This window comes from Melanerpes formicivorus, unplaced genomic scaffold, assembly GCF_026170545.1.
Source record: "Melanerpes formicivorus ecotype bairdi unplaced genomic scaffold, bMelFor1.0.p_v2 SCAF_21, whole genome shotgun sequence".
NCBI classification, from domain to species: Eukaryota; Metazoa; Chordata; class Aves; order Piciformes; family Picidae; genus Melanerpes; species Melanerpes formicivorus.
Window position 1 is genome coordinate 5,255,875 of NW_027142373.1, and position 72,089 is coordinate 5,327,963.

The window sequence follows — 72,089 nt, forward strand, 5'->3', positions numbered from 1 at the left end:
TCAACAGTGACCAGCGGACTGAAGTGCCACAGGTGATCTATGGAACAAAGTCTTAGACCCTCCATTCTGCATCCAGGCTCTTGCTCCCATCCTTGCTCCAAAAGATCCCAGCCCAGGGATCAAAGCTCTTTCTTTGGGAGGGGTTTCAGTGAAAGAGAAGGATGTTGCGTAGCTGTGCTTGACTTGCTTCTAGTGTTGGGAGTCAGGCGTTTGTGAGGTGATAGCCTGCATCTGAGCATTTCTCTTGGCTGAAATAAAATAAGGAACAAAAGGCACAAAAATTGTCTTTCTCTTGTATTTTTCTTTAGCACATGTGCCTCGCAGATTAGCCCGAGGCAGAAGCGAGCAGTCACACAGACCCCACATGAGATTTCCACCAGCTCCCAGTAAACTCTTGCAAAAGCGTTTTTCGACGATGCTGGGGGGATACCGGTGGCAGGTGCTGGGTGCCCGCGGGCACAACCGGAGTAAATCTGGCCGGGCGGCTGCACCGCGGCTTCCCCCGGGATCCCTCTCACCGGGCACCCCGCTCCACTCCAGCTCCAGCTGGACATCCCCGCGCTCCGCCCGGCCTCGCAGCAGCTCCGCTGCGCTCGCCCCGGCCCCGCCGCTGGCCCGGCTCGGCTCGGCCCGGCCCGGCCTCCCGGCTGCCATTGGCGCGGAGTAGCGCGGAGGGCGGAGCCGGTGGGGCCGCTATTAAACATCACATGGCAGCGGCAAAAAGGGGCAGCGGCTCATTCAGAGGCTCAGTTGCAAGCGGTGCGGCGGCGGGCGGGCACCCCGGATTGGCTTTGCTGCGTCCCCCCCGCTGCTGGATCTTTTACCCCCTTTAGCTCCATAAGCACCTCCTCTGAGCCAGCGGCAGGTAAGGAGCCAACTTCTTTCTACATCTAGCTACCCAGTTCACTCTCCAACCCCTCAGCCCCTCCTAGTGTGACACTGGTTTGCAGGGGTAGGGGCGATGCGGTGGGAGCTGAATTGCCGGGGGGAATTTTTCCTTGTCGGCGAAGGAGCTGCATGAGTAGGTATAGCCCTTTGGAGGGGGAACTCCTGCATTTCTCTTGCACCATCCACGAGCTATTCTCAGTGCCTAAAATAATTAGATAGGTATGCTGGGAACACTCGAGCATCTGCTTTGCAGCATCTGTTTATGTTCATAACTTTCCATGCACCAGCTGCTTCCCCCCCTTGCTCCTGAGATATTTTATTCTGGGGAAGGGCTGGAAGTTCGCATGACAACTCCAGCACTGCTCCATCCCTCTCTGTTCTTCTTGCTTGTTGTTTCCTGTACAAGAGAGAGGTCAAAAGTAGCAAGTCTTGGAGATCAGATGCATGGTTTGAAAAGGAGCGTCCGAAATGTTTTAGGGGTGTGTGAAACCAACCTATACTTCATTCAGTGGCATTCTGAAAAAAAGGGGTTGTCTTAATCATCCTACTAAAAAGAAAAAGCATTAAAATAGGAAGGAAAAAACCCCAACTGGATGGTTTTGCAGCTGTGGAGGCTGTTAAAAGACTATTGTTTCAACTTGGTTCATGATTAGCTTTAAATATTTCTTCCAAACCAAGCCATTCTATGATTCTCTGACAGTTACAGTAAAAAATACTGATCAGAAATGGCAGATTTGTAGACGGATCTGCCTGTTCAATGTCTGCTTTGCCGTGTCCCAGAGCCAGGCACCAGGGAGCTGCAGGTGCCCGGGCTGAGCCAGGATCCGCGTCTCAGTCCTCTCCGTGCCCGCTGCCAGTGCTCCAGCCCGCAACGGCCGCACTTGTTCCTGTGGCTCAGCCTTACCTTTACACTTGTTTGCTTTTCCATCCTCGGAGCCGGTGCATCAAGTACACCCCCTGGTGCTGGCTCTTCACTTGTAGTTATTGTGTCATCAGCTAGAAATACCCTGAACCCCTCTCCTTTGCAGGACAGCAGATGTAAATGCCACTTGTCCTTCCCTTTGTCCTTTTTAAAATAATAATAATAATAAAAAAATTCCCTATATCATCTGCCTGCTGCTTTTTTTTTTTTTTTTTTTTTTTTTTTTTTTTAATTTATTTTTCCTTTCTCATTTGTTGGTTGCCTTTCCCCCCCTCCCACCTCCTGATCATAGAGGACAGATCCTTCTGAAGGCAGCTCAACACTTTGTGCAACTTAAGTCCTACGCAACCTGCTGGAGGAGCCCTGGGGAATGACTCTTAAGCCATGTAGGGGGTCAGGAAGATAGTTATGGGGGTGGCTGTACCCAGCAGCGAGGGAGCAGGGACTGTGGGAAGAGGCTTCGCTGGAGCGAGTCGCTCCTTTGTTCTGTTTACCGAGGGCAGAGGGAAGGCGCTTGGCGAAGGTGGTGCTGGGGCTCGCTTAGCAACATGTGCCCGGCTTGCTCTGCAGAGCTGCCTGGCGTCAGCTTGGGAATAAGTGCTCCAGGCGCTCATTAGTGCTCCTCTCTACACCCTCCCGGCTCTTTTTGCACTTCAGAGTCTTTCCTCAGTACGAAACCTTTGCACAAATTCCCCTCGAGCTGTTCGTTGTAGAGTTCAGACATGCAACAAGAACGTCTTCCCCGGGGGCAAGTCTTAAGGGGGGAGGGGGGAATGCTTGCTACGGGAAAAGTGAAGGATTGGGCTTCTCATCGTGGCATTTCCACAAGTGTTGGTTCAGAAATGCTGAAAATACAGCACAGCTCCGTTTTGCTCTGCTCCTTTGAGCATCCCCTCACAGCAGAGCGAGCCCAGGGCAGCCCTTCCCAGTAATGCTGCGTCGGAACCAGTGCTGGTAATTCCAGGCTGCACTGATCTGATCTTGTGGTGTCCCTTCCAGGAGGAAAAGGAGCCCAGATTTATAATAGCAACACACCTAGTGATGACTGAATTTACAGCCACATGCATGTCTATGTCTGGCAGCGATGTGTTGGGCCCAATTAGGCAAAGGTTTGGGTTGGGTGGTGGGTACTGGGTTGGCTTCTTTTGTCTAGTGTGGCTTGCAGAACTGATCTCACACTATCTTGGCATCTTTGGTGCTACTAACAACAATAATGAGGTGGCTTGGGTGACAGCAACTTGTTTTGCCTTTGAGCAGCAGGTGGATTAGCAAAATAAGAAGCACTGTCAGATTTTTATGCTGGTTTGATTGCTTTTGGTATTTGGGGGGGGGTCCTCTACTGAAACTAGTTGTGAAGTTTTGGACAGAGCACTGACAATGTGTGTTACTAGGCAGCTGGTGCATCTACAAGGTGTTTGACAGGGCCAGTGGGAGCAAGATCAGACCTCTGCTGCCTTGCAGTGGCTGGTCCCTGCGCACGGTGCTGGTTGTGCTCCCATCCTGGCATCCTCCCCACTCCAAGCACTTGTAAAGAAGAGAGGCAAGTTGTGCTGTAAAGGAAAGAAGACAGCTCTGCTGCAGTGGAGCATGGCACAGCTTTGTTGTATGCAGCTAAAGCAGGCTGTAAAGGTAGCACAGGGTGTCCCCAGGCACACCCCAGAGTTTAGGGATCATTAGAGCCCAATTGGTGCAGGTACACTCCCAAGAGCAGCCTGCAGCAAGGAAGGAGAACCGTTGTGTCTGTAGTATGTAGAAGGTTCTCAGCTCTTCAGAGCAGGAATAGGACAAGGTATATACCTAGTTCAGGTCCCAAAATTCTAAGTGCAACCAGCTTGCTGCAGGAACCTGGTGCTCAGATTTCACTGATTCATGGAATTCAAACAAATGTCCTCTGGTCAAGATTTTTGCGGAGGGAGTTGCATATTCAGACACTTGCAGCTTTACAGTTTATCTTTTTCTGCACCACAAGTTTTCTCCTAAAATCCATGAGACATTGCAGGAGGAAAAAAAAAAAAGAGAGAGAAAAAAAAAGCTTCAAAATCAGCTGTCTCCTGGGCTGTGTTTCCATCAGCTTGGAACAAAACAGACTCAGTGTAGAAGTCAAACACAACTGGGATTGTAGGATGTGGTTTATAAGAGCGATCGATTTGCAGACCAGAGCAATGGCTTTTCAAGAAGTTGTGTGGAACCTATTATGAGTAATTTCCCTTTCCCTCTGTGTTCAGGTTTCTAATAGAATTTTTTTTTTTCTTAAATTAAGTGAACATTAAAAGAATTCCTTTGTATTTTTGAGAATAATAGCCTGACATGATTGAGAAACCTCATGAACAAGAAGGTGTGTGTGGGGGGAAAGTGAATCCTTACATGGTGTAGGGAAGACAGAAGTACGAAGGCAGCTATACCTAAGCCTACATTGCTGAGAGCCATACTCCAAACCTGGCATTACCAAACCTATTAGGAGCTGCCAAAACGTCTTGTACGGCGCTGAAGTCACAGATGACTAATCTCGGCAAGTAGGCGTTGGGACGCATTCTTGCACAACAAACAGAAGTGAGGGAAAAAAAGAGAAGGTAAAAGTAAACCCAGAAGGATTCAAGAGGGAAAAAGCAGCCTGCAGGCAACTGTGAGCATGCTGGTGTTTTCTGTTTGTCACCTGCTCTTTTCCTAACAAGTGTTTGCTGACCTCAGGCCCTTGTAATGTGGTTGAAGGATGTGGGAGGGCTGAGAAACTGTTTGCAATTCTTCAAGTTTTTGGGACATCTCTACAGGACTTTAAGAGCTGTTTTGGGGAAAGGATACGAATCTGAGGACGAGCCACTGAGGTCACTTTGTGGGCAGAAGTTGTGTTTCTTGGTGGCTGCAGTTTTGTTGGGTTTTGAACAAACTCGGATGAGTTTTGACAATATTGATTTATGAAGAAGCATCACAATTTATCCACCACTACTGTAAATAGTCCTGAAGTCTCCTCTCCTATGACAAAAGGGCAGTAGACATTCCTCATTCCTTGATTTTAGTCTTATTTCCTCCATGGGGTGCATGTGTGGATGAAGCAGTTGCATTAACACATCTCTTCTCCTCTGCAGCATTTCAATTACATTTCCTGATATAAAGTGCATGACTTAATGGATGACGCACTTGTTAAAAGCTAGACCTGGGTCTAAGCCAGACCTCCCTGAAACAAGTTTCGTGGCTTCTACCCTCAGGAAGAAGGTTTTGTAGCCTCTCTCTTGAATCTTAATTGCTGATGTTTAAGACCCGCAGGGACAGTCAGAACCGTTATCCATCGGAGGTAGAACTGGCTGCCTCAGGCTCCAGAGGGAAAGGTGCTGCAGCTTGCTTCCTACCAAAGGTGTTACAAAGACACTTGTCTGGTCCCACACCATTGCAGCCTTTTGCTAGTGGTGTTAGCAGGAGCAGATGAGGGTTGTTACAAGATTTAGTTGGGTTCTTACACTTTAAACATAATGTGAGTGTAAAAACGGCACAGATCCCAGAGAGTTCATGGAGTTAGAGATGAGAAGCCCTTACTCGTTCTATTGCAGAGGATAAGCAACTCCTATTTTTAGCTTAATTAAGGAGAAAAGTTCTCTGATGTAATTCGTGGAAATCAGTAACATTTTGCATTCTCCAGGTTTATTGCTTTTCTCAGCACACATCACCTTCCCTTTTGCATTTGTGGTAGGTAAAAGAGTCCAGGAGACACCTTGTGTGTCACTAGAAGCTGCCTCGTTGTTTATCTTTGACCAGACGAGTGTGAGCATCGATTGTTTGTTTCAAAATAAGTACAAAGATGCTTCCTTTGCATGTCCAGCTTTGAAGTCAATATTGCTTAGAGGCTTGTGCGACATGATCACTCCAGTGCTCTTCTCAGTGAGAGCAGTACTTTCTTTGCAGTCCTAATGTCAATATACAACTGAGCACGTTGTGCAATCCAAAATACGCTGTTAAGAATATGGAAAGTTCCTGCAGGTCCACAGGAGTAATTTTATTGGATTCTTTCAGGTTTGATTCCTCATCCTTTTCCTCCAAGCTCTAATATGACATTTCTCTTTCTTTTGCAGACCATGCCCTCTCTATGACGGTTACTTGTTAAGCTAACGCTGCATGCCAGAAGACCGTCCTTGGTTGAGCCAAGGACTTTTGGGGACTTCAGCCTCTCCCCTGTTTTTCTGTGTGTGTGTGTTCCTCTAGAACTTTCAAAACTGTTTCTCCAAAGGGTTTTGCAGAAACTTAGACTGTTTTCTAAAGCAGAAGCACCTCAGTCCACAGCAGTAGTGATGGGCAGCGTGCGAACCAACCGCTACAGCATCGTGTCTTCGGAAGAGGACGGCATGAAGCTGTCGACCATGGCCGTTGCCAACGGCTTTGGGAATGGAAAGAGCAAGGTACACACCAGACAGCAGTGCAGGAGCCGCTTTGTCAAGAAAGATGGCCACTGCAACGTCCAGTTTATTAACGTGGGGGAGAAGGGACAGCGATACCTGGCAGACATCTTCACCACTTGCGTGGACATCCGCTGGAGGTGGATGCTAGTTATCTTCTGCCTGACATTCATCCTCTCCTGGCTTTTCTTTGGCTGTGTGTTTTGGTTGATTGCGCTGTTGCATGGGGATCTGGAGAATCAGGAGAACAGCAAACCTTGTGTCTCTCAAGTGAGCAGCTTCACCGCAGCCTTTCTGTTCTCCATCGAGACCCAGACCACTATTGGCTATGGCTTCAGGTGTGTCACAGACGAGTGCCCCATTGCAGTTTTCATGGTGGTTTTCCAGTCTATAGTAGGCTGCATCATTGATGCCTTCATCATTGGTGCTGTCATGGCAAAGATGGCGAAGCCAAAAAAGAGAAATGAAACTCTAGTCTTCAGCCACAATGCCGTGGTGGCCATGAGAGATGGAAAACTGTGCCTGATGTGGCGTGTTGGAAACCTGAGGAAAAGCCACTTGGTGGAGGCGCACGTGCGAGCACAGCTCCTCAAATCCAGGATCACGTCGGAAGGGGAGTACATTCCCTTGGATCAAATAGACATCAATGTAGGGTTTGACAGTGGGATAGACCGCATATTCCTGGTCTCCCCAATTACAATAGTCCATGAAATAGATGAAGACAGTCCTTTGTATGACTTGAGCAAACAAGACATGGACAATGCAGACTTTGAAATTGTAGTAATATTAGAGGGCATGGTGGAAGCTACCGCCATGACCACCCAGTGCCGTAGCTCATATCTGGCAAACGAAATCCTCTGGGGCCACCGCTACGAGCCTGTGCTCTTCGAAGAGAAAAACTACTACAAAGTGGACTACTCGAGGTTCCACAAAACATACGAAGTGCCCAACACACCCATCTGTAGTGCCAGAGACTTAGCAGAAAAGAAATATATTCTCTCTAATGCAAACTCCTTTTGCTACGAGAATGAAGTGGCCCTCACCAGCAAAGAGGAGGACGAGATTGACACAGGGGTGCCTGAGAGCATGAGCACAGACACCCACCCAGACATGGACCACCACAACCAAGCAGGCGTGCCTCTAGAGCCACGGCCGCTACGGCGAGAGTCGGAAATATGACTGACAAAACTCTTCCTCTCTCTTTTGGTTGAAAGGAAAACCAAAATGCATCGACTGGTCAAAGGCACGTTGACCTGAGAAGTTGGCCCAGAACAGTTTTCAGACAACGGTACTGTCGAAGAGTGGCGTGAAGGCAAGCAGACCTGAGAAACCCAGGCTGGTTTTAGGGCTGTCCTCAGAGGTGGGACGACAGAAAATGAACTCTAAACACAAAGCACTAAACATGTCTAAGTATGAACAGAAGGCACATATGTTGTAGAATAAATTATGTATATATTTTTTTACAAAACTTGAACTTGCAGGCAAGCTTTGGTTGGGTTATTATTATTTTATTTCTTTATTTTTTGTTTTTCATCTTTTTTTTTTCCAGAATGCTTCTCTCTAGGGAACAAGAATGTTTTTAATGGCATAACAAAGGCAAGGATTTGCCTTATTTTATTATTATTATTTTTTTTTTTAAGAAGCTGCTGCTAACTACATGAACACAAATGGTTATTTTTGTTGCAGTGTAGTTTTTATTTTCTTTTGTGTAATTAAAAAAAAAATAAGAAAAGAAAAAAACAACAACAACAACAAAGGGATAAAAAGTCAGTGTTGAACCTTTTGGGTTGAAAAGTTTGTGATCACTTCAGAGAGGCCAACGTTGCCAGAAAGTCTAAACTCCTTTTGAGGCCAGTAGTTTGATAGCTAGAATCAATTTCTCTCTTTCCAATTACATAAAGGGGCATTATGTAACATGAGGCCAATCAGTAGCCGCCAGCAAAATTATGTTTTTTTTGGGGGGGGAGAATTTAATTCTCTGTCTAAAAGAAAAATAAATAAATATATCTATAGACACACATAAGGGAAAACAAACAAACAAACAAACAACCTAAGTTTAAACTACCTAAGTGGATACCAAAGAAAATGCACAGTTTTGCACAGTGGAGTTTATTTAAATAGAAAAAGTTAAAAAAGAAAAAAAAAAGAGGAAAAAAAAAGGAGGAAAAAGAAAAAAAGAAAGGAACAGGCTGCTTTAAACAAACAAAAAAAAATCAAACCTCAGACAGTTCTTTTGGTTTATTTTTTTTCTTTTTTTTTAATTTTTATTTTTCCTTTTCTTGACCTTTATTTTGCACCTTATTCTAAAAGCTTAAGACTGGGATCTAAAGTGAGCTAGGACTCTTCCCCTTGCCCCTCGCTGCTATTCTATGGGGAAGTAAATTCCCTTCCTTCTTGTAAGGAGAGAAATGCAGTTGGGGGAAAGCAAACCAGCAAATATCTGTCCTCTCTGGTCGCTGGAGGAGCTGGCAGCAGAAGGTCAAGTCTTAGCTCACACATTCCCAACCCAACGCTGGACCTCATCTGAAAACTGAGCCATCCTCTGTGTGCTGCAGGCGCCTGACCCCAGCCCCTCGGCTGCTTACCAGTGAAGCTATGCCAGGGACACGCTGAAGCTGCTGGAGCTGGTGTGCAGGCACAGATGAGCTGAGCGATAGATAAATCCCTGGGAAGAGGAGGTTTGGGAAGAGGAAGGTAGAGAGTGACGGAGAAGAAAAACCAACTTCAACAGCACAGCGCTTGGGAATGGCACAGGGATTGTGGCGCTTTGTACAAAGTGCTGCTCTTCAGCAGAGCAAAAGTGTCAGGAAAAGTGTATTTTTCACCTGATTTTGAGAGGGGAAGCAAATTTTCCATCTGATTTTAGATGAGGGGAGGATGAGCCTGCAGTGAGATCCATCCCTTGCCTCTAGTCCCCTTCAAATACCAGCTGAGTGGTCAGTGGATGAGATATGTCACTGAGCCCTGAGCAGATTTTGACCTTTGGGGAAGCTCTGGCTCTGGAGGTATTTTGGCTCCTTCACCCAGAAGGCTTTAAATTCTCTGTGCCTCTAAAGCTCAAAGAGACAGTGAACGTGTGCTTCACGCCTGCTTCTCAAGGAGCAGGTGGAGAGGGGTGGTGGTGGGGACGATTACCCTAGTCAACTCTCACAGTATTGGATCACTGTATGCCATTAAAAAACAGCTTGTTCTAGGTCTAATGTCTTCTGCAAATGGATATCTGTGAAGGCCTCTGGCCCCTTCCAGCCCTGCCTGAAAGAAATGCCTGCAATGAAATGGTTTCTGATAAGATAGTATCTACAGTGGGTGGGTTCAAAGCTGTGGAAATTCGACATTGTAAACATAGATTCGGCTCCTAGAGAGGGCAGATGATTAAGTGCAAGTACTAAGGCTGTTACTGGGGTGGGGGGATGTAAAAGAAAGGAAAGGCTGAACATGTAAAGGTGATTTGATTGCAGTTTCTGGGTCAACAGTGGTGAAGGCAACTGAGTGCTGCTAGTGCTGCTATTGTGATATTCTTGTGAAAGAAAAAAAAACAACAAAAACAAAAACCAAACACTAAACCAAAGAGTATTCAGTGAAACAGAGGGTGCATGAAACACGATGGAGAAGGGATGGAAAAGGGAGGCTGACCAGGAGAAAGGGGACCCTGTCAGCATCCCCCAGATGCCCAGTGCTCCCGCTAAATTATACTTGACCTATTTGAAAGTGGGATGAGAGATTGGGGAAGGGTTGAGAAATGCAGAATTCAGCTTGGTTCTTTAAAGCAAGAGAAATTCAGAGGGAAAATAAATAAATAAATAAAATCCCCTCCCCCTTAACATTTCTGGTGCAGAGGTTTGGGGGTTTTCTTTGTTTTGTTTCGTTTCGTTTTGGAGTCAGTTTTTTTCAGAACTATTTTTAAAATGTACATTTTATAAAGTTTATCAAGTATTTTCATATTTAAAGCCAAATGTAAATAGAAGTCTGTAAAGGAAGGCAAGGAGGAAAACGACGACGAAGAAAAGGCCACAAAAAGTATAACTTCTGCTCGGCAGTCTCAGTAGCTAGAACCTAGATGCTACCGGTTAGCACGATTTTTTGTTTTTAGCAAATACTTGCAAGCCTTATAGGATTCCTAATGCTATCAACTTCTCTTTATTTATTTGTAAGCATGGGCTTTTAATTTGAAAACCTGTTCTATTTACTGGCATTTTTTAAAGTTGCCAGCTTTCTGAGTGCTACTCTCATCGAGGGTGTGCATTGAGCTAATCCCTTATGCTCTCTGCCACAAGCTTTTTTTTTTTACTCTCTCTCTTTTTTCTTTTTCTTTCTCTTTTATTTTTTTTTTCCCTTTTATTTTCTTTCTCTGATAACCCTTTGTCTTTGCCGATTGACTCTTACATTGCAGAATTGCACTCAGCCTCTGGCTCTGGGGAAGCTGCTAGAATGACACCTGCAATGTAGCCTCCACGGTACCCTTCCCCTCTTTGTCCATCGTTTTCTGTTTCTCAGCACGCCGTGGTTAACGCCAGCGTAGGACAGGCTATTGTAGCACACTTCTACAGCAGCAGATCGGGTTAGTCGGTTTTTGAAGATGGACCACACAGTGACTGACAGCAATTCTGCAGTTCCTGGTGGTCCTGGGCCAAAGTGATGTTTGATCAGGGGCCCTATAAACTGCCAGAGCTCTACCCACAGACTCCAGCAGGCATTGGTTCAGCCTCTTCATCCAGGAAAAAGTGGCTCGCACAGAAGGGTTATACTGTATTTTGCTTAGGGTCTGGGGGGGAATATGTTATTTCTGCCCTTCCCTGAAAATACTTGAATGAGACACATTGTCTAAAACATAATATTGTGTACAGTGACAAAAGAGCATTTCTGAGGCAGGTGGGGATGGATCTTCTCTTTCCTCTGTCTCTTCTGTGCGAGTTGTCCTCGGTTAAGTAGCGAGGGTAGGAATCATTGCTGACTACCTGTGTTTAATGATGCTCTCTCCCAGCCATGACAAAACTTCTGTGGTGTTAGTTTAGCACTCACCCTTCTTGGAAAAGACAAAGGGTCCAGATACTTTATTTGTTCTCTTAGGTCTTTTTCTTTCATAATGGAGTACAAGGTAAAACTGAGAAGTACTGTAATGTCTTTAAATTATGGCTGCTCATGACCATTGCAGAGTAGAAGGGTGCTGCATAGTTGCCATCCCACAGCCAACCAGAAACTGATTTTTGTAATGACTTTTGGCCTGCAGCTATTGTAAGGTGAACAATCTAGGCATCTGACAGTTGTCCATTACTATTTTCCTGTTTGCAGCCTTTTTGTATCAAAGTCTTCCTAATGTACTGCACAAATTGTGGATTGTACAGATTTTTATATATTATGTCTTATTTTATTATTTCTAAATAAATAATAAAAAAACTGACAACAACCAAACAATGACAAACCCTGAGAATGAACTGGTGAGTGCAGCATGTCTGTAAATCAGCTGAGGAGATGGGGCTGGAGGTTATTGTATGGCTGTGTTTATGGCTGTCTGGTGAGCACAGTCCTTGTCTGAAACACTTTAGGATGAGACAGATCATTCTCTGCCTGGACAAAAGGCAGGAGGAAAGGTTACACCATCATTATTTCCCAGATGAGAACACAAACGCTAAAGCAGCTTGGACCACAGGAGGGTCTTCCCCAGAGAGAGACTGAGGGACTTTCTTAAGGTCATACCTGGCACTGCAGAGCTCCAGATCATTAGCTGTGAGCTGAAAGAAGGGGAAAAAATGCTCGAAGTCTGCACAAACTACAAAGCAAGGGACGGGGTGGAGGGGGAAACACAGGACATAAGCAAGCACATGGAAAGATTTGGAAAGGGATTAAATAATTGAGCAGGAAACTCATCTTCAAATCCCTATGTTTCCTGTTTGCCTGGACCCATCCCCTTACTGAAATGATGCTCCTCAGCTCAGTGCCAGACTGAGCTTCATACAGACCTCATTTGTCTCCTGAGCCTTATGGCACAAGTGTAGAGCTGGGGTTTGTGCAATGGGTTGGGGAAGAGTAACAGGGACATGTCTCAAGCAACCAAAGAGACTCAGTGCCCTTATTTGTCCGGGTTGGGAAGATCCTTTCCCCCTGTTTGTGTGTGGCCTCCAGGGCACATACTGAGGCTGCACAACTGTGACTCAGCTGGAAACTGCTGATCTAACTGGAATCAAACAGGCTGCAGCAGCTGAGGATGGCCATGAAGCTTTTCAGTGCAGGTCTGACCCCTCCCCTGGTTTTTCAAACCTCTTATCAGTCTATAATGTTATTAACTGATGCCTCGGACAGAGCCCTGACCCTATCTCGGAAGATTCCATTTATAAACTCAAATTTACTTTTCAAATCTAATGGTCTCTCGGAAAGCTTGTGATAATAATTATAGGACTGGATTTAGAGATACAGATTGGCTGCCACTGCCTGAATCTGCTTATTTTCTGTCCGAGCTGCTCACTGGCATGACCCTGGCTTTGATGTTTGCTGCATGGACAGCAAGTCAGGGGCCACTCTCTGCATATTCTACCTCGTTTGCTCCTTTTGCCTAAGTCATTAGCACCCTCTCCTGTCAGTGTCCTTCCCTTCTCTTGTTGGGAAATGGTGTATATTGGTGTCTAGAGAGCTAAACTCTTCTCCTTCCCCTGCCCACATTGGTGTTGGCAAGTCAACAAGAGCCCAACACAGACAGGAGTGCAGCAGGTGCATCAGAGAAGGCTGCATGAACCAACTGCTTCCTATTTTCCTCAAACCAGCAGTGCATGCTGACTCTCTCGACATGCCAAGTTCAGCCTGGCTGCAGTTTTCCCTGGTGTGCAAAAATGTATAATAATGTTTAAAGAAATGGTCATTCTTTCAAAATGTTTAAACTAAACTTCAAAGGAGCCTGTTTCATGATTCTGGGTTCTTGGCAGGTGGAAATCAGCATGCAAGGAAGGTTTGGGATGAGATGTCCTCTGGGATTCAAAACCTGATTTGTCTGGCTTAGCTCATCTGCCCTGGTGTGACGGAGCTCTTCAGCAGGACCTTGGAGGTCTTTTCCCAGCTGAAACAATTCCATGAAAATACCTTGCTGTGCATAAACCAGACTTGGTATGCAAATTAACTCCTTAATTGTTTTGCATTACATGGCAGGAGTGGTGCCTCATGGTTGGGCTGCCTGAGCCACCTTCTGCTGCCTCAGGAGCATACTGCTCCCTTCTGCAGACACTCACAGCTCTGCTGTACAGAACAAACCAAACCAGAGCACTCTGAGGTCACCACCTGAGAAATGTCTGGATTATTAGGCTTTGAGAAAGATCTGACTGCTGCTGCTGCTGCCCAAGACTAATAAACTCCAAGATACTGCCTCCACTGAAATCATTATCAGAGTTTCATTTAATTGATGTATAATAGGCTGTTAAGGGGAAAAGATGGATTTCTATAGTTAATAGCACAGGATCTTCATGAAGAGGGATGAATCTCACCCTGGGGCAGAGAGATTACCCAGAGAAATAATATGGCTTTAAGCTCTGTTTTTGAAGTCTTTTAGCATCCTTGACTGGTGCAATGGTTGTCAGCTCCCAGGAAGGATGAATGTCTACCTTTAGCCAAAGAATTTCCACCCTTACTCTTTCATCTGGCTGAGTCCTTCTTCATGCGCACAGAGAATGCCAGACAGAACAGCAGATCATTCTTTCCTTTCTCCCATGTTGATACTTGTGCTGACTTCACTTTTGCTGGAAAGGTAGAGGCAAATCACAAGTTGGTATTTTCTCTGTTTACACCTTAGGCAAGAGAGCTTTGGCTGTCTGAGCTGATGCAGGATACCTCTGTGATCTCCAAATGGAAACAGAGGGAATTCCATTCTTCCTTCTGTAAGAGAGCTTGGCAAGAGATGTCTGCCCTCTAAGAAGAAGCCCGGCAGCTCATTGAAGAAAGAAAATAAAAGCTTTAAAGGAAAAGAAAGTGAATAAAGGTATGGAGCAGCTCAAATGCACGTGGTGCATTTCAAAGCACATGGAGGGCAAAAAATGCTCCATCTGCTCTTTATCGCAGGTCAGTAGCTCCACCTGAAGGGCATCTGACTGCATGGTTTGGGGTGATTGTAAGAGCAACATCTGCAAAAAGGAAAGATTTCATTCAGCTGAGGGAGGCACGATGTCACCTGCATCTTGCCTTGCGAAGGCTGTGCTGATGGAGATAGGTAGTCTTGTAGGCCATGATGTCCTTGGCCTCCCTTCTCCCTCTTTATCTGGTCAGCCTGCAAACCTGTTCCCATATGGGACATTGCTTCTGAGTGTTGCATCCTTACCAGCAAGGTGAGAAGGATATGGCCCTTGGATGTGGTGCTCTCCTCCACATCCACATGATCCAACACAGCACTGTACACCCTGTGTGAGGTCAATCCTGCTTCCAAAGAAGCTATGGGAATTAAAAGCAATTAGGAGAACCCTGACTTATCCTAATTAGAGCCAGTGCTGGAGCTGTACTGGAGTAGTTATCTTGAGTTTTCCAAAGCTGTCTCCCAGCAGGCTCAGAAGTTTATTTCTGCCCTTCTCATCCTTTCCCCCTTCTTTTCTCTCTCTCTGCCAGGCTTTGATCTCAAGAACCCTTGTGTAGTTGGTATTTACCTTTATAGCTGCAATATTTTAGGATAGTTGGAGCATCTTGGTATTTTCAACATTTATAACTCCTGTGAAGAAGTCCTTCTGCAGATCTGTAGGCTCAGTGTTGAACGAGGAGGGGCTGCCTGAATTGCTGTGCCCATCCCTTGGTGTATTATCTGACAGTTTTTTCTATTGAATTAACTCAAAGTATGCATTGACTAAACATCTTTAGAACCATTGGACAAACAGACAATGTAATAGTCATAAATTAATGCAAATCAGCTTCAAGGATGTCAGACTACCTCCCGCAGGAATCCCTGGACCTCAGAGTGTTGTGACAGTTCTTGCTTAAGCAAATCTGAATCTTTCCGTGCGAATAATGAGAGTGCTTTCATCCTGAGCAGTATTGCCAGAGAGACTAATGTGCCATTCTCCTTCTTAAAACTGTAGACTCATCAGATATAAATTAAACCACTGGGAGAACTGGAAAAGAAAACGTGAGGAGCATTTGCATGTATTGCCCCTCGTTTTCATCTGCTGCAGGAATCACATCGTGGAGCTTTTTTAAATGACAATTCTGCTATTAGAATGAGTGATTAAACAGTCCCCAGTCTTTCACACCCTGAGTTTTCAGACTTCAGGAGATTTTGTTACACATAGAAATGATTTGCATGCATTTGAGGTGTAATTAATTATGTACTGCTTGAAAGCCTCAGGACACACACTTCAAATCTTACAGGTTTCCTTCGGATGGTGGTTGTTGGTGATAGCTCTTCAGAAGAAAGATTCCCAACATGTTCCAACTGATAGGACAAGAGAAAATGGCATCAAGTTAGAGCAGGGAAGGTTTAGGTTAGACCTGAGGAAAAGATTCTATACTGAAAGGGTTCTCAAAGGTGTGAACAGACTGCCCAGGGAAGTGGTTGAATCACCATCAGTGGATGTATTTTAAAGCCATCTAAATATGGTGCTCAAGGATATGGTGTAGTAGTGCTCCTGGTCTTGATGATCTTGAAGGTCTGTTCCAACTGTAGTGACTCTGTGATTCTGTGATATGTTTGCAGGTAACTTGATTGGATCTGAAGGTTCATGACGTTTTGCTGGCACTCAGCTCATCATCCACAGGAGCACATAGACCCTGGGAACTTCTGCAACCATGGCAGTTGGGGTCTGCTTTACTGCTGACCTTCATCCTGCTCTGCCCTGGCACACATTTTGTTCTTCTGCCAGGTTGCAGATGTGCTGTTTATTATTTCCACCAGCACTGCAAGACTCTACTGTATGCCTGGTATTCACCAGGGCAGAACTGTGCTGCATTATCTGTGCTGAAAAATCCAGGCATTACCACTCCAATATATTTCTGCCCCTCACACATCTTCCTAACAAAACAGGTTCAGCCTGTTCCAACATGGTAGATTTTGTTTCAGATAAGAGATGACCACATTCCCTCCTTGAAGTTTGTCTCCTCCACATATTAAAGACAGAAAGAAAAAAAAAATTAAGTTAGCAAATAGCCATAATATATGCCCTGGGGAGCAGAAAAAAGCTGCATTTCTTTTTCTTGGCTGGCTCAAGCCATGCTGGAGTTGTGTGACTTTTCATCTCTGCAGTTGGAGGGAAAGGCAAACTCACAGTGTAAGAGTAGTATGATAAATTGTGGAAAAAGAACTTGTTGGCTTTCTTAAGAAACTCTCCTCTGCAGCTCCTCCTCTTGCTGTACTCCTTCCAGCGCCCCAGAATTCATTGCATCCGTGCATGTTATGGCACCTTTGGGATGCGTTACTCATAAGAATGGAGCTACTGGTGCTTTGCAGGCATATTTTAGCTTTGGCTCTCACATGAGTGCTCTGACACATCCCTGCTGTCTGCACGTCTGGGTAGCGTTTCCTTGAGGGTGCCTCCTGAGATTCCAGACAGCTCAAAACAAAACAAAACAAAACAAAACAAAACAAAAAAAAAAAAAAAAAAAGAAGGAGGAAGAAAAAGAAAAGAAAAGGAAAAAAATGAAGCATCTAATTTATATTTGCTGAGGCATGCGGGAGGTCCTTTTGTTATTCTTTGGTGGCGGTGAGGGCTTTCGGGCACAGGGTTGATATGGGATGAAGGCATGAGTGATGGCTCAAACGGGAACTTTGGGTTCGTGCTGTAATGTCCAGCTCCAGCTCTGCCCTTTCTCTTCTGAACAACTGCAGGGTGGCCAGAGAGAGTGGGGAGATTGCATTTGCTCAGCTGGACTTATTTATGTGCCCCGAGGTTGTTATTTTCTGTGCTGGAAAAATTCATGTCTACCTTCCCAGCCTGGGGCATCTTCTCAGCTGCATTGCCCTGGTCCCTTGGCACCCTGCTCACTGCCTGATGCTCCTTGTGGTGCTCCATCCCCTGTGACCTCCAAGCAGGGAGGAACTGAAAAAATACAGCCCCCAGGAGTTTGCTCTGGCATTAGGAAGATCAGGCTCACTGCCTCTGCCCAGCCACTGCTGTCACCAGGTACCAAACTGCCTGTGTCATTCTGCCCTTTCTGCAGCAGAAGTGGCACAGTCTTGATCTAATCCTGAGTTTTCTCCTTTGAATTAATGTTGCTATCAGAATTCATCTCTAATTCCTTGTAATTAACTTCTCCTTACAGGACACTTTCCAGATGACAGCAATGCTGTACATTACCCTTGTAAAAGATGATGTTTCCTTCTGGAGGCAGGACCATTAGGTTCTTTTGCTCTCAAACAATAATCTGGGTTAATTTCAGTGATTACAAGTTTATATGCAAAAAAACTCCAAACAAACAAAACCAAAGTGAGATCAAACCCAACCTAGATGCTTTTACCTATAAACATAGAAAAAATTCCCAGTTTAAACCTACAGTTTTAGTAGCAGCCCCTTGGAAAACTTGTGCTTTTTAGGCCTGATTTAATTTAACCAGCAATGGCTGTTTAAATATCAAAGCTTACTATGAAGCAGCATACTGGCCAAGATCAGTAAGACTTTAAATAGCAAGGTGTCTGAGATTGAAATGCTCAGGCATTGTGTGTATCTTTGGGTCCTTTTATGCTCTGAGTCATTTACTAATATTTTGCACATAACCACGATAGTCTGATGCAAAACCCAAGACAGGCATGGTCTGAAGAAACACTGTTCTGACCTGACTACATTAAATGTTCTCAGGCTGAGGAAGCTACAGCACAGAGAGCAATCTTTTAATTTTTCTCTGCCTTGAAATAAATGACCCAATAGATGTCTGGTGCACAAGCAGGGCAACAAAAATACATTAGAGTAGCAAAATATTGTGGTTAGTAAAGGTTTTGTTAAATGAAATGCCATTTTTGTTCCTCTCCTTAGGGAACAATAAGAAAGCTGCTCTTTGTGCATATCTCTTTCTGAAACAAGCTCCCTGACTGGTCACAACCTGTAATAAAAATGCCATATGCCAGAGAATATATTTAATATTGGGAAGGCAAAATAGAATGATATGATCTGTTTGGGGTTTGAAGGTAAATGTTTAGACTTTTTTTTCCCCCCTCTTTAAAATAATCTGTGATAGCTGCTGGTTAGCTGACTGGGAAATGAAATCACAGAGGATTTATGCCATTAATGACAGGCTGTGATGTCAAAGACATTTGGCCTGTAGCCATAACCTTTTGTGCAGCTCTGGTTGAGTCGTATAAATAAACAGGACTGCGTGGCTGCTGCCTGGACTGGAGTCCCCATCGCTTGGGAGCACTGGAAACTGGGCTAAGGAGAGCACTTGCAAGAGGGAGCAAAAACTTGAGGGGAAAGGTGTCCTGCAAGAAGTGCTTGCTTCCCTTAATGTCTCTGGTTTTATGCAGTAGGGCTTAGTGTTTGGCACTTGGTTCCTAAACCCTCAGTGACTTCAGCAGACACTGGTGGTTACATGTGAGGTAGCACTAATCCAGCCCCAGGTTTTGGACATAGACCTGGGAGAACTTTGCAGCACACAGTGTTGGAGACTGTTGCTGAAATCTGATTCTTGGTTATCAAAAGCTCTGCAGAAACCCGGTGTGCTGATGCTGGTTGGGACAGAGTTAATTCTCTTCATGGTAGCAGCTGTGGAGCTATGTTTTGGATTTGTGCTGAGAACAGTGTTGATACCACAGGGATGTTTTAGTTACCACTGAGCAGTGCTTACACAGAGTTCTTGACTGTTCCTCACACCACCCCATCAGTGAGCAGGCTAGGGGTGCTCAAGAATTTAGTAGCAGGAGACACAGCCAGGACAGCTGACCCCAGCTGACCAGAGGGGTACCCTGCACCGTGTGAAGTCATTCTCAGCATATAATGCTGGGGGAAAAAGAATGAAGTGATGGAATTTGTCTTCCTAAGTCACCTCTATGTGTGCTGGAGCCCTGCTTTCCAGGAGATGGTTGAGCACCTGCCTGCTGATGAGATGTGGGGAATGAATGCCTTGTTTTGCTTTGCTTGCACACACAGCTTTTACATTCCATGTTAAACTGTCTTCATCCCAATCTACAAATTTTCTCACTTCAATCCTTCTGATTCTTCCCCCCCTATCCCATCAAGGCAAGGGAGCAAGGGGCTGTATGGGGCTGAGCTGCTGGTTGAGATGAAACCAGGTGGCTGGGAGGCTGTTAGCAGCCTAAAGGTTGTTCTTACTTGTACCAGAGCTGAGCTGCTTGCCACCGTTTTGCCTTCTCCCTTTTTCTTGCACTGAGTTAAGCAAAACAAAACCATCAAGAATGCAGGAAATGTTTTATTGCATCAATGATCAGATCCAGCCTGCGATTCAGCAGAGCCACAGATGCCCAGGGGCACCCAGGAGTCAAACCCTGCTTTTAGCTGCAGGCTGAAAACCTCCTCAGGGAATCGTGTTCTACTGCAGATGGCATAAGTGCTGGCTATGGATCTCACTGAGGGCTGATTCAGCATCATCCTAAGTTTAAGAGGGGACCAGGTTGGAGGAGTGTTGCAGATCCCACCTGCCACGGCTCTGGGTTGCAGCAGCAGCAGCAGAGCACTGCACAGGCTCCCCTTCAAGTGCCTCTAACACAGTCCAGATGTCAGAGCTGCTCTGCAGTTTGATGGTTGTATTTCACTATTAACATATTTGTTTTATGACAGAGCAGGATCATTACAATTGTCACATTATTCTCTTTCTTCCCCCTCTCTCTCTCTCTCCCCCCCTTTCTATTAGTAGAGACACTTATTACACTTTTAATAGGGAGAAACAAGTTCCCTGTGTCCTTTTCCAGTCCTAAAAATACAAGGCTATATTTTCCAGAGGAGCTTGTGATTGGAGATTTAAATGTTCAACCAGAATACATCAAAATACCCTGGATGTCAAGGAGAAAAAGGGAGTCCTGGTACCCAGAGGAAGGTAAAATGCTTAAGCTGAATTATAGCAGTGTAATTATTGCCATTGTCAGATCTTGCCATCTACAACATTATTTTCAGGCACCCATCCAATTCACAAAAATATCTCCCAAATAATTTCCAAGGAACTTTACTTGAAGACTGTTTGTTTTGGAAAAATATAAATCATTGTTCCATTTAAACATATTTTGGCTCAGAGAGCAATAATATTTTATTTGTGTTGAAAGAAGGCAGGGGCTTATTAAATATGAATGTATGGTTTACAGCATAGGTTAAAGTTCCTCTCTCTCTCTACTATAACTTTCCCCAGGAGACTTCATTCCTGAGGGATTCTGTGTTTCTGCTTAAGGGACTCGGAAAGAAGTATATTCGTGTGGTATAAATATGCCAATAAATGGGATGCTTTCACTTCAAAATTCCACTGCATTTTCAGCATTGGTTACAATTAATAGCATGAGCTCATTAATGATAGTATGTAAATACGCCACCCAGCACAGTACTTTGTTGAGCGCAGGTAGTGTGCTTGTGTCCAGGGGAAAAGGACCTGACTCATTCCTGGGTCAGGCTCTTGCTTTCCAGCACCCTGAGAGTGAAACAGACACTGGTGGCTAGACCATGATATTAAAGAAGAAGCTTCACCTGTCCATGGCTAGAGAAAGAGAGAGATGGAAAATGCCAAGAAGTAGATACCAGGAGAGAAAGATTTAGTAGAGGGGAAGAGCTGATCCTAAGTCAGGGTTGGTGGTGCACAGAAAGGAGCTCAGAAGAAAGGCAAGTGGGAATTGTGTCTGTCAGTCAAAGCCTCTGGAAAGCAGCTGTAAATTATGAAAATGCAATGGGATTTCAGCTCCATCATGCAGGGACTTCGACAACTCTGACACCAAAGTCTGTGAATCCACAGAGATGAGTGAAATGCTTAAGGAGACTTTCTCAAAGGCTCAGCACAGACGCTGGTGTTTATTGAATATTACCAAGACTTTTGATATCACAAAGACAGATTCCATGCTGTCTCCATGGCCAACAGCCACCTCTAGGCTGTGTGGCTTTATAGTTGATGGTTGTGGTCCTCAGGACAAGTCACACTCAGTTTGGGCTGGGGTGACTCTGAGCATCCCTCCTTGCCAGCAGTGAGACAGAATCCCATGGACTGGCACTGAGGAAGCATCAGAGGAGCCAAGGCTGCTTGCTGCAGTGGTTGCAGTGGTCCAGGAGAAATGCAGATGTCAGACTTGGGGGTTTGTTTAATTTTTTGGGGGTGTTTTGAGCCTTATCTAATAAGAGACTGAGACATCCTGAGACAGGAGAAAATACTCATTTGTGAATTGAAGGGAACATCCTGTTATTTCCACTGGTTTATGCCACAGATTTGAAAGGAGAAAACAACCCTATCCTCGAAGATCAGATAATCCTGGTGGAACAATCCTGTAATATCTGCTGAGAAGTGCCTGCAAAGACTAAATTGTGAACTTTCAAATGGGAACATTTCCGACATGTGCAGTGTCTTGCCTCTAATTTAAATTCCCTTAATTCTACGCTTGAAGCTTTTGGTCCTTTAGACTTAAAAGGCAGAACTCCTTATTCTTTGTGCTTGGTAAAGGAGACAAGACCTTTATCGTCTCAAAATGGGCTTATGTTTTGAATTTTACTCTTTTTTTTTTCTTTTTTCTTAAGAAAAATGTGATTGCATACAAACTGCAAACCCCTCCAAACAATTCTCAGCAGTTGCCTGAAGAGTCCCTTGGCTGAATTGTAAATCACTCTAAAGTGCACCGAGAAAAAGAAAAGAATAATAATAAATTGGGGCATAAAGGAGTTTTGGAGCTGTCTAGTCTGCAGTTCTGTAAGGTAATTAAATCAAGGAGACTTTCTGATCTATAGAAGGGTCACTGTAACAGGGCAGTGCTCTGAACCATGGTCTCATTAAGACACAATTGCCTTCTTCGCTTCCCAGATTGTTTATAACAGAGGGTTTATTCCTAAGCAGTCAATAACTGGAGTACATAAATCACAGGACAGGAAGAGTTATTCCCAGTTTATGGGCCAGATCCTCAGCTGGTATAAATCACTGTTGCCCCAGTGATGTCACCTCAGCCACACTTTATTTCCACAATCCAAAGATCTGTCTCATACTGTTCTCATTTTGTTGGCTTTATTCACTCATTTTGGAGGCACAGATTTTCATATAGAAAATGCAGGTAGAGATAACTGAGGTATGTGGAAAGTAATTTTGTAACATTTTCAAGGGAAAAATCTGAAATGTTCTCTTTGTCCACCCCCTTCATTTTATTAAAAAATTGTTACCATGTGAATTTTTTTCAGCTTATAACCATGTGAACTTTTTTCAGCTTATAATCACGTCCCTAAATACCACCAAGACCACTCAGAACTCTCCTGCAACATGGTCAAGTTGGTCTTTGTATGATTTAATAGAGCAGCTTCTAGACTTCTATTAAATTCAGAAAGGATGTCCTCAGGCTCAGCACTGACAGAGACAGTGATGAGAGCAGACCCCATGTCTTTAATTCTGCAGAGGAACGTGCCCAGCACCTTGGACATGTCCTAGTGTAACTTTCCATGTGTGTCCAGCAGCAAGGTACCAACAGTGCTGTTTGGGAACCTTACTGCTAACCTGTGCTTAGTGTTGGGCTAAAACAGATGAAGGTAAATCTAAAAACAAAAAAAAAACCATAAAAATCTGGCTCTTCCTCACAGTCAGGGAGCCAGGAGCTCTTCTTTACAGTCCAGCAGCACCAGCTTCACACATCCCCTTGCTCTAACCACTGAGGCAATCCAGTTTTCCTCTTCTCAATCTCACCTCAACATCCTGCCTAGACACCCTAGCACAGAGAGTTAGATAGCAAGCAATGCTCCTGCAGCCTAGAAAGTTCCTTGAACAAAACACTATTGCTAATGACTAGTTAGTCATTACAAAAGATACTTTCTGGTTTTGTTCCAGTGGTTGTTGTGATCAAATCTGGCAGTATGAAGTCATTTTTTTATGTCCTGGTAGTATTTCATCACCCTGATGTTAGGACTGATGTCACCATCGTCAATGTGATGTTTATGAAGCTGGGGATCAATGTAACATACTGGATACAGGATCCATTTACAGAGTTGTAGGTCTGACTGCAGTTGACCTTCTTTGGCTGAGAGGGAGCCAGAGGGGTTTTTCCATGTCACTCAGTTAAAGGAGTTTCCACTGCCTTGCCTTCTCCTCTTGCTACACCATAGCACAGCGACAACGTTCTTCTGGAATTAAAAATAAATAGCAAGGGAAAAAAAGATCTCTCTGAGGAAGTAGTAAAAATTCATGAAAGGAATCTCCAGAGAACAAAACATCAAACCATCAAAGAGTCTGATTGTGAGAAAACAGCCCAGGAATAATGTGAAAAATTGATGAGCAGAGTTGCAGATACTTGAAAACAATATACAAGCAGAATCTGCTTTATTAGGTGTGATTGCAATGTTGCTTCTCCAGGTTAAAAATGTTAACTTAATATCCATCCAGGATTTTGGCACTCAGATAATGGCTTGTCCAGGCAGTTCAGTTCTCTGCTGTTCTCTTTTAGACAGATGAAAATGATGTCCACTATTTTTTTTCCATGAAAAATTACCAGCATTTTATTCCAAACTGATTCACAAATCAAAGCTGTCACTGCAGTGAGGGTGAAATATTCATCAGATAGCCACACTGTCCTCCTCCTGCTGCTCCCGGGGGGGGGGATGAACACATGTATTTAAGAACAAATAATAATATGTTGCATTTAAATAACTTTCTCTGGCAGAATAGGCACATGCCTAAGATGAAAACCCCAAGGGAGGTACAATCTGCATCAACAGGGTGCTGGACAACAAAGAAAACATTTCATTGCAGCAGCCCTTTGAGCATCACTTCCTTTTCCTGTGCCCTGCTTCTCTTCCAGCCCTCTGTCTATCTTCTTTATGCAGCCCTTGAACTGGACAAGACAGATTTTATTCCCCTCTGTCTTTAAAATGACACCTTTAACTTCAACTCTGGTGATGCTCCTGAGGGCTGCCATATAATAAAACTTCCAGAACCTGTGCCACTGGTTTGTTTCTTTAAGTAGACTGAAGCCTATAGATTAATAATAATAATAATAATAATAATAATAATAATAATAATAATAATAATAATAAAAAAAACAGGTTGGAAGAGACCTTCAAGATCATTGTGTTCAATCCATCGACCAATCCAACTCACCTAAACAACTAAACCATGGCACCAAGCACCCCATCAAGTCTCCTCCTGAACACCTCCAATGATGGTGACTCCACCACCTCCCGGGTCAGCCCATTACAATGGGCAATCACTCTCTCTGTATAGAACTTCTTCCTAACATCCAACATAAACCTCCCCTGGCACAGCCTGAGAAGAGACTTCCTAGTGAGGTAGATATATACATATACACACACACACACATATAGGCTGTCCTCAACACTTACCATCTCCTAAGATCATCACTTATCCACCCTTTCCCCATCAACTTTTTCCTGTTTTCAACACCTTTCTCACAGAATCACAGAATGCCAGGTTGGAAGGGTTCCCAAGCATCATATGGTCTAACCTTTTCAGGTAATAGTGAAGCTGAAATGAGCCCAGCACCCTGTCAAGCTGAGCCTTCACACTGTCCAATGCCCACTACTTCCCTTGGCAGATGATTCTGATGTCTAAACTATTCTTATTGTGAAAACTTTTCTTCTGGAATCCAATTAGAATCTTCAACTCTCCCAAGTAATTTGACTCAGACTTTTGCAGGTGGCATCATTTCCTCCTGAGCTCATGGTGGCACATTCTCTTAACTTCCTCTTAGCCTGGAGATCTTTCTTATGCTCCTAATCTTCCTGAAACCATCATTTCTTATCCAAAGCTGCTTAGAGCAGTTGGAGAGTAATGTTCATTTCCAGGCAATATGTGTGCAGCCTTGGATGAGGGCTGCTTTGCAAACAGAACTGCCTATAATCCAGAATAAAATTAAACCTTAATCGCTGTGTTCTGAAGGAAAGATTTGTCACTGCCGAGCAAACATGGATCTTAATGAAGATGTTCATTCTCATGGAACACAAATCCATCCCTGTCCACTGGCTTAAGGGGTGCATGGCTGTACACAGCCATCAGAAGCAGTATGTTTCAGTTAGTAAAGGCTTATATGTAAGTGCTGGGGAGCCTTGAAGGGGACACACATCATTGTCACTGTCTGAATGGCTTTAGCATCAGCACACCCTAAGGATCTGACATTGTTTGTGTCTGGAGTTGCAGCTTCTGCTGCTGGCATTCAAGCACTGGGCAGGCAAAGAGCAGCTTCAGCCCTGCCCTAAGAAAGGATGCAAGCAGCACATGAATTAACGGCTCTTTTTCTTGTGTGACACTGGACCGTGACAGAGGTTAGAAATCAACCCAGGTCTCCTGAGCCACCGCCCTGTGTGCTAACCACAAGAGCTTTTTTTCATCCTCTCCCTTTCTCAACTGCTAGTAATTGCACTTTGAAATGCTCTGGAAGCCAAAACAAACAAGGGAGATCTTCCAGTGAAGCTTTCAGTTTGTTATTAATCCTTCAAAGATGGTTCTGTCCACAAGGCAATAGAGAGGGTTACTGAAGGCAATAGAGAGGGTTACTGAAGGCACTAGAGAGGGTTACTGAAGGCAATAGAGAGGGTTACTGAAGGCAATAGAGAGGGTTATTGAAGGCAATAGAGAGGGCTATTGAAGGCAATAGAGAGGGCTACTGAAGGCAATAGAGAGGGTTGCTGCATTGCTAACCCACTTTGCTCTGTGCCTTTGCAGCATCATTTCTCTCCGATGAGTGAATTTGCGTACTGCCTGACATCTCCGTTTTTGGACTGGATGTTGTCTCTCTCACATGATGGGAAAAACAAATTCCAGACTGCATCAGAACACAGCCTGCACAATGAATGTGATCTGGATTTGTTTCAAAGGACAGAGATTTTGGTCACTCGGGACCTACCTCAGAATCAAGTGGAAGTAATTTCATGCATGTTGGGTTTTTTTTCCTCACCATACTGGGATGTAATAACTCATGAGCAGATCATCCCTGGATGACAGTAAATATCCACAGATAATGGATATCTGTTTTCTGCTACAGATTTCCTATTGCTTATCTCTAATTTTAAATAGAACCTGTGGGAAAGGGAAAAAAAGAGAAAGGCATTTACAGGATTTTTCTATACTATGTTATTTTTACATGGATATGGAAATTCCAGCACCTACTCATCCTGCCCTGAGACACTGAAATGTGCTTATCACAGGTGAATCTACTGAAGAAAGCCATCCTTACTGACACTTTTCCTTGGAGCCTATTCATGCATGACCTCATGGAGCTTCACGAGAGCTGGCTGAAGGCTGGGCGCTATGTCCTTCTAATTAGCAACATTATCTCACCTAGCATCATTCTTTATGATCTGCAGACTTTATCTGGGAGATCTCATTCCAGAGACACTAATGGGAATATTTCAGTTCTGTTATTGACTTGTCTTCTCAAGCTTTGTAATTAATTCCCACTGCCTCAGGCAGGCTGTAGTAGTGGCGACAGATGAACTGTGCACCATCAAATACAAGCTAAAGCTCAAGCCACCATGTTCAGCTGGGTGTCCTATCTCACTGAGGTTGATGACTGCTTCTGCTGTCTCTGATACAGCCATGGAAGTATAAAAGCAACACATGGTGATATGTCTATCAGTGAGTGTTAATGACTAAGGAAACTCCATTCCATAGTAGTGTGGCATGTCAGGAGAGACCCATTCACCTTTTCTTGTCCTGTCTTCAAGCCTTGTACGTTTCCAGGAATAAAGCATCTCCAAATCTGAACACTATGGCATGAAAGACTATTTCCAGACATTGAGGGCAATCACTGAAGAATTCTTTTAATGAGGCTTCAATTTTGTAAGGAAGAGATTGTTGACAAGTGTTTGGGTCACCAGTGCAGGTAAAAGTGATGGAATTTCTGGTTGGCTTTGAAGCCAGTGAGTTCATTCAGACAACTGGGATTTACACCTAAAAGTCCTTTTGAAAAGGACTAGTGGAATTGGTAAGGTCTTCAACTAAATATATGGGCGACAGGGTTTGATGCTCATGTGTTCAATGAGTGCCAGGGTAGTCCCCTGCCTCAACTGAGTACTGGAAATGCAGACCACATTAAGTGGTAGAAAGTTGATAGAAGTCTGGGTTAGAGCCAAATAAACCTCCTAAGACAAACTCTAAAGATAGTCTGAGGCCCAGATATCTGCATGGTCATTTAAACCAAACCTACTGAACATGTTCTGCACCAGAAATTACAACCTAGTGAAGCATGGAGCTGACTCAGAAGCCAGTGTGTGTAAACATCACTGTTCTGCCTCCTGGATGCACATCCAACAGAATACACGCTATCCGGTCGAGCTTTCTTGGGTAGTAGGTAGAGCTGGAGCTCAGCCAAAGCTTGAAGACACATAGATCAAGATTTCAGACTCCCTCTCTGAAGTTCAACTAAGCTGGCAAATGGTGTTTTAGGGCTCGCTGACTCCTAGTTCTACCAGCTTCTCTGAACAGACTTTGTATAGCTGCTATGAAGTGGAGGCTGACGGGCTCAAATTTATTTTTAAGAACAAAACTAACCAGATGATTTTTTAATGTGACTATAGGCCAGTCAAACCACATGAAGAAAAAGCTAGAGCACAGATTAAACATTTCTTGGCCAACACCACACTGCTATTAGGGGACATTTCCAGCAACCTCTGTCACAAGTTGCGAGTTATTTATCAGAAACAAACGGAGTTTGAAATTTCATGACATTTAATTTTTTAAGACAGTAATTGCCTATTTCCTTACCAAAATTAGAAACAGAGAATGTTTTCCAGAAGCCTCTCTCCAGCAACCTCTATTGTGATTCAGTTTCTTTTCTTTGCAGCTAAAGCACTGATCCCCTCCATAACAGGAGCCCGGTATGGGCCCATACCCAATACTCAGTGGCAGGAGGGGAGCCCTGGGTCTCTTCTCCTGTGAGGAGAGAGAGGTGAACATGCCTTCAGGAGAGTGACTAGGGCTGCTGCAAGGTATAAGTTTCACTTTATCAATCTCTCAAGGAGAAAAAAACTTTACTTGCCCTTAAAGTTCTTAAAAATTAAAGGATGGAAATGAGCTCTCTGTAAAGTTTCTTCCAGTTCACCGCTGAGAATCTGAAGCACAGAAGGTGAAGAACAGCTGTTTCAGATACAGATGTGTGCATTTGTGTGTATACAGTCATAAACTGGACAAACCTTCAACAAAGTATCATGCAAAACCATGAGGACTGCTAGCAGATTTGGGAACGTCTCTCAGTCCACAATATTAGGAGAGAGCAAGAGAGTAAGAACCTGGATAGTTTGCAGGAGGTAGTTTTAGGAAAAAAGAGATATATTACGGAATTCAATCACCTCACTAACATGACTTCCCATCTCTTTACTTTTCTTGGTGGTACAGCCTACAAAGCCACCATCAAAAGATGTGCAGGTAGATGCTGCATGGTAATGTCCCCATGCATGGAACTCCATCTACCTGTTTGGGGGTTCATTAACAGATCTTGACTGTGACTGTGCATTTCTTAGACAGCTGTCAGGTCACCAGTCACTGCTGGCTGCCTCTGTTTGTGGTACAGGTGTGTCTTATAGGTAAAGTTTTAACTAGCACAATTATCTGATGAATTAGTGGTATTAAGCCAGTTTCAGTTCAATTATACCTACCTTCCATCCCTTTTTATCCACGTGCCCCAGCTGTAAATATTTGTAAAATGCCTCAAGCATTCTTAGAAATGATTGTACCCAAGCTAATGAGAAATTCCAGGGTCCCACATAAAATCGTCCTTGGAATGCAAACTGCAGCCACTGGGTAAAGCAAATGAATTATCATTATTCTCACAAGTACTTCACGGAGCTTTCTGTGCTCTAGGGATCTTGCTGTACCTTCCCAGGTTTCACAAGGACACGAAATTATGTTGTCCCAAGCATGTGTTGTATAACCTTCAAATCCCCGCAGCACAAATGTGTGTAAACACTAGAAGACAATTAATTGGCATAATGGCAGGACCTGCAGGTCTGACCGATAGGAGTGGACAAAGGAATACATCGTGTGTCCCTCCCTGAATGTGATCAGACTCGCTCTCCACAGCAGTTCTTGGAGGACTTGATATCAGAGGAAAGTGTGTGTGCTACTGAATACACCCTGCTCTCCACACAGCAGAGCTAATTCAGTAGTGTTTCTGATGGGTGGAGGCTCAAAGAAGGAGATGAGGTGAAAATTAAAGCATTGGGTGTGGCCATGCAGTTACGCCCTTTTATCCTTCTGCTGGGCCAGTATCCCACCCCTGAACCCTAGATTTTCCTTTAATATTACTCTCTTTCTCTCACACCTCTATACTGTTCTGTTTTCTCTTGATCATTTTAAAGTCTGGATCTTCCCCTTTATGTCTTTTGTGGTCCCTCTAAATTGGAAAATTGTGATGATGGCTGCATGGGCAATCAAGCAAATTATCAGAGGGCTCTCACAGCTTCGATGAGGACATTGTGCATGTGTTCATATAGGGTGGACATAGTTCTGGTGTCTCACATCACTTACAATCATAGAATCACAGAATTGTTTCAGTTAGAAAAGACCTCTATGATCATTGAGTCTGACCATCAATTTCTCGAGGTGGATCCCTTTTGATACATGCTAGTGGATGTTAGACATTGCTGCATGTTAGGACTGAAAAGCTGTTTTGAGCAGAGCATGAGGAAAGACCTGAAGAAAGACCTTGCTGTCTTCTCCAGGAGCTGAGTTTCTGACTCTCCCTGCTCCCCTCTCCCTCCCACGAAGCCTCACACTGGACACAGATATTTTGCTGGTCCTTAATCCACAGGCCAGCCCACGTACCATGAACAGGGTCACATAGCAGGAGAAAGAGACTCAGGTCACAGAGCAGGCTCCTGTTACATGACCCAGACTTAGGCATGCAAAAACTGATCAACCCTATCTGCAGGCACGCTCTGTGGACATGTCCTGTTGGCGTCACTGAAGGTAGGGAGGTCTCATGTGGTGGGAATGTTGCGTGTGGAGAGGCCTGCTACCAATAAACCTGCTTTAAAATCTGAATCCAGTTTCACAGCAGGCAAATCCCGTTCAACCCCTGAAATCCTTGCAAAGGCTTTTTAGACGTAGGAAAACATCCCGTGGCTGCAAGGGTTACGTTACACCTTGTGACTGGGAGAACTGGCAGCAGTCAGTTAGTCATGCAGGCTACAGCCTAACTACAGTTCCACAGCCCCAGAATGTTTTGGATTTGCTCCACAGACAGTGGGTAATTACTACCCTATAGATCCAAGGCTTTTCAAGGATTTAGAGGGCTGGCATGCAGTACACCCCTTGGAAAAACAGCAGATTGGGCATGATATAACAGGTATGGTGCTGTGTATTAATTTCCACGGAAACCCTTGTGGGTAAAAGCAATGCAAGACCAAAGGGAGCATCAGCCAGCAGCTGGGGCATGATAAGTGAGCGCTTGCTGATCAGCATTCAGGCTTGGGCTAGAGGTTTCTTTGTAGGGTCAGCTAGGATGAGATCATTAGTTCTCTTTGGGGAATGCCTCATCATATCCACAGGAGTTCTGTGGAAAAAAAAAAAAAAGAAAAAGATCCCTCCTTGAGTAAAAGTGCTAAAAGATTTTTACCAATTGCCTGCTGACAAGTCAGTGGAACATCTGAGTATTTGTCTCTTGGTGCAACTCTATCAAGACCAGAAAAACCACAGTGGAGTTGGACTTCATTTGCCCTGTTGCCTTTTGAACAATTCAGTGTTTTCCAAATTCCTCTCTCTCTCATTTTTCATTTTTGCTATGACTTTCCAGCAGGCAGCAGAGACAAGGTGCATGCTGAGTGATCATCCTGTTTCAGTTTTCCACATCTGACACTCACCAAGAAAAAAAAAAAAAAAGAGGAGAGGAAAGAACAGTTTGCAGCAAGTGATAACAGCTCTGCCTGTTGCTACCACGGGACATTGGTGACGTGAAGATGTTGGTGTTAACACATGGGCTGTGTAATGGCACCATTAGCTTGGTGGCAATGGACCACCAAAGGGATAGGACGTACTGAAAGACAGCAAACTGAAGGCTCTGCAAAGCTCTGTGCAGCTGTCTGGATCAGTTCTGGGGATGCTGGGGTGTCAGGGCACACCTGGGCTGGGTTTCGAGTCAACCTCAATCCATTTGTGGGCTGGATGGAGATCTATAAAACCTGCAGCGATGCTGTGTGGGGGTTCTCTGTGAAACTCAGTGAAACTGTGGAACTCCTGCTGAGCTTTGTCCTGATTTTTCTGAAACTTGGATAAATGTAAACCAAAACCTCAACCCAAATATTGCCTAATTATGGGGAAGGTGCCAAAACAGAGAGTATTTTTAAATACCTCCCCCTGTTTCGCGGTATATGGGATCGGCATTGGGATACTAAGCAATAAACAAAGGAATAGAGAGACAGTGGTCTGTGAACTCTCTATGTGACCTTTTCCACAAGGTGAAGTTATTGTATAAGACTTTCCTGTCTAAATGGGAAGGGAGCGAGCAGGGCAACACAATAAATGATCTCTCAGCAAATGTTGACAACTCAATTACATAAGTGTGGCCTGATTTTGAGGTCCTAGCTAAACTGAAACAGCTGCTGAGCCACAGCTGGGTGTAAGGCATCAGAGGACCAGTCCACTTCGAATTAGAAGGGTAGTCAGCAGTGCAGGACTGCCCAGAGAAAGGCAGACTCTAGTGAGGTTTAGAAAACCTCAGATCTAACATCAGGGGATAAGTAAGCTGTAGGTAGAGAGAGATAGAATGTTTCACTGCCTTTAGAATCTGTTTTCTCTTAAAAATATTTTTTCTAAAGAAACAGCACTTGGCTCAGAAAGGCTCTTTCTTTACTGTGTACCCATGTCATTGCTCCCAGGAAGCAGAGAACCACAGGCAGTGAAAATAGCTGAGGACTGCTGAGGTCATGTGGATAATTAGCTTCACTCCAAGCCCGAAAACGGGGACAAAAAAGTGCAATCTCTCTCCAAACCTCGGGATGCAATGCTGGGATGTTGTGTGCTTGGGAAACCTGGGAAATGCTGGAGCAGGTGCCCACACCAGCCCCTGAAAAGCATGAGCAGCTGGACCATCTGCACTGTCCAGTTCTTGGGTGGAGAGGGAGGGAAGGCAATTAACTCTTCCCCATGAGAGGAAGAGCAAGAAAAGTGGTGTTTGTCAATAGGAAACATGAAAAAACAACCCAACTCTCAAAACCACTGGCCCTGATTCCACCCAGCAGATAAGATAATGGATCATTAACTCTTCTCCATTTCACCCTTCCTGCCCTGCCCTGTGATTTGCAAATGGAACTGGAGCCTCTGCATCCCTTTGCTCTGCTAAGCTGCCCATCCTCTTCCACATTTATCTGCTGGGATCACATCACAGCATACCTATCAGTTCCTGTTCTTAAATCAACAAAGATGATAATGTTGACAAGTGACAGCAGTTTTCTCTATCTTGGGCTGCTGATGCTGTGATGGTGATCTGCCCTACTTGGGGAGCAGAGACTGCCCTCTGGAAGTTTTTGAGGGCTTGGTGGTGGGTCAAAGGAGCTGGTTGCCAGAACTTCTCCCACTTTCTCCTCAGGGTGTATAGCCCAAGTCCTTTCCTACTTGATTTCATGTGGACAAAGATGAAGGTATGACTTTCCAAGAGCTGCTGAGTGAAATACAAAGCAGCACCTTCTCTGCAGGTAGAGGAGAGCTGTTCTCCTGAGTGCTCACACTGCTCAGTGAGTTCTTGTGTCCCTTAACTGCAAGTGAATATTGTCACTGCATTACATCTGCTCTGCATTCTTCACAGGTCTGTAAAACTCTGCCATGGCTTGAAGCTTTGCATTCTAAAGGAGTAAGCCAGTCTTTCACTGATTCAAGAAAGTTTAAGGTGAGAGGGGAAGTGTCATTTTGGCCTCTGTCTAGCCTCCTTCCTCCAGTTCACAGCCTGCTGGAGCCCAGACTTTTAGTCTGGTGTATCTTCTAGAAAGGCTTCCAGCCTTGCTGTGAAGTGATAAAAAGGTCCACTGACTCCTGCAGTGACTTCTTTCCAAGGATGATGTCACTCTGCTGTTAAACGTGTTAACAGTTTCTTGTTATAATTTTATAATCAGTAGCTTCCAGCTGCTGATTCTCTCTGCAGCCAATAAAATGGAGCAGAGCATTCCAGGGCCACCCTCTCCTGCTCTTCCTGCCCCTGTATCCTCCAATATCTGTACATTACTCTTCACTTTGTGTGGTTATTTTTAATGTTCTGGACAAATGTTTTACGTTGGAACAAAAGGACCATGCATCAGTGCATCTACTTATGAATTCTCCTTCAGATTTGAAGGATATCAAAATGAGATGGGAACAAGTCCAGTAATGGAATAATAGAATCATAGAATGGTTTGAGTTGGAAGGCACCTCCAAAGGTCATCCAGTCCAACCTCCCTGCAGTCAGCAGGGACATCCTTCACTAGATCAGGTTGCCCAGAGCCCCTTCGAGACTGGCCTTGAATATCTCCAAGGTTGGGACCTCAAACACCTCCCTGGGCAACCTGTTCCAGTGTTCAAACCTTTCTCCCTCAACCTATACCTACAATCCCTCTTAACAAGTCCCTCCCCAGCTTTCTTGCAGGCCCCTTCAGGTACTGGAAGAATGCTAGAAGATCTCCCTGGATCTTTCTCTTCTCTAGCCTGAATAGATCCAATTCTTGCAGACTGTCACCACAGGGGAGGTACTCCAGCCCTCTGATCATCCTCTGGATCCACTTCAGCAGTTGGGGGCCCCAGAACTGAACACGAAAAAGCAGTCATGATGGATGCTGTACAAGTTACTAGTACTGGACACAGACCTGCCTTAGTGCAAAATGCTTCACTTTCCCCTTTGAAATACAAGGAAAGTAAAGAAAAGGACACAATTGTGGTTGACAGAGAAGTGTTTTAAAGACAGAGAGCTTTGTTCTTATCCTTACTGCTCCAGACATAGGGAGAATGAAATGGAGCAGGGTCTGGGGCCAAAACTAATATTATTTTTGGAAAGAGATTGATCCTGGAAAGTAAGTACATGAAAGAGGAAGAGAAACAAGGGATTGTTAGTTAAGGTCACTTTGAGGTCTGGCACACATGACCCAAATAAGCCCTGAGGGTTTGGATTCAGTCACCCCAAACACCGCTGGACTTGACCATGATAACGTCATTAGGAGAGCACAGGGGGTAATTTAGCAGTCGGAAATTGAGTTGAAAATGACTGGGTTTTCCACAAACAAGATGTCCTCTGCCACGCTATGGAAGATTTGACAGCAGCCATAAGGACTTTTAGGTGATCCTGCTGCTCACTTCAGCCTGCCAAGAACATGACTGTCCTTAGGAGCATGGGAATATTGTAAACTGCTGGGACTCTGTGGCTGGGCACGGAACTCGGCTTTCTCACCACTTCCTTCCTTCTCAGTAAATGGAACAGTAAAAAAAAAAAAAATAATAAAATAAATTAAAAAGTAGGTATCTGGGTAGGCCAAACCCACATCCAGTTTCTCAAAGCCCATTATTAGAAAGTGCTTGAGTGTTTGAGCACGTAATGCTGAGGCTATCAGGGAACTGAGGGCACTTCCCAGTGCTCCACCCATTAGGACATTGGGAATTTAATCGAGGCTGGGACTTTTGGACCTGTGTTGGTTCAGTTCTGCCCACTTTCACCTGAGACTGGGTTGTTTGCTCTGCTTTATCCTTGGCTGATGGTGATAGAACAAATCAGTTCCCAGAAAGTCCCTGGTCCAGGATGGAAGTTTGTGTTAGTTGAACTGGACTAACAAAGACCTGGGAAGTAGAAATAATTGCTTTGTCTCCCTCTCTGCTCTGAAGATGTTAGAGACAGCCCTAGCTAGAGAGTGAGGAAAATCAATTTGCTAAAATAACCACCGAAGCAGCAAAATATACTGGGATTAATAAGTGTAGAGTCCATCCCTGGAACAACCACAGCACACAAATAAATGTCACAGCCAGCTCTAATCACAGGCTCCTTCAGGGCTGATTTCTAAAGAGCAGGAAAGGAACCAAGCTCCATACAAACCTTTTGCTGCACTTTCTCCCCTTTTGATAAGGTCCTGAAGCTAATTAGCACCTAGCAACACCTTGAGAAAGAGAAAACTTCGTTTAGGGCTCATTGCTTTGACACACAGTTAAAGGATCAGGGAAATAGAAGTCTTTTATGGTATCTTGTGGCCTGCAGACACAGAGGATCTGTAAGATGAGAAGAATATGCTTACTTTAATTAGCTTTCTAGAGCTTGCAGACACATTTAACAAGCAGAAGCTCTGCCTAGCTGGGGTCTGATAATCAGACTGCACCAATCATTAGCTCTCAATTGCTTCTCTCTGTCTTGTTTTGCTGAAACCTACCCAGACTTGGAGGGGTGTGGGAAAGAAACCACTTTGCTATGTACAAAATAGGAGAAGTGAAGAAAGGGCAAGAGATTAAATACTCATAAAGCCAAATTTTATTTAAATGAAATTATTGTTACTGCTATTTTTGTAAGTATGACTTTGGCTTAAAGTTAATCAGCAATATTCTAACTGAGAGGGGAGGTGATAGACTCAGTTTTACCTCCACATGTCCAACTTTATTTAGGTATCCACATACCTGGTTTTACCTCAAGGAAGCCCAACCCTTGATGTCACTCACAAGGATTGCATGCAGATCTCAAATGGATATTAAGCTACGTGAAGCTGCTACATGGAGCATCAGATGGACTTGCACCAAAATCCTGGCAATGCTGTGGCTGGGGTATCACTTCCACTTTGACAAACCCTCCCAGATGTACCCAGGGCATCCTTAGTGGAGGAATTTTGGGATGCATTTTCCATTCCTGGTAACAACTGCTCTCACTGGGGGCTAGAGTGGTGATTAATGCAACATGACCTTTCAGTTCATACATAATCTGAAACCCTCTGAAACAGATATTAAGCGACTTGCTTATAATCAGTTGTCTCTGTAATTTTGCAAGAAAATAAGTTGTCAGGCTCTAGTGGATGTTATCAGGGGGGTTGGAAACAAATGATCTTTAAGGTGCCTTCCAACCCAAACCGTTCCACAAGTCTAGGAGCACTTTGTGTCAGGGTTAGACCTTGTGTTTCAGCTGGAGGGGAATTACCTCTAACCTGAGAATAAAGCATTTATCACAGTGAAGAATGCTTCAGATTCCTAGGAAGAAAGTTACTTTTGTCACTAACTCTCAGGCACTGAGAAGTGCAGAGTTTCTAAACATGAAATCAGTAAATGCTCAATAAGACAGAGAGAGAAAATGCTTTCTCCTTTTTGTCCTCCCCCAAACTCATTTTCTTGTCATTAAACTGAGCTGACAATGAACTGAATTTTATTTACTTCCTACATTTAAGCAGAAGGACATGGGACAACATATCCCACCAGATACAAATGACATTTAATACTGATCTTCTGCAAAGAAGCTCTCCTGTGACTACTTTTCTAATTCCTGTTAACACAACTTCCCAATGCTAATTACTTTCACACTTGGCTTATGAGGTTTTTTTAGTATGTGTGCAGACAACAGCTAGCAGTAACAGTTGTCATAAAAGCAGTCACCCACATCATCAAAATGCCCAGTGTCATGTTTTCTAACCTAGAACCAAACCTTGAATAATCAGCTGAGCTGATTTGCACATTTGTCAAACTTAATTAGCCCTGAGTATGGATGAAGATGGTGAAGATTTTTGTTCTGGCCACTAATAGTTGTACTTTATCTTGCTTTGCCTTTTAACTAAATATGCCCTAATTGTGTATTTACATTTTCTGGCATGTGCAAAACATTTTAAGTAGTTGGGCAAAGCAGCTAATTGGAATTGTACATTCTGTGCTTGCATGTTACAGCTGGAAATTGGTCAGTGGAGGCAGGTTACCAAGCACACAGTCAACATTATTCATCAATTCAAAACTAGGAGTCATATACAAGGGCCCTACATCAGCTCTCTGAAATTTGTATCCAGCACTGTGGGATTTCTTATCAAATCATCATTTTTTTTTATGAAATCATATGCAGAGTTTTCCTGATTAACAATCTGGAAGAAATCTGGAGCTGTGCTGTAGGTCATGCTTCTACATAAGCTTTTGTTTACCACTTGCTCTGTTCCCATTCCCAATCAAAATCAGCAATTCTCCACTGTGTGTTCTTGTTCCTTTGCTTGTTCCTCTTTCTCCTGTGGTAGGTATCAGCAAATACATAGCAAAAAAAACCCGCACAAACAACTAAACAAAACCAACCAACCAAAACCCCCACCAACCAACCAACCAACCAACCAATGTTCCTTCACTTGTTCCTCTTTCTCCTGTGGAAGATATCAGCAAATGCATAGCAAAAAACCCAAAGCAAGCAAGCAAACAAATAAAACTGAACCAAGCAACCAACCAAAAAAAACCCACCCAACCAACCAACCAAAAGCCAAACTGATCAAACCAAAAACCCAAATAAACTTCCAATCTATAGACAAATGTTTTGTGTTGAAAACGAGTGGATTTCTTGTTTAATCATCTCAGTGTGATTTCTGCATGCAACACAGGGGGTGGATGTGCAATGCTTTTAAAACACTAGTTAGCAGTCTGAGCTTCAAGGGTTTCTCTCTAGAGACTCCAGCAGATTGTTCACAATTATGCAGCAGTGTAATGGGGATGAGGATAATGTAGTTTAAAACCACAGACTGTACTTTGCTATGCTTTGACATGCAGTCATCTGCCAGCTGGTTGCTTTATCACAACGGCAGCTTAAGACGGCAAGCATGAGAAGCAGTTGGGTCAGTACCAGAGATTTTATGGGTCATTAATGCACTTCTTTTGGTAGTGGTGGTGCCAGGAGTTGTGATTATTGCTTTGTTGACAAACACAATTTCAGGCATTGGCAGGTGCCTTACGCAAAAAGGTTCAGAATTTACCTCCAGCACAGAGCCTGCTGAGTGTGGTGGAGGGTGGAGAAACTGGAGAGATTTCGCAGAATGCTGGAAGTATTTTATTGTGCTTTTTGTCCTTTTCTTTGCAATTTTCTCTTTTTTTTTCCCTTCCCCTTCCCATATTCTGTAGTTGAAAATCTCTTCCAAGATGACTACTGGCTTTATTTAATTAAATAGACCCTGAATTATGCCTCTGATGAACACTAAGGCTAAAAGCTTAACAAGAAGCAAAGTAGACGTTCGGTTGCTGCAGGTCTAGTAACCCCACTAACAGGAAAATCTATCGTCAATAAGAATGCTTAATAGCTCCTCTAATAAACCTGCCAATGAACCAATATGTGGGTTTTCAGTGGACTTCTGTCTTTTCCTGCACACAGAAACAGGTATTCACTAGATGAGAAGTAATGGACTCTATTATCAGTACCACATTTGTTTGGATTTTTTTTCCTTAGTGGTGGACCCAAACCTAAACAGTCTACTAGAAACCATGAAATTCTTCTTCTCAAGAGCTTGTGAGGAATTACTATTACATACATATATTTCAGATTTATCTCCTCAAGGCACAGAATAGGCTGGGGCACAGATTATTCACACCCATGGTATGGGAGGAATAAAGTTGCCTCTTTTCAAAGCATCAAAATCAATTTTTGGGATATTGTCAAAGTTCTTTTTCTGACAGCTGACATGCAGGATGGTGACACAGACAATGTTATGCAGAGACCTGCAAGATCTGATCTTCCAGGCATCAGTGGCAAAGATTTTGCCAAATAAGTGTCTATAATGTTGCACAGATTTCTGGAGCAGAACTTCTATCTCTGCAGCAGCATAATGTGTTTACTGAGGATCATAGTTTTAGTGCTACTGCATTTTAAATATACTGCATGGACTTGCCCATGCAGCAATTATCTTCATTGCTATCTGAGGATCAATACCCAGTGTGTAAAAAAATCCTTCTAAACAACCCAAATCAATGCATAATGGTTTATAACAGTCACTACAATCAGGATCACTCTAATCAGCTCTTTTCTTGTCTTAATTGGTCATCTATAGTGAAGCAGAAGCTTAAAGCAGGCTCTCCCAGAAGGGACAACTCTCAGATGCAGTTTAAGTTACAAGGAAACATTCAAATGGTTACTCAGAAGAAAAGTCTGGCAGGTGATGGGATGCTGAACTCAAACAGGTCAGGAATCAGACCTCATTTCAAACTGAGATCAAACCTGAGATAATCCTCACACTCAGAGGTTTGGTGAACATGTTTTTCTTTTCCCCCTGCGATGAGATTTTTACACAAACTGTGGCTAAAATAAAGGTTAGGCATGTTTTCTGAAAAAAAAAATAAAACAAAATAGCCATTAGCTGCCAGAAACCAGAGCCAATAAATAAATGTATTGTCTCTTCAAGCTAATGCTCCTTTAGTGCTTCCAGCAAGAAATAAAGCTTGAAAAGATAAGTTATCCCCTCAGCAATATTAGCTCCTAGGAACATGGCAACTTCCATGAGCTAGAAAATTCAATTAATGTTTTTTGCTTTGTGTGTCACACTTCAATTAAGCAGAAGGCATATTAATCATATAGAACAGGAGTGTATTTAACATGAGATAATATGCTGGATTTCAGGACTTTGCTACTCTGCTGGTGATTCAAACCCGGACTGCTCTGCAGCTTGTTTATGTCTTTGGTATTGGAAGGGATGGGAAGGATCTGTGGTATATTTATCAATTGGGAAAGTGTCTAGAACTGCACTGGAAGGGCTTGGAAAGGGCCTGCAAGCTGCTGAATCCCAGCCTGGCCTTGGAAATGTTTTAGCAACAGGATAAAATGACAAGTGGATCTCTGAGATGGCACTAAAATCTTCACAGTAGTACCACAGAATCATTAAGGTTGGAAAAGACCTCTAAGAGCATCAAGTCCAACCATCCACCCAACACCACAATGACCATTGAGCCATGTCCTGGGATGGTGATTCCACCATCTAACTGGGTAGCCTGTTCCAATGCCTGACCACTCTTTCAGTGCTGATAGTGAGATGCTCCATGACTGGGGAAAAAGTCAAGTTTTCAAGGTGCAGAAGAACTTGTTTGGGAAAGTGTGAGGTACCACTTTGGGAATGGTACCAAACCCCTCCCTACAACTGCTTGGTTTCTGAAATTCCAATAGTTGCTGCCTTTGAAAATTTGCTCCAGGAGACATGAACCAGCAGTTTTTAACTTGCAAAGGGAAAAAGAAGATGCTCTAGTGGCTTTGGCACTAGAGGAGATGTCAAGAGGCCTTTTCACTTTGACTTTGCCATTATCATTAATATTTTTGTGCTTTGATTTCCAGTTTTTAAATCAGGATGGACTCTACTTACAGAGTGCTCTCACTTACAGAGGGTTTGTGAAAACAAGAGGACCTGTACTAAAGAATGTGTTTAAATAGTAAGTTCTTCCAGGCAAAGGAGCATCTCCTTGTCCAATGTCTTTACAGGAGTGATGGGACCAGCCCCAGCAATAACAAAGGAATGCTGCAACACAGAAAATGCTCTGGGCAAAGCCTTCTGGAGTGATAAAGCTTAATAGCTAGTCCATCCACACTGATGAATGACAGAGGTATGAAGCAATTAGTTTAGATACCTTACCAAAATATTCAGATCTTAAGCTTCCAGGCTGCCAGAAATGCTACTTGAAATCTAATGGGAGTCACAATACTGACAACTTCTGCTCTTTCAGCACTTCCAGCTAGAGCTAAAAACTGAAACCTTAGTGTGTAATAAGAAAAAAAAAAAGCCCAAACAGGATTTGTCAGAAACTTCAAAGAAGTTTGGCTCTATAAGAAATAAAAGGTCCAAGATTGGCAAGATAGATACAATAAATAAATAAATAAATATTCACTCATTGACGTAGTTTCTTAATTACAGAACAAACAGAAGCAGAAAACAGAAAAGGAAAACTTCAACATTTAATCTGCCTTATGGTCAGGAGTAGTTGGAAAGGGGGAAAAAATAGTTCCCTTTCTCATGTTTCAACTGAAAGTTTGTCGTTATTAGAGATGATTTAAACCTTAAAAATGTGAAAAGATTAGAAATAGCAAACAATAGTGGTTATGTGTGTCTAACTTTTCAGAACAGACCAAGAAAGATGAACACAAAGAGAAAAAGTCTGCAAGCATAAACCAAATGTTGCAGTAAATCACTGTATGTGCTAAATAAATCAGTGTGATGCTGATAAAGCTTCTTTGGCTACTCTGAAAACTTTTCATAAAGGTTTTTTAAACTGGTGGTTACATCCCCTCTGCGATATGTAGTTGTGTAACTGGTCAGGTGGGCCAAAAAAGTATCAATAAATAAATCTTTAAGGAGCATAAAATGGGATTTGGCTCAAAGGACGGGAGGACCTGTGTGAGAAATTTCCACATTAAAGAAGCATAGCTCTTTCTGAATCCTGGGGTGAAGAAACAGTTTGAAATGAAACAGACAATTCCATAATTTTAGGGGGAAAATATTTATTAGAAAAGAGACAAGTTCACCAAAACAGCCAGGCCCAGTTTAATTTAGAAACAAATTTGTCAGTGCCCTGCTCAATGGTTGTAAGCTGGAGCTCAGCGGATTCAAGGGCTTTGGAAAGATTGAAGCTGTCTATGTAAGAGCTGCAGTCACCAGTTTTGTGCCCAAAAGCTATTTTTGTCTTTACTTCTCCAGAAGCCCCAAAAGGCTAATTCTGAGCATGGGATCTCTCTGTGTACAATATATCATAGAATCATAGAATGGCTTAGGTTGGCAGGGACCTTAGAGATCATGTGCTGCAGCCTCCCCACCATGGGCAGGGACACCTCTCAACTAGATTTGGTTCCCCATGACTTCATCCAACCTGGCTTCAAACACCCGCAGGGAGGGGGCATCCGCAACCTCCCTGGACAGTCTATTCCAGAGTCTCACCACTCTTGTACTGAAGAACTTCTTCCTAAGATCCAGTCTAAACCTGCTTTTCCTCTGCTTAAAACCATTCCCCTTTGTCCTGTCTCTAGACCCCCTTCTGCAAAGTCCCTCTGCAGCTTTCTGTAGGATCCTTTCAGGTATCGAAAGGCAGATATAAAGTCCCTCCCAGAGTCTTCTCTAGGCTGAATGACCCCAGCTTCCTCAGCCTATCCTTGTGGCAGAGGTGTTCATCCCCTCCAAACTCTACTTGCAGCTGGGAAAACAGTGAGCGGTGGAGATATTTTCCTGGGATCAGAAAGAGGCAACAGAAACATCCCAAAATAATCTGAAAAGCAGTGCTGGGTAACTGTATGTTACATGTGGATGAAAAATCTGCGCTGGCATGACTCTGCATAGTGTTTTGCAGGTGAGGTCATTAAAGCAGCAGAACACATCTTTTGTTTTTGACTCTTGGACATGCATCAAGCTTGGAATAAGGAAAGTTCTTTCTCACTTCGTCTTTTTGATGCTGCTGATGTTCAGAGTTAAGTCAGATCCTGTAAGCTCAGTAGTATAAATCTTGACACTAGGGTAGTGACCCAGAGTGGAGACCTTTTCATGATGGGAAGTCCATTGCTGCTGACAATTTCCCTTTGTTTTTTTTTCTTTGAGGTTTTGATGAAAATTCAACTTTCAACAAATAATAAACAGCCCTGGGGAAAAAAAAAAAACCAAACATATTGATGCAAGTTTTGAAAATTTCATGTTTTGTCCCCATTTTATCCTAAAAGAGTTCATTATGGCTAACAACAGTCATTTTAGATAATTGGCTGGGTGATTTTCTGACCTCAATTATACTGAATTGTAGTTACAAGCACATGTTCAGGAATGAAACAAATCTCAGAAGGTAAGACAGTCAATGAGAAAAAGAAACATTCCCACTGTTTCTGCTCTTCCAGGTTAGGACAATGTTGCTCTAAGACTGTCATTGCCTGAGTCTGCTGGGATGGGTCACCTGCAGAGACACAGAATTATGACTGGGGGGCTTATATCCATCTTCCTGTGCCTGTTTAAATGGCTAATTTCTATCACACTTGTGACAAACACAGCCTCTGTTGCACAACTCTGGAAAAAAGATTCTTGAAGAGCAGCCAGCTCTTTATATCTGTATTTTATCTTCTTCTGAGCTAGAAACGGGGACTTTTCTGCAGGTCCTCCTAGTGATTAAAAATAGATCAAATCCTGATGCAAATGTCCTTGAAGTTTGTATTTGGGTCATTCAAAAGGGGAAATAGGTAAAATTTTTGGATCCAACTTTGAACTTCCTTTGGTTAGCATATTGTTTGGGTTCTGGGGCTCAGGTTTGGTCCATAAACAGAGCTGACAAGCACAACCTGCTTAATTCATCATGCATCTGAAAACAGAACAAGGAAAAGAGCAGCTCTGTTTCTGTCTCTTCAGAGGATGCAAGCCTGAGATGATGAAGAAGAAAATATCTAGAAGCTTACTTTAAAAATAACAGAATATTCATTATCTTTCTTTGATCCATACCCAAATGTGACCTAGACTCAGACAGAACACAAAGCTTTCAAGACAGTTTCAGAGTTTCTATGAGCTCATGACCCTTTGTGTAATCTGTATTATATGTGAAATTGTTTTGCAGTGAACTAGGAAATGATCAGCATCCAGCATGTCACTAGGGACTCCTTCAAACTGTATAATTAGAATAATTTCACTTGTATTGGGCAGGGCAGGGATTCAAAAAGCAATTCAGAGGCAAAAGGGCAAGCAGCCAGACCATGCTATGCGGAGCTGAGTTATGTACTTTGCATTTTATGACTCTCTCACATTGAATCTGGCAGTCTTGTATTTAGCAAATGCTGCTATTTGTTGTCTGTAAACTCTTCTGAAATAGTCCCAGTCTGCTCAAGTTCAACACTCTTGAGTTAGGAATGGCTGGGAATAGCCTGCAGTAAATACAAAGCAGAAAGTTATGGTTTGGAGCCCGGAGGACAGAGGCTCTCAAAAACTAAGACAGCTGGTGCAAAGGGGCCCTGTCTAAGCTGTCATGACACAGAGGAAAGCTTGTAGATACCATTTCCACTGGTGTGAGAGTAGGAACAAAGGGATGCTCTGTGTCCAGCACATCCATTCCTGGTTCCATCACCAGTTTTCTTGCAATACTTGGACAGTTACTCTAATGTTACTAAACACATTTTGCAAAGAGTTTATCTGTCCCAGTGCAGTCATAATACTTCCATTCATTAATTTTTACAAAGAGAGGAATAGTTGTAGTGCAAGGAAGAATAAATTTTGCACAGAATTCTCAGAGGCTAAATTCCATGTTTTTGTGAGGTTTCCATAAGCTTTGTGAATATTTCCTCCCTCCAAACCTCTTCTCTGAGTCGTCTCCCTTCATAAGCGCCTTTCTTTAGTGCCTTCTGGCCCTTCTCAGCAAAGTGTTTGTTCAGCCATACAAAGCCACACGCCTCTCCCTCTCTGGGAATATTTGTCTTTTACTTGTTAGAGGGAAGATCTGCAGCCTTAGGGGAGAGATATAAACACATATTAATCCCCCAGGGATTTCACTGACTGCCTTGATGACACAATATGCTCTAGAATTACAGTTCCTCTTACACTGGGTTTCTGATGCCACCAAAAAGATTCTAGTGTGAACAAAATCCTGTTTTCTACCTTATTTCATATTGATAACAACATCTGAGCTAACCTTCCTATCTCCATGCAATATGTGTGGGTGATGGCAAATGGTTCTCTTGAAACCTAGAAATACTTTACGATGTAGAGACAAAATTGCACCCTGGTGTAAGTTTGGATCTTCCTGCTCCTGTTTTTCTGAGTATGAAGGTACCTACTTTTCCTTGTCCTCAGGATGCACCAGGGGAGGCTTGGATTGGACATTAGGAAAAATTCTCTCCTGAAAGGGTAGTCAGGCATTGAAACAGGCTGCCCAGGGCGGTGGTGGGGTCACCAACAAAACCCCCATGTAGCCATGGTACTTTGGGGCATGCTTTAGTGGGCATGGAGATGTTGGGCTAATGGTTGTACTTGATGATTTCTTCCAACCTTAATGATTCTGTGATTCTACTCCTTGATGTATGCAAATCTGCTGGGATGAAAGATAATTTCTGAGATCTGTCAGGAACAGCATCCTGCTTTGCTGCACTGATGTTAAGATGCTAAATTCTTTTCACTGATTTTTTTTGTGGCCAGCCTTGTTCTACCTTTCTTAAACTATTCCTTGTGGCTATGTCTCTATTGCTGAGTTATTTAGAATGAAGAGGAAACAGAGAAGGTGGAGAATGTTAGAGGATCTTTAACCTTCATCCATACAGTGGAAATGCAACAGATGTCTCCACATTACCAAACCTAACAAAGTCCCAGGTTCTGAAGTGATTTTGGTGCCTATGATCCTAAATCCTTGCAAAAAAAACATCATCTGAGTCTAATTAGTCTTAGTCTAACCATAACATTGCTCTATGTTTCTCCCTCTCTGGTGAAAAATCATCTTTTTGTTCCTGTCTTTTTTTGGTGCTTTCTCTGGCACTAGATGAATTGCTTTGTAAATGCAGAAAAGTTCTGTGTTCGATCCTGAATTCCCAAACCTAAGGATCTCTTGGGAAGTATTCATTCTATGGAGTTATTTTCCTCTATTTAAAGAGACAGAGTGGGGAAGAGAGAGTGAGGGCTCAACTGCATGGTGACATGGATTAGTGGTTGAGCTGGCAGTGTTAGGTTTATGGCTGGATTTGACGATCTTCAAGGTCTATTCCAATCTCAACAATTCAATGATTCTCTGCTGGGGAATTAGCTTTCATGTGTGGGTATGGATGGGGACCTTTTCACTCCTGCTTTTCCTAACCCCTTCAGTAATATTCTTCTCCCTCTGTTAGCCTGGAATGAGTTAAATCTGCTGAATTGTCAGGTGTGACTCCTAGATCTGAAAAATCAGGCCACCAACCTCTTTGTCTGCTACAAAGGGAAGAACAGCGATGCAGAGTCTGGAAGAGCACTGCCCAAGGAAATGGACCTTGCTGGAGTGCTTTGAAGAGGATCAACATTAGAGAAATGCCATCTGACAGTCGAGTCAGAAGATTCCTACAAAGAACAAATTAAAACTAATTAACCTAGTGAGAAGTTAGCCCTTCCATTGTGATAGCAGCTCTGCTCTGATAAAAGCAAGAATTCAAACAAGCTGATGATTTCATCTCCTTGGCATGGAGATTACTGCACAGCTGCACAGCTGAGATGTCACAATAAAAGCAAATGCTTACAAAAGGTGGTTCTGTAGCATTTTGGCTTGTAAATGTAAACTGCCTGTGGTATCCATACATGCCAGGAATGTCAACAGTGGCTCGAGTGTACAACTATATCTCTCTAATCCAGGACAATGCAAAATTGCAAGTGATAAATCCTCTCCATTTCAGAAATCAAAGCAGCAAAAGAATTGGTGTTTGGTCAGAGAAAGCCTTTATATTGCCTTGGGCAATATATATGCAAAGGATATCAAACTTTCTCTGGCAGAAGAGCAGAAGATGTGAACTGCATCAGCCTTCCCTCCTGTAGAAGGTGGTGAGTTTTCTCCCTCCAAGCCTCCCAGATGGACTGCAGGAAGAGAAGAGCATGTGGGACTAGTGGTTTGCAGGGCTGTAGTTTGTAGCAGTGCCCAATTTGAAGCACTTGCAGTGCAGGAATCTGACAAATGGCCACGTTCTCTAGAAGAGAAACCCTTTAGAAACATTTAGTGGGTAGGAGCACAGCTGGGCTTCTTCCATTTGTGCTCCGCACATTTGTCAGGGGAGCTCAAGTATGAGCTTGTCTCTTGCTGTGAGCTGCTGGTGTGGTTAGAAGCTGGTGTGACGTAGCCCAGGAATTCCCTCTGACATGCAAGAAAATGCATTTTCATGAAAGCAAAGGATTTACAAGGTACAGTTCAGGGAGATGAGATGGAATTTTTTTCTTTGGGTAGATTAGCTTATGATAGCTGTGTACAGGGTTTTCTCCAGCCTTTTCAGAACTAGCTTATTTTCTAGTCTGTGTGTTAGACCACTACCCACCTCCTAAATCCTTTCAATTAGCTGGTTTGTAGGTGCCTTTTAATTGTAACTCCAGTTTTACCACTGCCCTCAGTGTCCCATAGCTGGACCTGATGTGCAAGAGCCCAGCCTGCCCTAGGGTTTGCAGGGCAGCTGCCCTCCCAACATTCAGCTAATGTATTGACATGGAACTATGACTTACTTCTTGATTTTCTTTGAAATGCAGGAGTTTGGGTGAAGGAGAGGGAAAAAGAACACACTTAGATGACCTGAAAATTATTCCTGCCAGTTGGTAATCTGAACCTGAAGTCTGTAAAATGATGACAAATATGTGAAATTGTAAGATGCTGGCTGACATTTCAGACTACAAATATCCAGAGTTACATCCAGATTGCAAAATCTTAATGATTTCAAATGGAAAAATCTAATGGGCCAAACACTGACTTCTCTTTTCTATTTTAGGGACACCTAAATTACATTTTTTGGGGGGATTGTTGTTGTTTTCTAAGAGAAACTAACCATGTTCTGGAAGGGAAATGACCCAAGTTACAACATGTCAAGTATTAGGAAGAACAAACAAAACACAAACCAAACCTTAATTGTATTCAAACACACTGTCAGTTTTAAGGCAAAAAAAAAATAGACTCTAAGGTTCTCATCAGATTGAAATCTTGTTTGAGTTAAGAATCTGTTTCAAAGTGCTCAGAGTCAGAACACTTTGATACTTTCCTGACATTTTTGGGCTGTTAACCAGTATGCAGCAGATTACAATTTGTGCTTTTCCTTCAATGTTTCTGTTTCACTTTCTGGCTCTTGAGACGATTCCAGAAGAGTAAGGTTGGGTTAACACCACAAAATGCAATAATGGCATTGAAAGCATCTCCCAACTGCAGCTTTTCTTGACTTCTTTAAGAAAATGACTGATTTCCATTTATATATATATATGTATTTTTTCAAACAAATAAGGATGGTTCTCCATTATCCTTTCTCATAGTTTCACAGTTTCATAGTTTCATAGTTTCATTCAGGGTTGGAAGGGACCACATGGATCATCTAGTTCCAACCCCCCTGCCATGGGCAGGGACACCCCACACTAGATCAGGCTGGACAGAGCCTCATCCAGCCTGGTCTTAAACACCTCCAGGGACGGGGCCTCGACCACCTCCCTGGACAACCCATTCCAGGGTCTCACCACTCTCATGGTGAAGAACCTCCTCCTCACATCTAGCCTGAATCTCCCCACCTCCAGCTTCATTCCATTCCCCCTAGTTCTATCACTACCTGAGATCCTGAGAAGCCCTTCCCCAGCCTTCCTGTAGGCCCCCTTCAGATACTGGAAGGCCACAATTAGGTCACCTCGGAGCCTATGCTCCTATGCCTCTGCACAGACACTAGAATTTTTCTGGATGTTTTGGTAAGTCTTGCTTTGTCCAGCCCCAGCAGGCAGTGTGCCAGCCTCATGGTCAGGTGCAGTAATCCAATGAGTGTATAATTTTCAATTGCACACTCACAAATTAAACTGCAGCTGCTGTCCACAGTTAACCTGATCTGCTCACTGAGACATCATTAGGGAAAATCAATTAATTTTTCCATTCTCCCAAATGCTGCTGAAGTTGAATAGGAGGAGAAGAAAGAGAAAAAGGAGAGAGGGGGAAAAAAACAAACCAGGACTTCTGTTTCTATTGTGTTGGAAAGATAAAACCAGAGGTATTGAGTAGCCAGGTTAATGCAGGTCAGTTACAGCTAGAAAGAAAGGGGATACAAGTAGTTTGTATTACATTTTAGATATGAAAATGAGAGCTGCTCAACCATGAAACAAACCTGCTGGGTACTTTTTCACCAGGTACTTTCCTTTTTTTTTTCCATGTAATTCTGTTTTATAATCCTGGGTTGAGATTAGTTAAAGGTGAATGGAAAACATTCTATTAAAAACTAGAGGAAAGCCTGCCCTGCAAAACTCAACATTGACTTCAGAATCCTGAGGCTCCCAGGATGTGCTATAATTCATGAAAAATCAGTGAAGTAAGTCTTTGGAAACAGGTCTATGTTCTAGTAGGAATTTATTTCTTTATTTAAAATCATGAGGCAGGCATGGGAAAAACCCAAAGACAAAGCTTAATTGAAACTCATTGCACAGAGCAAAAAATAAACTTTTGGACAAAAAAAAAATTAAATCCATTAGGGTGGCTTTTATGAAATGAAATTGAGCTGAGTGCAGTCCAGATTGTAATGGAAATTAAATATATATATATATATATTTCTTTTTTTCCCTCTAAAGTGGTTCACTTTGGGTGTATTAATGGAATTTTAGAAACACTCTAGTTGATCTTCACTACAGGAAAACAAAACCAAAACACAAAACAACAATTTTTATTTGGGTAAGAAGATTAAATGCTCAACTCAAACCACTATTTTTGCAAATTCTTGCTTGAAGCTGGGCATGGCCTGAGGATAATCTGAAATGAATCATCGAGAACTGAGCTGGCCAGAGAGAATGAATCCTATTCAAACATCCATACTGAAACTTTAACGAACTAAGTGTGGGTGATAATGATGTTTCCTTACGGAGATGTTAGCTCAAAGCAAAATAAACCCTAATTGCTTTAGGAGAACAATACCTATAACAATATCTATAATCTTTCAAAAAAACGTTGCACTGGCTGATTTTTTTATCTAGATGGTATTTATGAGATTTAACACATCCAAGTGCTGGGTTCTGCACATTGGCCACAACAACCCCATGCAGTGCTACAGGCTGGGGTCAGAGTGGCTGGAGAGCAGCTAGGCAGAGAGGGACCTGGGGGTACTGGTTGATGGTAGGCTGAACATGAGCCTGCAGTGTGCCCAGGCAGCCAAGAGGGCTAATGGCATCCTGGCCTGAATCAGGAACAGTGTGGCCAGCAGGAGCAGGGAGGTCATTCTGCCCCTGTATACTGCACTGGTTAGGCCACACCTCGAGTACTGTGTTCAGTTCTGGGCCCCTCAGTTTAGGAAGGATGTTGACTTGCTGGAACGAGTCCAGAGAAGAGCAACAAAGTTGGTGAGGGGTTTGGAACACAAGCCCTATGAGGAGAGGCTGAGGGAGCTGGGGTTGCTCAGCCTGGAGAAGAGGAGACTCAGGGGTGACCTTATCACTCTCTACAACTACCTGAAGGGAGGTTGTAGACAGGCGGATGATGGTCTCTTCTCCCAGGCACCCAGTACCAGAACAAGAGGACACAGTCTCAGGCTGCGCCAGGGGAGGTTCAGGTTGGATGTTAGGAAGAACTTCTATACAGAAAGAGTGATTGTGCTATGGAATGAGCTGTCCGGGGAGGTGGTGGAGTCGCCGTCATTGAAGGTGTTCAGGAGGAGACTTGATGGGGTGCTTGGTGCCATGGGTTAGCTGTTTGGGTGGGTTGGATTGGTTGATGGGTTGGACACGATGATCTTGAAGGTCTCTTCCAACCTGGTTTGGTTTATTCTAAAAAGGTTTTATTCTAATAAAACTTTCCATCAAAAAAAACCAAATAACTCCTAACTGGAACACAGCTGTTCATGGAATATAGAATATAGAATAAACCAGGTTAGAAGAGACCTTCAAAATCATCGTGTCCAACCCCTCATCCAACACCATCTAATCAACTAAACCATGGCACCAAGCACCCTATCAAGTCTCCTCCTAAACACCTCCAATGATGTTTCAAGCATTAATCCATACACTTACAGAATTTGTAAACTACTGATAAAATATCATCCACAGACAACTGATTGTTTTGGGGTTTGGGATTTTTTTTTGCCTTTTTTCTTCTTATTCTTTCTTCTTCTCCCCTCCCCCTCCCCCCTTCTTTCTCATTTTAAGCTATTGGGTGGTAGGATTAGAGAACCGGAAAGTGTTCTGAGTGTGACACAGATGATGCAACAGGATTGTGTGGTCTCCGAGGGTTATAAGTAGCTCTCTGCACATCGCTGAGGCTGCTCCTACATTCTAAAAAAGAAAAAGAACCTGAATCCTGGTGGTGGAGCAGCACCTGCAGCAGTGTCAGCAGCACACGAGATCAGATCCTGAAAGCATATGTCCTGCTAGTGGGAATTCTAGCCACAGAAACATAGTAAACCTGAAAGTAGAGCATGAGGAGAAGGAGAAGGTGCACAAACAGTGTGGGTCAGTCATGATTACTTTCTGAGGATCTTTTTTGGTGTCTCATGGACAACACTGAGACTGTGTCTGTCCTTTCCTGTAACAAGCTGCAGTCCTGATGGAGTCAGAGGGAAGGAAAACACTGCAAAACCTGTACCAAGAGCCCCAGCAAGGTGCATATTATACCTTTTCTACTTTACACACTTATTTTTTTTTTTTTTTCTTTTTAATAGTAAGTAAAACTTAGCAAAAATATTTCACATGCAAAATTTACCAGGAGAATGATCAGGCTGAGGAGAGAAAATTCCTCTCTCTGCCCCTGGTTTCCTTTGCATCTAAACAAAGGCACACTCCCATGTTTGGAGCAGAGATTCCAACAGATACAAACCAGACACTTAGCCAGAGATCATTATCAACCCTACCAGATGCCATAATACACCTGAGTGATCACATCACTAAGTAATTAACTAAGTAATCAATCAATTAATTATAAGGGAAAGTTGCTCTTGTAACACAAATCAGTTTAGGAGCTCTGTTTTCAGAAATAAAGTATTTACTAAAAGAACTGAAGAAACAGAAGGACCATTGTTTGCAGGAGAGACACTGTTATTCTTAATTAACTCTTCTGAGTGTAGATAGCACTCAAATGACCAAAGACTAAATCATCAGCTGGTGTGAATGAGCACAGCCCTGGTAAAGGCAAGAAGCAGTACTCCTGGGGATGGTTGATAGCCTGGTCTTGCTTTCAGCTATTAGAACTAAACTAACAGCAACCTAAAAATGTTCGCTGTGTGTCCAGCAGTGTAGTGTGCTTTGCAAAATCCAACCCCACAGACTCCCACTTCAGGGAAGATGCAGAAGAGGGGGTAGGAGAGAATATTCCATGACATTTCCATCAAGAAAGGGGAAAGGCAATACTATTTTATGTGTATGCATATATGTGTGCATCATGTGCATGTGAAAACAAGCTGCCACACAAATGCTACAAAGCACAGATCTCAACCCCCTGCTCTAAAGCCTCATAACATTAAAATTAATCCCCTTCCCCTCCCTCTTCCCCTTCCACTCCCTTTTAACAGCTGAATTGTTTGATCAGGCTGGATGAGGCTCTGGCCAGCCTGATCTAGTGTGGGGTGTCCCTGCCCATGGCAGGGGGGTTGGAACTAGATGATCCTTGTGGTCCCTTCCAACCCTGAATGATACTATGATACTATGATGATCTTTGAGGTGTCTTCCAACCTTGGTGATTCTATGATTCTGCTTTAGCTTGAAGAGGAAAAACCCCAAGAAGTTAAACTTTGAGAAACCTCTGCCCTTGCCACATACAACCTCAGTTCAAAAATTTAATATTTTTTTTTTAAAGTGTTCTGTGTATGCCAGACCAGGAATTCCTACAAGGGAAATGAGGGCAATGCTAACAATAGCACTATCGGGGCGTTTATAAGGTGAATTTATTATCCTTACTATCAACCCAATGGAATGCTGCGAGACAGACTGGGAAATTGGTGAATAATTTATAGGTGCACAATTTATAGGTGCCTGCAGTTGTGTAGAAATACTTCTTGAAATGGCACCAGGCAGACTCAATCTTATTTATGAGTGTTTTCAGGTTGCCATATGAAAGCAGAGCTGAACACCCTATATTTCCTGGCAACTAGTGGACTTGGGCAATCAGCTCCTTCTGGCAAATGAAGAGTAGAAGCTGAAGAAAGGCCTGGTTTCTTCAAGGCTGTTGCATAACTGGAGGATCTTACATTGGGTGTGTCCTTCCAGCTCTTGTGATTCACATATCACACAGCCATACCCTTCGGGTTTCATGTTTTCATACCATGTTGAGCAGGATGCTGGGAATTCAACACTTGCAAAGCAAATACTTCAAGTCAACGGCTGGTGACAACTCCCATGTGAACACAACAGAGGTAGGAGAAAGGAAAGCAAAGGAGAAAAAGGCAAATTAATGTGATTTCTGGGCTATAAAAATGAGTCTGCGAGAGTTGAGGCCCTGAGTGTGTCTTCCTGTCAAAGACATCTATGTAGAAACTTCTTCACTGAAAGGGTTCTCAAACACTGGACCAGGGTCCCCCGGGAGGTGGTTGAATGCCCATCCCTGGAGGTGTTTAAAAGAGGCAGATATGTTGGGAACATTGGCCTGTATTCTAGAGCACTCCACCAAGCTTGGTGAAAGGTAGATCAGAGTATGATGCTTTCATAAGATTACTATTCATCAGGCTACTTGTTCACATCATAATTTTGCTTACCTTCCTCTTACCAATCATTCATCATGAGGCTTGGGTGGTGCTGCAGCTCCTCAGGGTCATGTGGAAGGTGCTTTTTGATCCAGGTAACAGTACAATAATTTCAAATCAGGAGCTTAGCAGATTGGAGGGAATGATGAAAGTCTAATTCTCTTTCCAGGAAGATGCCACTACTCACTAGTTGTTTTCAATGTGATGGAAGAGGAGACTTAATTCCTCAAATATGCCAAGGTAGTGTTTATTCTGAACAATGCTTTAAGTTTCCTAGGAAATGTGAATATTTTCTTTCCTAGGAACAAGAAATTTAGGCATGGAATTTGTTCTGAGATAGTAGAATTGTGTCCTTTCTATCAAATGGGCAAACCAAATTCAGACCAAGACGGAAAACTGAAGCAGAAAAGCAATAACATTCTGCACAGAGAGGTGTAGGAGCTTATCTGGTAGAACAGCTGGATGGGAATGTGAATAATGGTGTTGGATGAAGAAAGACACTTCCTCCAGGGAAGGAGAAGGATAGCACTGACCTGGCATGAAGCGACTATAGGTGTAAAAAATGATAATGCAAAAATCACCCAAACTCCTAAGGAGGAGATGGATTGCCCAAAAAAGAATAGAGAGAAATAAAATATCCCATGGAAGGAATAGAGCAGGGGCAGAAAATTTCACTCTTTCTACATCTCCTTTAAGTCACTTAGGTTCTGTGCACCTGTGGCTTCTCAGCAAGGCTTTTGTGCTGTGCAGAACTGGCTCAGGCTCTGGTTCCAGGAGAGCTCACTGGATGTTCTTCTGGTTTTACAGAGCCCTGGAGGATGTGTTCTTGTAATCATGTGTTTGATCACGGGTTTGACTGTTAGCACTGCTGTGAAACACTTCCAACAGGAAAATTCATCTGTGCAGACCTGATCAGTGACAAATGTCGTCTTCTGATAGCAGTAAAAAAAACAATGCCTCTTCAGATTGCTTTACATGGAGAGGAGCAAAAGTATATAAAAGCAGATGTCAGCTATTTAATTGGCTTAGTCTTTTTGTTCTCTGCTGAGTCAGACAGAAAGCTCAGAATCTGTCATTATGCAGCTTTTCTTATCTCTGAAGTCTGAATCTCTTCTACTGAGGTAGCATGTTTTTAATCCACGCTGCATGCTGTGACCTCACAGCTGTGAGATTGTGTTGTCATACTTAAACACTTCATTGTGCAGGCTTCGTGTGAGCACCGGGGGGATTAAACACGATGGATTTGGAGGTGAGACAGCTAGATACAGGCTGTTGGCCTCATATTTTGCTTTGTTTCTGGGGATGAGACCATACAATCCAGACATGACAGCACGAGCACTCATTTTACCTAGTACTGAACTTAACCCTTATAGAGATTTCTTCACACTTTTTGCTGTTCTAACAAGAACATGAAGTTTGCAGAGGTGCAACAGTTTGTAATTCAGAACTCCTTTTCTCAAGGGATCAGTTGGCATGAAGAATGTAAGATTTTCTCTGTTAGTCCTTTTCCCTAAAAGATATGTTCTGACTTTCCCTACTTACTTTCTTTTTAAGCTTTACTGAAGGGGGCAAGGGATGATACAGCTGAAATGATACTATGGTGACATAACAAAGAACAGTAAAGGTCAGACCAGATTAATTTGCCACAGGATCAGCTGGAGAATATTAAACCTCTTAGCTGTAATCCTTTGATAACCAGTCCTATAATGTAATCATCAGCCTGCATCCAATAACACACATGTTAATTACTTTAGAATGATATTTTTCATTTTTAATCAAAAGACAAACTTTGAAGGATGCTGCCCCCCCCATCGTCCCCCACCCCCAACACACCCCCCACCCCCACCCACACACCCACACACACACCCACCCACACACACATCCACCCACCCACACCTTCCCTGACAGCTAAAATAACTCATTACAAGTAAAAAGAGACTATTTTTATGAGGTGGTTGGGGAAATATCAGCCTGGGAAATATCCTTATGAAGGAAGCATCTGCCACAAGTCAAAATGTTATCACTGATCCCTGGGGAGACTTAGACGAGGTACAAACAGAAGGGAAATACTCGGTGCTGAGTTTTGACAGACAAAGTGTGGATTTTGCCCTCTGGAAAGTGTATTATTAAGCTGGGTCTGAGCATTTCACTCCTTCCAGTCTTAGGCTAGGGTACAAACCCCTTAAAAATCCAAATTTGGAGCAAAAGGAGGAGTTTTATTCACAGACAGAGAACTTCCTATTGATGGCTAGAGGGCAGCTGCTCTGCACAAACTCCACGGGAGTGTTTTCTCACAAAGCAAAGAGCCATGTCCCTCGTCAGCCCTGTTGCACCATCTCCCACTGCCCCTCCTGCTGGTAGCTCTGCCCTGGCAAAGCCCACCCTCCACAACCCCCTTGAGCCCATTGGAGGGAGAGCTGGGGCTTTGTGCCAACTGTGCAGTAGTTCAATCTGCTACGTGGACAACTGGGTGGAAAACATCAGGCTGCGACCCACATATTTCTGTCACCATTCCGGAAATAATTAAACCACCCTCAAAAAGCAAGAGGATTTGTGGGTGTGCTGCACAGCTTGGGCATGCACATTTCTTCTAGGAAGGTGCAAAAATACTCTACTTCTTAAAAAATACAGAAAAAATCTGTCTGCCAATTGACAGCGACTTATTTCCAAGCCAAAACAGAGTTACGCTGAAACATTGACCTTATGGAGGGTGGCAAAGTCCTGAAGCACTCTGAAGTCTGTTCACTTCCTTGATCACAAAGCAGGCAATTTGAGGTGTAAGTTTAAGTGTAACAGTTAGTAAAGTCTTAGCAAACAAATTGATAAACCCCTCCCTCCTCATTCTGAAAGAGCAGAGCTCAAGCTGGACTGAATCTGGATGGTGTGGTCCAAATGCTAAGAGGCAAACTCTGTTTTCCCTAAAGTAGTGCATAAAGTCTGGAAGTCCTTGGGAAAAAAATACAATCCCATGGGTACTCTGAGAAAGAGTATTTATACACAACTACAGTTCCAAATGCACTCTCCAAGTCTGGATGTACCCAATTATATCAGTGTCCTTTTTCATCCCAACAATGTCATCGTTTCCCAATATCATTTCAGTTTTCCATAACTCTTTGCTTTCAGAATCCTTTCCAATGAAATCTGCTAATCAGAGATGGAGGTGGATGAACGAGTTCAACAACCCCTGCTGGCCTGAAGTATAAGGTTCCTCCACTTCAATCTCTTCAGATTAATGTTGAAGATAATCCAGCAGCATGTTTCTCTGGCAGTTAGCTGTGCCATGCATGGATGGGTGCAGTATTTTTGGGAGGAGGTCAGGTCTTGGGAAACCGGGGTTCAATTTGTTGCACCAACCTTTCTCTGAGAGCTCAGGTGAATTGCCTGAAGAACGTTTATATCTATCAGGTGGAAAATAGTGTGCTGCATCCCTGCTTTTGCTGAAAGATCTGAGTCAGGTGGGAAAGGGGGTTTGGGAGGTCTCTCCAAACTGGCTTGTAGTTTTTGGTGTATTCTAACCTGATGTATTTGAAGATGTCCTTGCCTCCTACAGGAGCGTTGAACTAGATGACCATCAAAGATCCCTTCCAACCCAATGTATTCTATGATTCTAATTTTCAGGCCCTTCCTCCTCTGACAAATACTATGCTCCAAACAAAATCCTTCCATCAAAACCAAAATCACTCAGGCAAACCCATGATCCCATGTGCTGACAACTGATAACTTGATCCCAATATGTCCTTAGAAAAAAAAATGAAAGGAAAGCTGACCTCAGGGTCAGTTCCTGCACTGGGTTCTGCTGCAATGCAATAGGATTTATAAATCTTTAATTGCAGTTGGTTTGCTATAAATGCTTAATGAAAACATGATGTCCAAATGGCTGTTGGAGGGTATTAGTGACTAGGCAAAGTTACAAAGATGCCGTGCTGTAAGTAACCCAGCAATGGGCAGAAGCTACAGAGGATTCCCATTTATTTCTCTTGCAATCTGTCCTAAAACTGTGGCAGGGCTAGCAGGGCATGTGATTGTGTATGGATAACGTGTGTGTGCATGGCATTGCACGGAACTGCTTCCATCAGCTCCCCTGGGAAATTTTAGGTTGCGTGGGCAGGCAATTGCATCACTTGAAATCACTCTTAATTAAACCTTTAAAGTCAAAGAAAGAAATGCTCAGAGCTCACAACTCATCCCTCTGCAGAGCACTGGCTTTTGGTGACTTCACTGCTGCCTTCCACAGAGAGCTGAGCTGAAGGGGAAGGGGGGAAGGGGGAAAGGAGAGAGGTGGGGGTCTTGTTAGCACCCCCACTCTGGCTCTCACTACCACATGAATTTTCAGCCTCCCCATCTGCAGGGTGTGCACACAGAGACATCTCACCCTGTCCAGCAAAAGCTTTTATGATTCTTGTTCCCTGTCTTATCCTGCTTCCCCTCAGAAGGAAAAGAGGTGGGTGGAGGGAGAAGGTAGAGAAGAGGACCCTACCCCATACTGTGACCTTTTGACCAGGAGTCAACTCCTGGATGCAAATCAACTAAAAACAGACTTCACATAATTTTTTTTTTTTCCCTTTAGTGGAAGAGGGGAGGGAAGGCAGCACCAGACAAGCTTCTGGCTGTTTTGATGTGGCTTCCTGGAGCTTTTACTCTGCACCATTTACCCTGCATAAATCAATTGGCAGAATATTAGTGCTTTGCTTCCTTGTTTACTCTGAAAGATTATGTCCCATTAGCAGATTTGTCTTGTAATTGTGCTGAAGTGTAAAATACCAATGTCCTGACAACCTGAATGGACAGGATTAACTGCTGCAGACATTTCTGTCCTCTTCTGAAACATTTTGATTGAGCATAATTAATCCAACTGAACTGATAGGATGATGGATGCTTCCAGCTACAGTGGTTTGAAGGGTGAAGCAAGGCTGACCATATATATCATAGCAAGATAAAGAGGTAATGACAGACCATGGCTTCTGATCTCAGCACTTTTTTTCCCTCCTCCAGATGACTACATCTCAGTGGCAAACACAAACCTCACTTAGTGCCCAATTTCTGGAAGACATTCTTATGTCAACTCCACTTTGGAGCACCCTGAAAGAACATCTTCAACTTTCATCGTCTGTCTTAGTATCAGATTGCAGTCAGGGTCTAAATACCTTCCTCCGTGGCAGCTTGTGGGCTCCCACCAACCTGAGCACAAGCATTCATAAATCAGAGATTATTTCCCATTGAAGCTCTCTCAGGCACATTGTCTCTTCAGGGTCACAGCACACCATTGACCTGGCAGGGAAAAGCTCCACAAGAGGCAGGATAAGACATTTGTACCATGCAATAGCCCAGCAGCAAAAGGATTTTCTGTCCCAGCCTGGATTCTTGAGTCTGCGAGGTATAGAAAGTGCAGTGCTCAGGCACTCTGAGGTTGTACAAGTGGAGGTATGGCAAATTAAGCACTGAGTGCTGTTATTTGGCAACAATACAGAAAGTTCAGACAATTTGCACACACAGGCCTGTCTTCTGAAGGACACAGAGAGAACCCAAAAGAGGAATCAGTGTTGTCAGGGTCATCTGACAGTTGCACGACGAGCTCAGGGTCCTGTTCTTCTCCTGTCCAGTCCAGCCTTTGCCGTTGCTGTTTACTTACTATTTTTATACTGTGGCCTGCCACATCTGCTCTGGAGGCTCAGGGCCAAAGCAGTGATTGAGGGCTGAAGTGGAGGGCTTGTTATTTGTGGGCTAATGAAAAAGGAGACACTGCTCTAGCAGGTACGAAGAGTTTAAGAAGGTGAGAAATGCCCTATGTATGAGGTTGACCTGAGCTATTTTGAGTCTTCACTTTTCTTATTTTTATTCTGCTGTTGTTTTTAACCCTTTTCTATTAGCAAAGATGAAAAAGTTTGAAGAAACAAGGACAAACAGATGCTTTGCTACTCTTCAGGGCACAGCCTTTGAGTTCAGTTCACAGAGGCTGCATTGTTCTAGTTTAGCAGAAATATTTCAGTTTCTTGTCCCTGACCAAAACTAAGCAAAAAATGGTATTATTGTGGTTAGTTCCTCTAACCAGTCCTGGAATTACAGAAGCATTAAAAAATGAATAAAAGGGAAAAAAAAAAAACAAAACCAAAACCAAACCCTAGAAGATACATGTCACCATGTGCTTTTATTTTCAATGACTATGAAGAGAACATCACTTACTGTCTCTCTCGCGTGTGAAAACAACACCTACACCTTGACTCAGCTCCTGGGGCCTCTACAAAGTCTTGCACATTGCACAGATCTCACATTAGAAAGCAAGAAGGAAAATTAAGTGATGTCTAAGGACATGACAGAATTGGCTTAGGTTGGATTTCTGAGCTCAGCACCACGGCCCTCTGCTCACTAGCTGGAAGGTCAGCAAGTGCATTGGGGTGGGGAGTCATATTCTGCTTTATTATATAACTTGTATCTCCGGAATTAAAGCTTAATCCCAAACTGAGGCTTGGAGCACAAATCAGAAAGGACTTGCTCACATTATCAGTAACACAACCATCTTGTTTTCTAACGGTACAGGAACATAAACACAAGCAATAATGATGTTTTGTTAATCTGAGCCACCATGTAAGGGAAATGAAGCTGCTAGTTCTCCTTTGCTGCAAAACCTACAGCAGCTGTCCAGAAAATAAAGGTTCTTGCCAACACTTTGATGAAAGACACAGAGTCTTGTATGGCATTGGATGCCAAACATGCTGCTGATAGAAGCAATAAATCCACATCCAAAGCCTAAAAATAATATTGGGATTGTTTTAAATTAAGGTTATGGAACATGGATTTAATTACACCCTGCATGGATCCTGAATAGCAACTATTACATAGTTGTTCAGGTTTAAGTATTTTTATAGGGTTTTGGTTTGTGTATTTTTTATTTTACTCCTGTTAGAATATTTTTCCTATGGGATGGGGATCATCTTTGTGAGAGGAAGAATGGTCTTGTGGTTAAGGCTGGCCTGAGATTTAGGAGATCTGAGTTTGACTGCTGGCTCTGCCACAGTCACCCTGTGTGAGCTCGGGCAAGTCATTTAACAGCCAGCTTTCTTCCTTAAAATAAAAGTCCAAGGCTCAGTTAAGCATTTAAAAGATGTGGCTGCCGAGAACTGCTGAGTGCAGAGCATTGAAAAGAAGGCAAAAACAACAAGAAGAAAGCTGGCTGGCTGGCTAAGAGTTGTCCTCTTTTGGTCCCTTAGTGCATGCTGAGATTTTCTGCAAATCTGTCCCTTTGTGTCTCTCTTCTTCAGCTGTGGAGCAGAATCTGTTCCACTGCTCTAGCATGCAGGCATTCTGGAAGTGCTAGCAAAGCTGAGAATGGGGCTTAAGTCCAACATAGGTTGGACTTGATGATCTCTGAGGTCTTTTCCAATCTGGTTGATTCTATGATTAATATTGGGATGAGGTTAAAATGATTTTGCTTTGGCTTTTAGACCAGCAGTGGGTGAAAATATGAGAAATGTTATTGCTTCTTTCCCAACTGGTAAGCCTACTGCTGCAAGCAACCCATGGAGGGGAGGTGGTAGAGGGACAATCTTCCTGGCATGAACACATTGTCTGAGTTTGAACTCAATGTGCTGGGGGTACGAGTTTTTGGTAGTCACGTGTGTTTGTTTGTTATCCCTCCAGCAGACCAATTTTCAAGTCATTTAAAAACTTGACTCATTCTGCCCCTGGTTTGTACCAAAGGACAGTCATGGGTGATGTCAGGAGCTCAGAAGCAGCCTCCTGAGACTCCAGGACCTGCGAAGGGGTGGGCAAATTTGATTTTGCATCTCAGCAGTGTGTGTGCTATTTGCCAGCGTGGCTGCTGTGCCTGCCACCACTTCTGGCTGTCAAATCAACAGGCACTGTTAAAGCCTTGTCCTGATCACTTGCTTACTTCCATATGTGACCAGAGCACCAAAACTTTCAGTTGTGACATCAGCAGTTCTTCAGTACACATTTGCTGTCTGGCATCAAGTGGTTGTAGTGTGATAGAGGGGACTTGGATAAGCTGATGAAACTCAGACATACAAGTGTTTGTTTAGTCATTTAGGACAAGAGAGAACAGAAAAGATTATTATATGGAACTTTTTTAGAACAGATTACCAAAACCTGTTTTTACTCTGACTTTCTCTTTCCGTCCCCTAAAAAAAAAGCAGTGAATGAATTTGTGCTCACGTGAGGGAATCTGACCTTGCTTCTGTTTTCCTTTAATAATGATTAAAATAACTTTGGCAACGCTTCCTGCATCTGCAGGTACACATGGTGGATGAAAGAAACATGGCATGTGATATGTGATGCAGTCAGCAGGGAGGGGAGGAAGGTACAGTGGTGGGACTATGCAACTATGATTTATACAAGTACTAGAGTAGCATCAGTGGCACGTTCTGGTGACAGCTAACTAACCACAAAAATATGACTGAATTAAAAGGAGGGTAGCAGGGATTAAAATATGACATATGAGAATAAGGTGGGCAGTGCATTCATTCGGGGGGTACAGACTGATGCTCAGAAAATGGTCTTTCTGAGGATGCAGACAGCATGTAGGAAGGGTATCTCAAGAGGCAAGGAAAATAGTTTTTAATATAGCTTTGTAAAGCCAAAGATCCATGGGTATAGATTCATAAAGTCAAAGAATAATTCTGCTTGGAAGGAATTTTCTGCTTAAAGCAGAGTGAACATCAAAGCTAGACCATGTTGCTTAGGGTCTCCTCCAATGGAGTTTTGAATATCTTTACATGTGGGCATTTCACGTCTCTCTGGGCACCCGCTCACTCTCAGGGGCAAATTATTTCCCTGATGTCTAACTAGAATTCCCCATGCTGCTGCTGCTTGTCCTTCACTGTGCACCTCTGTGGAGGGTCTGTCTCTGCCTTCTCTGCATCCCCTGTTGTGCAGTTGAAGATGGCAATTAAAGCTGTCTTCAGCAATTAAAACACAGCTCTTCCTGAGCAGCCTTTCAGCCGTATATTCCTCTTCTATCACATCACAAATTACAGTCCCCCTGTGCTGCTTACACACTCCTCTTCACTAGCTGTGGATAAGAGGCTCTGCATTTATTAATATTTTAAAATAAAGTGCTATTACCAGCGGCTCTGGGCCCCTCAGTTTAGGAAAGATGTTGACTTGCTGGAACGTGTCCAGAGAAGGGCAACAAAGATGGTGAGGGGTTTGGAACACAAGCCCTATGAGGAGAGACTGAGGGAGCTGGGGTTGCTTATCCTGGAGAAGAGGAGACTCAGGGGTGACCTTATTGCTGTCTACAACTACCTGAAGGGAGGTTGTAGACAGGCGGAGGTTGGTCTCTTCTCCCAGGCAACCAGTACCAGAACATGAGGACACAGTCTCAAGCTGTGCCAGGGGAGGTTTAAGCTGGAGGTTAGGAAGAAATTCTACACAGAGAGAGTGATTGCCCATTGGAATGGGCTGCCAGGGGAGGTGGTGGAGTCACCATCATTAGAGGTGTTCAGGAGGAGACTTGATAGGGTGTGAGGAGACTTGATAGGGTACTTGGTTTCATGGTTTAGTTGATTAGGTGGTGTTGGATGATAGGTTGGATGTGATGATCTTGAAGGTCTCTTCCAACCTATTCTATTCTATTCTATTCTATTCTATTCTATTCTATTCTATTCTATTCTATTCTATTCTATTCTATTCTATTCTATTCTATTGCTGGGGGCTGGAGTGTGTGCAGAGAAAGGATGACAATGAGTGTGTTGACTTGTCCCACACTGGTGCTGACACTCATTACTGGTTTGACCTCACAGGGGACTGTTTAGGAGTATGAACTTGAAATAAGTATATGCAAAGTTCTCTGACAACATATTCAAGCTAGGTGAGAGAATACCATCGTCTCCCTTCTATATGTGGGCTTGCTCTTCTGCTAGGTTGGTACCATTGGGGCAGTCAGAGAGGGAAAGTCTTTCAGTGCCTGTTTGCAGTGGAAAGTTTTTGGGATTTTTTTCAGCAAGCAGCACGTGCCTCAGAATGCAAAGAATGTCCCCGTGTGGATTTCCACCCATTGCTGCTGGTCAGTGCAGCTCTGTTTCACTTTGGAGCATGGCCAGAATGGAACAGATTTGCAATGTATTTCCTGAGTCACACTGAGGGTGAGTTTCCCTCCAACAGCTGGGTAAGAATCAAAAAGATAAAACCAGACAGAGGTCTGGTCCTTGTGCCCAGACAGAGCTCTGGTCCTTGTGCCCAGACAGAGCAGATGCTGAGAGCTGTACATACAGAAGCTGACCAGTGGCACATCCTCTACACAAGTCATGGATTTTCATTTCCTGAAAGCAGTAACATTTCCAAGTGGAAATTCCTCATGAATGTAGAAGGGGTTACAACTGATGCTGGTCAGACTTAAGTTGTTGCAATAGATTCCCCCACAGAAAGCAGACAAAATTACACAGTACAAAAAGCCAGAGAGAATCATATAATGCTTACTACTTTTGTGCTTTGCATCTTCACAGGATCACATAATAATAGATGTTGGAAGGGACCTCTGGAGATCACCTCGTCCAAAATCCTCTCCAAAGCAGGTTCCCCTGCAGCATGTTGCACAGAGTGATGTCAACACAGGTTTTGAATTACTCCAGAGATGGAGACTCCATCACCTCTTGTGGTAACCTTTCCCAGATCTCTACTACCCTCAAAGAAGCTCCTCCCCATGTTTAGATGGAACTTCCTATGTTCAAGTGTGTGCCCATTACCTCTTGTCCTGAAAAACAACAGGCTCAATCCTCCTGACACCCATCCTAGCCTAGGCTAGGGTTTTTGTTTTCTTTTACCAAAGTTAAAGTCACATCTGTAAGCAGAATTACGTAGTTGTTGGAGATTCCACTCAGGATGCTGAGAACCACGTAAGACCTGGGGAATACTCTAAAACTTTCCAACAACTCTGATCCCAATTTATCTGGAAAGTACAAGACGAGCTTGTTGCATTTTCTCGTGGTTTCATCACTGGTAAGCTTCATCCTTAATAAAATTATTGTTGTGGATTTACTTTTAGGTAAAGTTTTTTGGGGCCTCAGCATAAGAAATGCTATATTTTTTCCAACGTTTTAGCTGAAGGAATACAAAGAAAACAAAAATCTCCCAAGGCACTCAGTGTCCTGGAGGGCTGGAGCTGTAATTGGAATCTAAAAGGGCTGAGGTGGTATTTTGCATACTGCTCAGTGCCAAATGCATGGTTGGCACCAAGCTAATCATCTGCCTCCAAGCGATCTTACAAGGGTGGTGTCAGATCAAAGACATTTAAAAATGAAGAAGACTGTGTGAAAGCTTAGTACTGCCAAGGCACTCCAGTGGCACGGGCAAAGGAGGAGCCTGGTCTTTCAGACATGGAAACTGATGAGAGCTCTCAAGGTGGGAGAGATGCTGCCCAACAATCTCATCTCCTCCTACTGCTAGAAAGAGACCTGGAGGAGTGGAAAGCTATGGCTGGCTGAGTGGTTATGTACAAAATACTGGTTTAATTCTTTAGTCTATGGTGATCTGAATGAATCCCAAAGTATTTGAAATACTAATTAATATCAGTAAAATAATTTTGAGATAGTCTCCAAGCTCATAGCTGCCAATAATCATGAGTCCCTGTATCTGAGTTCATGTTGCTCTCCAGCTCTGGCACTTGGGCTCCATTAGGTACACAGGAGGATCCATAACAACGATATCATTGAATCATAGAATCATAGAATCACTTCTGTTGGAAAAGACCATTAGGCCCAACCATTCAACTAACATCACCATGGCCATTAAACTATGCCCTGAAGTGCCATGGCTACATGTTTTTTGAACACCTTCAGGGATGGTGACTCCACCACCTCCCTGGGCAGCCTGCTCCAATGCCTGACCACCCCTTCAGTAAAGAATTTTTTCTTAATATTGAACACATCCCCCCGTGCAAGTTGAAGCCATTTCCTCTGATTCTATCACTCGTTACTAGGGAGAAGAGACCAGGAGATGAACACCCAGCTCATTACAACCTCCTTTCAGGCAGCAAGGAGGTCTTTCCCCTTAGCCTCCTCTTCTCCAGACTAAACAACCCCAGTTTCCTCATCTGTTCCCCATAAAAGTTCTTTTTGCAGACTCCTTGTTATCTTCATTGCCCTTCTCTGGACCCAGTGTATCAATAATCATGACTCTCTGTGTCTGAGTAAGTATTCCTTCCCAACTCTGTTTCTTAGGCTGTATTAGGCTTTGGTGAAAAAAAAAAAGGTGGCACTTTAGAGAAGCCATAAAAGCAATATCATCATTCCTTCAGTGCCCATCAATAGAACATTGTAAAGTACTTTATCAATAGAAATTGATTAGTTCATAGGGTATGAGGTCAATGTTACAGTCCTGCTTTTAAAGTGGAGGAAATAAAGGCACAGAGAACTTCAGTGACACTTGACAAAAACCTCTTAAATGGTCAGAGCCAGGAACTAATTTTTTAAGTTCATGTTCTTGTTCTGCCTCATCTTTTCCCTCCAGCTGCACCAGCACTGGGAATTGCTCAGTGAAGTGTGCCTCAAAGTTTCTTTGAGCTGATTACAAAGTGTAAGCAGCCTGCAAACAACAATAATTTGCCATATGGTCATTATCATTCAATCGGAGCTCTGAATTCTGTATTACTCAAATCCAAACAAACATGAGCACATTTTCTTATTAACTGCTTAATATTAGGATCTTCTTTCCTGGCAAAGACACTCATTTTTGGCCAAGTCAATTTACATATAACCCATGATGAAATCTGTTTGCAGCTGTGATTATAGTCCCACCACTACTACTCTTCCCATTTGCTTCCTGCGCAGCGCTGTTTGACCATGACATAGTCTCCAGCAGTTAGACTGCTTTGCTGACAAAGAAAAGGGGTTTGATCACTGAGACAAAAGCATTTCAGGCTCCCCAGGAAATCATGAAGCTAGACTGCAGTTCCACCGATTCACAGCCTGTGTGTTCCCACAGTAAAAACACAAAGTAACATCAAATTTAGTCTCTGTGGATCCAAATATAGAGTCTAGCAGACTGCAATATAGAAAATAAATGTCCTCACCACTGCTCTGCTGGCTGGGTTTTAGCAGGAGCTGAAACATCATCCTTCCTTGCATCTGAAGAAGGACAAATTATTGTGAATATTTTAAGAAAACAAATTAAAAAAATGAAATCTCCAGTGGGTTCTGGAAAAACAGAAGGAAAAAAATGCTGAGAGTTGAGCTCTTCAGGCTGTGCAAGGCAGAGGACAGTTTTGTTTTCTGACTTGTGGCTGCATCGTCTCTCAGACTGAACCTAGCATTAACTCCACCATCACTTATTTACTACTTTACCATTACATTTTTACTACTTTTCTGCTCAAGATCTGTGAAAAATTTTAAAGGCATAGCCTAAAACTACCACAACTATTTCCATAAACTGGAAAACAGGTAACCTCGGTGGGGTTTTTCACAACAGGCTTCATAGTTGGGAGTGTCACTATTCTGAATGACAGAATTTAGTGTCTGAGACTCTTGAGATATACTCAAAAGTGGGAGAAGCCCCCCACTGAAAAGGCAAGCACAGGGATTATGCCATGTCCTTCCACTCTTTTTCCTCTGGTGTTGACATTCAGAGACACAAACATCTGCCCACCAAGAGGCCAGTTGTCACCAACCGTTCCACCTGAGGCAATAACGGATGCCAGTGAAAGGTATGGGGCTGGAGAACCTTTTGCAGGGGTGCAAACTGGGTAGCAAAAAGCCTGTTGCATACAAATTATCTGACTTGTGCTTTGTGTAGATCCTCACATGTAACCTAGAGATGAGTAATGTGTAATGACCTGGGGTGAGCACTGACTGGAGTCCCAGTGGCATTCCAGGGCTCTGTCAGGAAGACAACCATTCACCATTTATGTCCATTCTTGTGATTGCAAGTTAAACCTTTGCCTGGTGGATCCCTGCCAGTGCATTCCTGAAGCAGGAGTCTTCCTTTGCTTTTGTGTAAGATGTGCACTCATTCTTTTCCACATCAGCAGTGCATTACACAAACCAGCATCAAGTGGGATTCGAAAAGAAATGGGATTAGGAGGTACCACACAGTACAAAGCATACCACACACACCAGACCAAATCACAGGTTCAAGACATAGCAAGAGGGCAGGAGTGATGTGGTAATGTACTTAGGAGGCTAATCTTAGTTATTTGTTTGAGTGCAACCACAAAAATGGGTTGGAAGAGGTTTTGTGTTCTGCAGCTATGTCATATAAACCCTTTCACAAGCTGATTAATTGCATCTTAAAAAACTGTTAGTCTCTGTGCTCCCTCGGTTTCCAGTGGAAGGTTGTTCCAGACTACCTTCCTGCTCAGGTTACTGGAAGTTATCTGATGTACAACCAAATTATGCCCATTCTTCTTTTAGTGCCATTTCATAGAATTATAGAACTGTTTGGGTTGGACCTTTGAGATGATTGAGTCCAACTGCTTGCTTAGAGGTCATAATCCCATCCCTGCTGCTAAGATACTACCACTAGACCACATCCCTCAACACCACATCCACAAGTTTTTTGAACACTTCCAGGGGTGGTGACTCCACCACCTCCCTGAGCAGCCTGCTCCAATGCCTGACAACCCTTTCTGTGAAGAAATTTTTCCTAATATCCAACCTGAACCTCCCTTAGCACAGCTTGGGGCCATTTTGTCTTGTTGTGTCATTTGTTGCATGTGAGATGAGACCAAGCCCACCTCACTCCAACCTCCTTTCAGACAGTTGTAGAGGGTTATGAGGTGTCTGCTCAGCCTCTCCTTCTGCAGACTAAACCACCCCAGTTCCCTCAGCTGTTCCTCACAAGACTTGTGCACAAGGCCCTTCACCAGCTTAGTTGCTCCTCTTAGGACATGCTCCAGCACCTCAATGTCCTTCTTGTAGTGAAGGGTTAAAACTCTACACAGTATTCAAGGGGTGACCTTAGCATTGCTCCTCAGAGGGTGACAATCACATCCCTAGACCTCCTGGCCACCGTGCTCCTGATACAAGCCAGGATGTCGTTGGCTTTCTTGGCCACCTGAGCACACTGCTGGTTCATATTCAGCCAGTAATTTGTTCTTCTACTTACACTTCCCTCAGTTTAAACAGTTAGTTTTCTTACCTCCAGAGGTATTCATGCAATTCTTACTTTGGAGACATCATTAGAAGGAGGTGGAGGTCTTTAATTTTGTCTCATAAGAGTAATCCTACTGCTAATGGCATGTCTTCTCTGCTCCAGTTTGAATTTGCTGTCCCTGTATATGGATAACAGGGAGCACACAGCTCTCCTAATTGCACCACTTACAGAGACATTGCCACTTCTCTCTCCTGGGGAGATGTCTCCAAACCCACTTGCAGAACGATTTGAATCTTTCATGGATAATTCACACAGATACAACATAATCACACTGCAACAAACTCAGTTCTTTGTGCTCAGCTCCTGCTAATGAGGTCTCTGCTTGAATCACCACCCATGAATTTCCTTCCAACACAAATGCTTGGCTCAGGCACAGTGTACAAAGCAGCTTGAGGAGCAGAGTAAAACTGATTGACGTTGCTACACTGCCCTTCTGAAAAGCATCCAATTATTCTACAAAAACATACAATTGCAGCTACACCCACCCACTGAAACACAGACAGCTCCCAGTGTGGAAGGTTGAATCTGTTAAATACAGCTACCAGTCACATCTGACAAAAGGAAATCACCTTCTCTAGTGGAAAGAGGAATTTGGGCAGGCAATGAGGTTTGCTCAGTGCAGCCATATTGCAGAGCATAGTCTTGTGCCATGGGATATCTGAGGGTGCAGGGCTTCAGGAGCAAGGAGAACATTTTCAATGTGACAGCTGAAGGATGCCAGATGCTCCAGCACAGAGCTCCCTAACTTCAGACAGGAGTTTTGGGCCTGACTCAAAGGGAGTAGTGCCACCTACTGAATTGCCACCACCATTCCCTGCCACAGCTGGATTTTGGTACCACTTCTGGTGAAGCCCATGGTCACCCAGATGGTGCACTTCCCAAGAGCAGCAGGTGCAGAGCTAGATGCCCCATTTTGATGATGTACAGATGTGCCAGTGGTGGAGGAGCTTGTTCTGGGCACTTTGTCACTACCTTCAGAATGAACATGCCCACCATTTCCATAGGAAAAGGGCTAGAAGAAGATTGACCAAGAGAATAACATAACACCTTATTGATTCCTTGAGCAAGTGCAGGTTTCAAGGCATCCATCCCCAAAACACTGGAAGTTCTTATCCAATCAATTTGCTCTGTTGAAAACTCTCCTGAGTAATTGAGTAATACTAAGATTGTGCTTTCCAGGAGAAATTTGGAATGCTTAATCTCTTTCCTCTTAACACCCTTTTAATGATGTGCAAAAATAGCTAAAATTTCTTTAATAGGCTACTTAATTATTTTTTTTCCTTAAGAATCTCCACAGTGTCCTGTCTTTCTGGTTCTGTTGCATGTGTTTGAGAAATGCCTAAGCCTGGGCTGATTAACTGACAATTAACCCAAATTAGTTCATACATGTGTAAAGACTAATTTAGTCACCCACAAGCATTTCCTTCAGGATACCATAATCTATTCAAAATGGAGTCAAATGCCTAATCTTGCTGTTCTTGGGACTGATTAAGAGGTAGCAGCTCATCACTGTTGAAGATGCAGCGGTTAGAGCTGGTTTGAATGTTTTTGGAAGTCATTCTTTTTCCACAGAACCCAAAATTGTTTCATCTGGTGTATCTTGGCGATGTGAAACTTTTGGAAAATCAAAGGCTGTTTTCTAATGGAACCATGCCTGGATTCATGAGGGGCTTCTGAGGATCTGAAGGCTTCCAGTGCTGGCGATTCTGAAGCAGCATCCACTGCCAAGCTCACCCCAGTGCAGCAACTTGAAAGCCCCAGGAACGTGGGTAGTGGTGGAGAACCAGAGGAGAAAATATAGAAAAGACATAGAAAGAATTTTAAACATTCATAATTAAATTTAGCTCATCTCAAATATCAGTTTTCTCATCCAACAACATCCCTGACACTGTCAGTTTATTTGTTCTCTAGCCATTCATTGTCTCCTGGAGGCACGAGCTGCCAAACTAATGACAATCAGCCCCTCGGACAGAGCTAGTGGGTGGATGTTGCTGTGTCTAGGCAGTGAAGGTGCCACAGGTCCAGCTGAGGTCCCCAGGAAGGCAGTGGCAGGGTGAGCACTGTGTTAGTGGAGGTGGCTTTCCCCACCAGCTATAAGAAGGGCTGCCTTCAAGAACAGCTTTGGTCTCCTATGGAAGAGTTCTGCAAGCCTTTGCTAGGCCAAATGTTTCTGCCTCTTCCAGAAATATACATTTTAGGTTTTCTCCTTCCCCTAGAAGGAGCTAGTGAAACCCTGTGAGTGTTCCCACCTCTGAGAAATTCCATTTTAAGCATCAGGAACTGATCAATATTTGCTACTGTCCTGTGTCCCACCAAACTAAAAGCAGCCTATCAGTATTCTGAGTGTGTTCTATAGAGAAAAAAGCTGCAGCAGCATCAGACCTTCTCATCACCTCCTGGCGGGTAACTCACCTAGCATCCCCAGTAACACTGAAATGTCTACACAAGTCCCAGTACATCCCTTGTAAAGATAAATCATACATGCACACACCCTCAGAAGATAACTTGTACTTGACAAATGCAATTCACCACTTTACCACCAATTGAAACAGGAACAACCTCACAATATTAGCTGCTGAGAAAGAAATAACTAAACACATTGATCCACCTAAAGTAGTTTAAAGAGTCTTGCTCAGAGATGTGGCATTACTGCTTGGATGCTAGGCAGCACTAACAGATAAAGGATATTCAGCATCAATTTTACTCCATTCCTCACTAATTTATCATTTTTCACAGGCAGAATATGGGCTGCTGTAACCTAATATTCACCAATGTGGGTGAAGGAGTCTCATGGAAAACTCTGGGTAAGATATCTTTGTTCCTTTGTTCTGGGACTGTTACTGCTGCCCTCCAGAAAAAGCCAATGCTTAAAAGTAATGAAGACACTGCTGGATTCCCCAGGCTCTCTCAACATGTAGGAACCTCCGCATTACTCCAGGTGGCTTCTTCAACCCACCCACTCTCACTCCAGTTCTTACACTATGGCTGTGTGTGCATAGCTCATGAGCAGAACTCTGCCAAAGGCCTCCTGGATTCTATGGATTTTATGAGTTTCAACTCAAAACCATTCTTCAGCAGTAGTTGGATATTTACATACATGTTTTTGTTTTCAAAGCTGCCTTTGCTCTCATATTTTTGGTCCTCTCTTCATTGTGTGTGTATATATATATATATAATTTTTTTTTGCATTCAATGGGGATGGCACTGCTGCCCCAACAATGGCAGAACAGAGAGAACAGAATGAAATAACCAGAAAAAAAAATATGTTCAATTTTCCAGCCCATACTGAATGGATTTAGGTAGAAGGTCAGTATGGAAAAGTTACTCATATCAGAAGTAGGCACTGGGATAAACTATATTCCTGTAAGTTGCTCAGGCTTTGACGAAGAAGATGGTTTCTGGGTGAGGAAACAATTGAAAAATAGGATCTTGGTCATATCTGCCAGACCTTCATACCTCTGCAGTTCAGCTGTATATACAACTTTATTCGTTTGCATTCTTATCTCTACTGTGATTTATACTTTTTCATGATAGCATTGCCTTGTAAAAC

The 72,089-nt window shown here is 43.3% G+C and overlaps 1 protein-coding gene across 1 annotated transcript; it reads left to right on the plus strand.

Annotated features, from left to right (window-relative positions):
- The first annotated feature begins 751 nt into the window (after positions 1 to 751).
- KCNJ2 (potassium inwardly rectifying channel subfamily J member 2) lies at positions 752 to 10,053 on the plus strand. Its single transcript, XM_068151174.1, has 2 exons — positions 752 to 865; positions 5,872 to 10,053. Exon 2 carries the CDS (start codon positions 6,088 to 6,090, stop codon positions 7,369 to 7,371), a length of 1,284 nt encoding a protein of 427 aa, XP_068007275.1. The 5' UTR covers positions 752 to 865; positions 5,872 to 6,087; the 3' UTR covers positions 7,372 to 10,053.
- Positions 10,054 to 72,089: the final 62,036 nt, after the last annotated feature.

What these genes read in the sequence shown, in the direction of transcription:
- KCNJ2 (XM_068151174.1), top strand. Translation starts at nt 6,088, where the DNA reads ATGGGCAGCGTGCGAACCAACCGCTACAGCATCGTGTCTTCGGAAGAG.